We start from the raw sequence: 72,089 nt of genomic DNA on the forward strand, positions 1-72,089 counted from the left end.
TCACCACTCCTTCCATTTGCCAGAGTTCTCTGTAACACATCACTGATGACACTTTAGTTAAATTATCCTTTTCCTCATGCAACAATAATCCATTCAGTATTTGATCCAATCTTTACACCCTCATGATGAACAGTAGGACTGCTAGTTCTGTTATATCAATATTTATGGTTAAAGAAACAACAATCAAGAAAAACTAGCTAAAAACAGTTGATGTTCCAAATGGAAATAAACAAGTTGCAAAACTACAAGTTAACCTTGTACAAACATTTGGTTTGGTATTTGTGGGTAAACAGATGTTGCAACCAATCCACACTCTGTCTGGGTCTAACAGCCTATTGATTTACACTGGTACAGGAACCAATGAATCTTAAAAGGAAGAAGCTCTGAAGCAAGATGTATTTTGTGACATGATAACAATCAGTTACAAGATATTAGATATTATCATGAAGAAAATGAAGAGATCTGTGGACAGAGACCTTCACTTCACAAGATCTAAAGATGTTTTGCCTTATTTCTACCCAATCCGACATGATATCAGTAAATGTGGAGCTTAATACAGTTTGTACCATTAACCCTTTCAGTACCTGAACTTATTCTACATTAGGGCCTGTCTTAGGAATTCCTTTATCTAAAAATGTTTGTCCCATGAGATGGCTAAAATGGCTAAAAACTGGGAGTTAAAAGGCCACTAATTCTCCCCATGATGCTTGAGATGGACACATTTGGTAGTTGAGATGAGCTCTGATCCTCAGAGGATCTGTCTGAAGACTGTAACAGGTACCAGTTGCAGGGACAATCTGGTTTGTCGATCTTTTTGGCATCAGCATGGAAACTTGTTGAATAATAGACATGGGAAAACTGTGTGACAAGCCAAGACTTGCCCACTACATCCTCAAGGTAAAAACAATGATTGCAGATGCTGGAAACCAAATTCATTCTTCAGCACTTACCCTGCGCCCACTCATTTTTGTTAGGTCTGGCATATTTCAGACTCAGACTGCTACTCATTTATCCAAAAACTAATCCACTATTCAAAACTGTGTTATTGCATTAGCTCCAGACGTTGGACTGCAGTTGCTCCTACATTACTCCAATTTGGATCCTCATATTAAATGTATCTTAGCAAATAATGACAGTTAAAATCATACCAGATTCAACAGTTGTACTGGAATTCTTGTATTTATGCACTGCATACAAAAATACACCAAGACGATCTTACAACAGAAGCTCAAATAGGTACTAACTTATGTGTTGAGCCCAAGTACAATTACATGATGTTTCAGGACAAACAAGATTGACTGGTGCTTTAATCTCCTGCATTGACCACCTAAAAATGTTTTCTTTGATAGTGTCTTCCTTAATATCATGTAACAGGAAAGCTCTGGAAGAGAACCATATGCAATCCATAACAATTTGGTGAAATAATTTGTAGGAACAAACTAGATCGTAATGAACCAAGGCATGAACTTTACTGCAGTTCTATTGGAATGACAGTCCAAACAGGAAGTTGAAAAGTCCAACAGCATTCAGAGGTTTAAGGAGTTGGAAGTTATCCAGAATTTGTGGGGAATTAAACTTTATTAGTTGTGTGGCAAATGGGGAAATCTCAGACGAAACTAAAGTAAATAAAATGATGTGATATCAAATTTATTTATAATATTATTGAAATTATTAATTGGAGAATAACATTGTACAAATTTGGCTTGCTGTTTGGCCTACAGTCAAGGAATGCTCTCGTCAGCCTCTCAGATCTCTGCGAGGATTTTAGTGTTTCCTATGTTTCCCAGTTTGCTATCAAGAAGTTATCTGAAATGAAATTAAGCCAAAAAAAAAATCAAGGTAGTGTTATAAATAGTTGACTTGCAACTGTAGAGGTAGTAAAAACTTTAATGTAGTATTACAGAAGCATTATGGGTATGGAAGGCCATTCAGCCCATCATGTCTGCATCAACTCTCCAAATGAACATTATGACTTAAGTGCCATTCTCCTGCCTTTTTCCCATAGCCCTAATGTTACATTGCCTAAATGTAAATAATCATCCAATGCACACTTGAATGTCTAAATGAAACATGCTTCCACCACACTTCCAGGCAGTATATTGCAAAACTGGACTTTTCTCACTTGCATTCGACTCTTTCACAAACTACTTCTGTGACAGGAACTGTTTCTTCTTATCTGTTCTATTGGGACCCCTCATGATTCTTAAAGGTCCTATCAAATCTCCTCTTCGCCTTATCCTGTCTAAGGAAAATAGTTCAAAATTACACAATCTTTTCTCATAACTGAAGTGTCTCATCCCTGGAGCTATTCCCTTAAATAATTTCTACATTCTCCAAGGTATTCTCAACTTTTCTATAGTGTGAGGCCCAGAACGGTATACAATACTTTGACTGAGGTCTAACAAGTGACTTATACAAGTTTGGCATAAATGTCTAGCTCTTCTACTCCATGCTCCTACCATTAAAGGCAGGATACATTATGTTTTGTTAATAGCTTTCTCTAATTGTCCTCGTTCTCTAAGGGGTCAATGTTTACTTCAATTTCCTTTATATATATTTAAATGAGTTCTTACTGTCCTTCTTGATATTATTTGCAAGTTTTCCCTCTTCATGATTTTTTTGGTTGTCTTTTGTTGAATTTTAAAACTTTCCAAATCCTCTGGCTTACCACTAATCTTTGATACATTGTATGATTTTTCTTCCAGTCTGACGCTATCCTTAACTTTCTCATGATTGGCATATTTACTTCCAAGAAGCCTTCTTCCTCACTAGACTATGTCTTTGCTGTAAGTCATCAATTCTTTTCTTAAATGTCTGCCATTAATCCTCAACTGTTAAACTCCTTCCTCAGTCCACTCCAGGCCAGCTTTGGATTGGCTGTCTGGCAGAAGCCAGAGAGTGGGGATAAAAGGGTTCTTGTCAAGATGGAAGCCAGTAACAAGTGATATTCCACGAGGGTCAGTGTTGGGACGATCTGGATAAAGGAACTGAGGACATTCTAGCTACATTTGCAGATAATACAAAGACAGATGGAATGGCAGATTGTATTGAGAAGGCAGGGAGGCTGCAGAAAGATGAAAATAGAGTAGAAGTGTGTGCAAAGGAGTGGCAGATGAAATACAATGCAGGAAAGTGTGAAGTCATGCTCTTTGGTGGGAAGAATAGAGGCATGAACTATTTTCTAAATGGGAAATAAATTCAGAAACCTGAAGTGCAAAGGGACTTGGGAGTCTAGTTCAGGTTTCTCTTTAGTTAAACTTGTGGGTTAAGTTGGCAGTTAGGAAGGCAAATGCAATGTTGTCATTCATCTCAAGAGGACTAAAACATAAAAACAGGGATGTACTTCTGAGTCTTTACATGGCTCTGATCAGACTACCTTTAGAGAATTATGAGAAATTTTGGACTCCATACCTCAGGAAAGATGTATTGGCCCTGGAGCGGGTCCAGAGGACGCACATGAGAATGATCCCAGGAATGAAAGGCTTAACATATGAGGAATATTTGAGGACTTTGGGACTATGCTCAGTGGAGTTTAGAAGGATGGGGGTGGGGGTGGGGGGGGGGCGGAGCGAAATCTGATTGAAACTTTATGAATACTGAACTGCCTAGTCAGAGTGGACTTTGGGAAGATGTTTCCATTGGCAGGGGAGATGAGGAACTGAGGGCACAGCCTTAGAGCAAAGAGAAAACCTTTTAGGACAGAGATAAAGAGAAACATTTTTTAACCAGAGAAATGTGTATCTGTGGAATTCATTGCTACAGAAGGTTGTGGAGCTCACGCCATTGAGTATATTTAAAACAGAGATAGATAAGTTTTTGATTGCCAAAGGGATCAAAAGTTACGGGGAGAAAGTGGGAAAGAGGTGATTGAATGGCGGAGCAGACTCAATGGGCTGAAAGGTCTAATTTCTTTTCCTATGTCTTATGGTCTCGACCTTCAATCCTTTGTAATTACACTTATTTGAGCCTAGTGCAGTTGTTTCTAGACTAAACCCCTCCCTTTTACGTATAATGCTAAATTCTGCCATGCTTTGGTACAGCTTCCTTTGGAACCACTTCATCTTGACATCCTTTAATAAGCTTGCCTCATTACACATCACCAGATCTAAAATAGCCTGATACCTGATAGGATTCACAATAAATTGTTCTAGGAAACTTAGAGTCATAGAGATGTACAGCATGGAAACAGAGCCTTCGGTCCAACCTGTCCATGCCGACCAGATATCCCAACCCAATCTAGTCCCACCTGCCAGCACCCGGCCCATATCCCTCCAAACCCTTCCTATTCATATACCCATCCAAATGCCTCTTAAATGTTGCAATTGTACCAGCCTCCACCACATCCTCTGGCAGCTCATTCCATACACGTACCAGTCTCTGCATGAAAAAGTTGCCCCTTAGGTATCTTTTATATCTTTCCCCTCTCACCCTAAACCAATGCCCTCTAGTTCTGGACTCCCTGACCCCAGGGAAAAGACCTTGTCTATTTATCCTATCCATGCCCCTCATAATTTTGTAAATCTCTATAAGGTCACCCCTCAGGCTCCGACGCTCCAGGGAAAACAGCCCCAGCCTGTTCAGCCTCTCCTTGTAGCTCAGATCCTCCAACCAAGGCAACATCCTTGTAAGTCTTTTCTGAATCCTTTCAAGTTTCACAACATCTTTCCAATAGGAAGGAGACCAGAATTTCACACAATATTCCAACAGTGGCCTAACCAATGTCCTGTACAGCCACAACATGACCTCCCAACTCCTGTACTCAATACTCTGACCAATAAAGGAAACGCCTTCTTCACTATCCTATCTACCTGCGACTCCACTTTCAAGGAGCTATGAACCTGCACTCCAAGGTCTCTTTGTTCAGCAACACTTCCTAGGACCTTACCATTAAGTGTATAACTCCTGCTAAGATTTACTTTCTCAAAATGCAGCACCTCGCATTTATCTGAATTAAACTCCATCTGCCACTTCTCAGCCCATTGGCCCATCTGGTCCAGATCCTGTTGTAATCTGAGGTAACCTTCTCCGCTGTCCACTACATCTCCAATTTTGGTGTCATCTGCAAACTTACTAACTGTACCTCTTATGCTCGCATCCAAATCATTTATGTAAATGACAAAAAGTAGACTACCCAGCACCAATTCTTGTGACACTCCACTGGTCACAGGCCTCCAGTCTGAAAAACAACCCTCCACCATCACCCTCTGTCTTCTTACCTTTGAGCCAGTTCTGTATCCAAATGGCTAGTTCTCCCTGTATTCCATGAGATCTAATCTTGCTAATCAGTCTCCCATGTGGAACCTTGTTGAACGCCTGACTGAAGTCCATATAGATCACATCTACTGCTCTGCCCTCATCAATCTTCTTTGTTACTGCTTCAAAAAACTCAATCAAGTTTGTGAGACATGATTTCCCACGCACAAAGCCATGTTGACTATCCCGAATCAGTCCTTGCCTTTCCAAATATATGTACATCCTGTCCCTCAGGTTTCTCTCCAACAACTTGCCCACCACCGAGGTCAGGCTCACCGGTCTATAGTTCCCTGGCTTGTCTTTACTGCCCTTTTTAAACAGTGGCACCACGTTTGCCAACCTTCAGTCTTCCGGCACCTCACCTGTGACTATCAATGATACAAATATCGCAGCAAGAAGCCCAGCAATCACTTCTCTAGCTTCCCACAGAGTTCTTCAGTACACCTGTTCAGGTCCTGGGGATTTATCCACCTTTAACTGTTTCAAGACATCCAGCACATCCTCCTCTGTAATCTGGACATTTTGCAAGATGTCACCATCTATTTCCCTACAGTCTATATCTTCCATATCCTTTTCCACAGTAAATACTGATGCAAAACATTCATTTAGTATCTCCCCCATTTTCTGTGGCTCCACACAAAGGTCGCCTTGCTGATCTTTGAGAGGCCCAATTCTCTCCCTAGTTACCCTTTTGTCCTTAATATATTTGTAAAACCCCTTTGGATTCTCCTTAATTTTATTTTAAGTACCCTCTATGAATTCTTCCTCATGGTCTCCTCTGCCAAACTGACTACCCCAAACTACATGCAAATGAAAGTCACCCATAATTAATGTACAACGTTTGTTACATGACCTCAATATCTCTGGTTTTATTCTCTGTCCCACTGTATAGCTACTGATAGGAGCCCTAGAGACTACACCTACCAGTGCCTTCTTTCTTTTTCTATTTCTTACCTCTATCCATATAGACTTTATGCCATTTGATTCAAAATCATTTCTTATCGTATTTATTCCATCAATGATATCCCACCATTTTTTTCCTTCCTGCTTGAAAAATCACCACTGAATATTTAGTTTCCAACTTCTCTCCTCTTGTCGACAAAACTGTATTCTGCTGTATGATCTTAACTATAAACTGTAATTGTGAGGTTATTTCATTTATTTTGTTCTGAATACTATGCTCACTCAAGTAAAGAGTTGCTAAATACTGCTTTTTTACCATTATATACCCTTTGGAACTATTTACTACAGTTTTTTTAATGTTTATATCCTCAGTCCCCACTGTGTGTGTTGTTTTCGAATTAGCTGCCATATCCTTTTGCTTTGTAAGCCTTAGTTCATGTCTCCCAAACCGTGCACGCCCCACAATTGGTTTTAATCCCTCGCTAGAGGCCTAGTTATTCATTTCACTCGGACACTCGGACATAGTTCCCAACACATTTTAAGTGAAGCACCTAAACATCTTCCTTCTACCCTAATACACAGGAATTGAAAACCATTCCACCCACACTAATCTTTGAGTCACTCAAGTAATTCCTTGATTTTATTTATCCTATGTCATTTTGCCCCAGCTCAAGTCATAATCCAGAGATTACTACCCTGGAGATTCTGCTCTTTATAATTTAGCTACAAACTGTTCAACTAAACAACTTGCTATTTAACAGATATCGTAGAAATCACAGGCATTCTTTGCACCCACAGCACATTTAAAAGCCTAGACAAGAAACGTCATTCCACAGTCGCCCTGCATGCTTCCTGACATTGGTCTTGGAAACGGCAGAAGGAGGTAAATCAGTGCCCCACTTTGTGGGCAGGTACTGAGAAACATAGAGTCATAGAGATGTGTAGAATGGAAACGGACCTTTTAGTCCAACTTCTCCATGACAACCAGATATCCTAAATGAATTTAGTCCCATTTGCCAGCACTTGGCCCATATCCCTCTAAACCCTTCTTATTCATATATTCATCTAGATGCCTTATAACTGTTGTAATTGTACCAGCCTCCACTACTTTCACTGGTAGCTTATTCCATACACGCATTACCCTCTGCTTGAAAATGTTGCCCCTTAGGTCCCTTTTAAATCTTTCCCCTCTCACCTTAAACCTGTGGCCTCTAATACAGGACTCCCCTATCCCAGGGAAAAGACCTTGTCTATTTATCCAATCCTTGCTCCTCATGAGTTACTTGAAGGAATGCACAGCACTGCGGGACGAAGGTCAATGACTATCTCCAATTTCTCAGCATAAGTGTCACCATTTCCTGTCTGATACCTCACAGGCACTTTCCAACTATACCCATCTCCCATCAAAGCTTATACTGTACCACTCTCGCTATTGCCTACAATATATTTTCTTGATTGCTCTTACCCTCCTCAATCCCTGACTCCTCTACACTGGCGACTCAGTTCCTTGGGATACATTGCTCCACCTGCAGCAAAGTAACAGCCATGCCATCCACTTTCACTTCAACACCTGCCTCTCTCTCCGTCCAGGAGAAAACAAGCCCCCATCATAAAGAATCAAGATGGGTTGTAGGCTGCCAAAGATTCAGCTCCTCACCTACTGTAAGGAACACATCCTGACTCTGACTGTCCAGAGTAGCTGACTGATAGTTCAGGGTCTTGAAAACAGTCATCAGTGGCTGTCCTTGACCTACCGCGCTAGAAAACTCAAAAGTGAAGGCTGACCTCTTGACTTGAAAGAGGCCTGCTGACAACATTGGCAAGCTTCCTGACTTTATGCCTGTGCTAAATGGCAAGGCAAAACAGAAGTAATGTGAGCTTGGGTGTATCTGGCTGAAGGAGCACAATGCAAAAAGGCAATGTAATACAGAGAGAATCCAGATAGCCTCAAAGTGTATGTGGTGATATGGTTGGAAGCAAAGATGCAACCTCATTCTAGTTCATGAGCACAGGGTCCTTACTGCAAAATTACAATGCTAGGTGCCAGTGAAGCCTGAGATGCAGTAATGAAGAACAAAAGTGTTCTATAAGTGGATCAGAGATACACCATGAGGCTGGCATATATGGATGCTAATATCAGTGGATGTTGGGGTATGTAGACATGGAGTGTGCCTGTCATGTTGGTGCCTGGTGTCCAACATGAAGGTTCTATAAAGCGAGCAGGGAACTGAACTTACTAGGTGATTGTTCTGGTTTTCATGTCTTTTCTCAACATCTAGCTTGTTTGTTTTTCTTTCTTTATTCATTCACAGGATGAGGGTGTCACTGGCCAGGCAGCAATTATTGCCCATCCCTAACTGCCCAGAGGAGAGTTAAGAGTTAACCACATTGCTGCAGTCTGGAGTCACATGTAGGCCAGGCCAGGTAAGGAGGCAGTCTCCTTCCCTAAAGGACATTTGTGAACCAGATGGGTTTTTTTGACAATCAATTCATAGTCATCACTAGATTATTAATTCCAGATATTTATTGAATTCAAAGACTGCCATGGTGGGATTTGAACCAAGAACATTATCTGAATTTCTGATCTACGATAATGCCACTAGGCCATTGCCTCCTCTATTAGAGAGAATGCAGAATATTAATGACGTGTGTTGGGCCATTAATAAATTGCTTAACAAGTGCATATTCTCCTTTGTTGGCACCTGGCTATTTCCTAACAAGGACTTTGCTGCCCTGCTTGTGAAAAGTGTGCAAGAATGAGCAATATTCTCCCGACAGTGGGATCAGCCTTGCAGGCATCCTGTGTGATTCTGCCACAAAATCTTGCCATAGCCCACATCGCTTAAATGCTTATAAGATTCCACCCATGTAGGTTGAAGGTAGCATCAGTGAGAAGGCAAAGAGGTGACATAGTCAAAACCTTAATGGGACTTATTTCCAGAATCCTCTTTTCCTCATTACCAATTTTCATCATGACCTTTTTCCTAAGGCTACATCTTCTCTTGTGGCCGACTGCTCATTGCTATTGTGTGTCTGCTTATTCTGCAAGGAATGGAGTGTGTTCATTCTTGTTAGTCTGGTGAGATGTTTTGATCATGTGCATGTTATGGCTGAAAAGTGTTGCTGGTATGTGAGAGATGACATCGGTGTGAAGGATGAGCAAAGTGATAATGAAGAGAAAGCAGGTGCTACAGGTAATACATGGTATAACAGAAAGTAATGATTAATATGAGTCAAAATTCTTACCTTAAAAGGCCTTGAGCAGATATTGAACAGCACTGCATTGTAACCATTGGAGCAGTAATAAAAAAAAAACAATGCAAGAAACACTTAGCAGGTTAGGCAGCACCTACAGAGAGAAGCAAGAGTTATGAGGTTGCAATTTTCATCAGAATCCTGTTAAAGCATACAGCTCCCTGGAAATTCCAGACTCTCCACAACATCAATATGTATTTATATACATAATAAACATCTCAAGTTGTTTGAGAGAAATGATATATAAAGAAAATCCGAATATCAAAGCAGCTAATGAGATCTTCGGACATGCAATTAAAAGTCAAGGAGAACAGTTTTAACAAATACTTGAAAGGAGAGGCAGCAAGGTGCAAAGATTTAGTGAATTAGTTCTAGAATTTGGATGATGCAGATAAAGGCATTTCTCTCCACCTCATCCGTTCTTCTTAATTTTTTTCTCTTTTTACATTATATTACATTTGTTTCATTTTAATTAAATGTGGTCAAAGTTGAACGGCAGCCAGTTTGGTGTGAAGACTGCAATAGGCATCCATACTAGAATGCTAATGCTCAGCACAGAATTAGTGCTCCAGCCTTATCTAAGTAAGTCGAGCAAGCTGCTCTGGCTATTACCACTCGATAGCAACTTATTCAAAGCCTCCTGCCTCAGGAGTCAGGAAGGTATTGGAAAAATAATTTGTATACGAAAAGATTTTCAGACTTCTTCTGCTTGCCCATTACTCATCACCTCTGTGAGGACACCCAAAGTTGGCATTAGGTCCTTAATTTGCATATATAAGAGGCTTACTTTAAGTGATCTAGGTTTAAGTGTGGACTGCAGATGATGGAGATTAGAGTCGAGAGTGTGGTGCCGGAAAAGCACAGCAGGTTAGGCAGCATTTGCGGAGGAGGAGAGTCAATGTTTCAGGCAAAAGCCATTCATCAGGAATCATCAGGATTCCTGATGAAGGGCTTTTGCCTGAAACTTCGACTGTCCTTCTCCTTGGATGCTGCCTGACCTACTGTGCTTTTCCGGCACCACACTCCCTTACTTTAAGTGATCACCAGGCCTGCCTGATAAATGGCCTGGTCCAATTTCACATCGGATGTTCTCTAATTTTGGCCTAATTGTGCCAATTTAGGACAGTAAAAAGGGGACAATGAGTTGTGATTTCTCCTACAACATACAAATCCTATCAAGTTCACTCTTCGACTAACTTAACATAACCCAGGGGTAAAGAATTCTAAACGTTCAGTATTCTGTGTGAATAAATTCCTCCACTTCAGTCCTAAAGCCTCTTATTCTGAGATTGCATTTCCTGGTTCTAGATGCCACATTAGGGAAAACATCCTTTCTGTATCTACCCTGTCTATCCCTTTAAGAATTTTGTAAGTTTCTATGGGATCACCTCTTAATTGTAATAAATAGTAGAGCATAAACCGCAGCCTTCTCAATTTCTCCTTTCAGGACAGTCCTGCCATCAAATAATTAGTCGGGTGAATTTCTACTCCACATCCTTCCTTCTACGTAAATATATCTTCCCAAAGCAAGGGGACTAGAACTGTACCCAAAATCCCAGATGTAGTCTCACCAAGACAATAGAAATGAGATAAAATATCTCTGCTCCTGTACTTCACTCATCTTATGATAAAGACCCACCTACTGTTGCACTACTAATTGCATCGTGGCCATGCATGTTTACTTTCAGTATCTAATAAAGAAAGGCACAATGTCCCTTTGTATACCAACAAAGCTCATCACAGGGTGGTGAAGACAGCTTTCGGTATGCTTACTTTCATCAGTCAGAGCACTGAATACACGAGTTGGGGCGTCTTGTTGTAGCTGTCCAAGACATTGGCAAAGCCACATTTGTGTGCAGTCCTGGTCACCCTACTACAGAAAGGATAGAAATAAACTTGAAAAGAGTGCAGAAAAAAATTACTAGGTTGCTACCTGAACTGAAAGACTTGAGTTATAAGGAGATGTTGGATAGGCTGAAACTTTTTTCCATGGACCATAGGAGACTGAGGAGTGACCTTTACAGGTCTATAAAATTCACCAGAGGCATAGATCACGTAAACAGCCAATAGCTTTTCCCCATGGTAGAGGAGTCGAAAACTAGAGGGCATAGGTTTATGGTGAGAGGCGAGAGATATGAGAGGGTCCAGAGGGGCAATTATTTCACACCAAGGGTGGTGAGTGTCTGGAATGAGCTGCCAGAATTAGTGGTGGAGGTGAGTCTAATTTTGTCACTTAAGAAACATTTGGACAGGTACATGCATGGGACAGGTATGGAGAGATATGGGCCACATGCAGGCAAATGGGATTAGACTAATTGTGAAAACTGGGTGGCGTGGAAAAATTGGGCTGAAGATCCTGTTTCCATGTTGTAAACCTCTATAACTCTATGATTTGTAAACACTGTGCATCTCTATTCCTCCTACCTTTTCAAAGTAATTTAGTTTGCACATGCACAACATGTGCAAGACAAAAAGTTTCAACAAAGTGTGACTTCTTTCTACAATATTCCATTTGGTATGTTCTTGCTCACTCACTCAGCCTATCCAATTTAACTTTAAGCCTTTTTTCATCCTCTCCAAATCTCATATTTCCACCTGTTTGTGTGATCCACAAACTTGTAAATATTACATTTTATCTCCTCATCCAAATTATTGATATAGACTGTGAATAGCTAGAGCTTAAACATTAACCTTTCCATTATTACACTGGTCGCAGTCTTCCAACATGAGTATTATCCATTTATTCCTGTCCACTCTTCTTTCAATTAAGCAATACTTAATCCATACCATAGTACTATGCCCCATTTGATGAGCCCTCAGTTTGTTTACAGACACACTGAATGAGATCCAATTGAAGGCCTTCTGAAAATCTGCATACATTACATCCATTGGTTCCCTCTTATCCACACTGTTAGTCATGTCTTCAAAACAAGTTAACACATATAGAACATAGAACATAGAACAATACAGTGCAGAGCAGGCCCTTTGGCCCTCAATGTTGCGCTGACCTGTGAACTATTCTCAGCTCGCACCCCCTCCCGCCCCCCCCCACCCCACCCCCACACTATCCCATCATAATCCATGTGTTTATCCAAGGATTGTATACATGTCCCTAATGTGGCTGAGTTAACTTCATTGGCAGGTGGGGCATTCCACACCCTTACCCCTCTCTGAGTAAAGAACCTGCCTCTGACATCTGTCTTAAATCTATCACCCCTCAGTTTGCAGTTATGCCCCGTCATACAAGCTGATGTCATCATCCTAGGAAAAAGACTTTCACTGTCTACCCTATCTAATCCTCTGATCATCTTGCATGTCTCCATCAAATCCCCTCTTAGCCTTCTTCTTTCCAATGAGTACAGGCCCAAGTCTCTCAGCCTTTTCTCATAAGACCTTCCCTCCAGACCAGGCAACATCCTGGTAACTCACCTCTGCATCTTCTCCAATGCTTCCACATCCTTCCCGAAATATGGTGACTAGAACTGTATACAATATTTCAAGTGCGGCCACACTAGTGTTTTATATAGTTGCAGCACGATATTGCGCCTCTGGAACTCAATCCCTCTACCAATGACACCTAACACACCATATGTCTTCCTAACAGCACTATCAACCTAGACGGCAACTTTCAGGGACCTTTGTACATGGAGTCCAAGATTCCTCTGCACATCTACGCTACCAAGATTCTTTCCATTGACCCACTACTCTGCCTTCATGTTATTCTTCCCAAAGTGCATCACCTCACATTTAGCTGCATTGAACTCCATTTGCCACCCCTCAGCCCAATTCTGCAGTTTATCCAAATCCCCCTGCAACCTGTAACCTTCTGCCAAACTGTCCACTACTCTACTGGCTTTAGTGTCATCTGCAGTGTCATTAGTGTCATTTGTCAAACGTGATTTCATTTTCATAAAACTATAATGACTCTAACCACCAGATCATTGTTTTCTATGTTCAGGTGGTCCCCAATTTACAAATGTCAAACTTACAAACACTTATTCTTACAAGTGCGATCCCATAAATGGTTTTAAAGTTTAAAGACCCGACTTATGAGTATTTCCTATATTTATGAATGGCTGCTTCTCATTGTCCTGAATTGAGGTCTGACTTGAGAACAATTTGTTTTGAATGCAAATTCCAAAATAGAATCTGCTTGTAATGGGGGATGGCCGATACCCAGCTATTACACCATTTATAATAGATCCTAGTATTTTCCCTGCTCTTAATGACAGGTTAACAGGTCTTCCACGCTCTGTGCTCTCTTCTCCTCCTTTCTTGAACAGACTGGATATATTTGCAACATTCCCATCTGCGGGCACTGTTCCAGAATCAACAGAATTTTGAAAGATGTATGATCAGTAATCCTCTTTCCATATCCACAGGCTCAATTGCCACCTCGTTCAACATGTTGGGATTTAAATGATTGGGTCCTGGGGATTTGTAAATGTTTAGTCCCACTAATTTGTCAAAACTACATTTAAAGATAACCAATTTGTTTTAGTCCTCATTCTCATGAGTCCAATTGCTAAAACTCACCATTATTTCAGAACTTATTACTTAGTTTTGAGGATATCCATAGCTCCCAAGACCACTTTTGCTTTTACATTTGAATTCTGGGATGACAAAGATTGAAGCACTAATGTCATAGGGTTTTTTCCACATCCGCATCCACCATGACTTAGAATTTGAAGCTGAAATTGCCAGGATCATGTACGATGCACAAAACAATAGCTTTGATTAGAGCCCTCAGGGTTAAAGTAGCTGAGGATGACGGCTTTACATTTCCTATTATGTATTGCCGTTTATGAGCATCACCACATGATGTAATTATATCATCAAATAAAGATTACTCAAGAATGCAGAAGGGTAGAGCAAAAAAGATTTACAGTATTTTATTAGATTTTTCTCCCATTTGTTCATTTATAGGTGACTTATTTCCACAAAAAGATTGTGAAATTATTGTGAAAATGCCAGGGATCCATATGATTTCCCAATATACAGGAATTCAGCAAAACTTAATTTCAGAGAAACAAACTGCTCACAATAAATGTTCCTTAAAGGACCCTGATTAATTTTGTTCCTCTCTCATCCACCAGAAAAGAATATTATCTATTCTGCAATGAAATACTGTTCAAAGTACAACAAATAGCAACAATGACAGATTAATGCTCTGGACACACAAGTTCGAATCCCACCAAAGCAGGTAGTGAAATATAAATTCAATTAACAAAATCTGGAATTAAAGGCAAGCCATCACTAATGAGGATCATGAAACCATTGTCAAGAGTTGTTAAAACCAGTTTATTAATTAATATTCTTGAAAGAAGGAAATCTACCATCCTTACCTGATCTGGCCTACATGTGACTCCAGATCTACAGCAATGTGGTTGACAATTTATTGCCTTCAGAAATGGCCTGCCAAGCCATAGTGAGTTGCATCAAGACAACATCAAAGTTTAAAGCAAGGAATGAACTCTGATGGACAACCCAGTGTTGACTAGAAGCAACACTGGCAAATCCTTTCCAATTGACCTTTCAAAATTATCCTTTCTAACATCTGGGTGCCAATGCCAAAATTAGAAGACATGTCCTACTGATTATTGAAGCAACAGCCTGATATAGTCATACTCATGGAATCATAACTGGACATCATCATCATTATTTCGATATATGTCCTGTCCTGCTGGCAAGAAAGCCCATCCAGATGTAGTAGTGCAGCAGTGTACAGGTGGAAGAGAGTTTCCTTAGGAGTCCTCAACATTGAATCCAGACCCAATGAAAACGTATGGCTTAGGTTAAACATAAGCAAGGAAACTCCTTGCCGATTACCACAACCTGATTCACTTTAGCTATTGAACCAGAACTCCTTCAAAATGAACACGACTTGGAAGAAGCACTGAGGGGGACAAGGACACAGAATGTACTCTGTTTGGGGATTTCAATATTGATCACCAAGATTCAGTGACACCATTTCTAAACAAGCTAGTTGAGTTTTTTTTTAATTCATTCACGAGATGAGGGCTTGACTGGCTAGGCCAGCATTTATTGCTGATCTTGCCTAGTTAAGAGTTGACCACATTACTGTGGGTCAGGAGTCACAATGTAAGCCAGACCAGGAAAGGATGGCAGTCTCCTTTCCTAGAGAGCATTAGTGAACCAGGTCAGTTTTTCTGACTATTGACAATGGATTCATGGTCATCATTACATTCTCAATTCTAGATATTTAAAAAGTTGAATTCAAATTCCACCATCTGGTATGGTGGGATTCAAACCCAGGTCTCCAGAACATTATCGAGGTCTGTGGATTAACAGTCTAGCAATAATACCACTAGGCTATTGTATCCACAAGAGGACATTGTCTGGTCCTAAAGAGCATAGTCTGGACTGGGTCTGCGGTAGTTGGCAAAGGAACCAACAAGATGGAATAACTTACTTGACCTTGTCCTCAGAAGTATATCTGTAGGAATAATGTCGACAGAATGTTTGTGGAGACAAAGTCCTGCCTTCACATTGAGGTCACCATTCATCATGCTACATTACACTCCTGTGTTAAGTGGGTTGATTTTGTACAGATCTAGAATCTCAAAACTGGTTATCCATGTAGTGCTGTGATCAATCAGCAACAGCAGAATTATAGATAATCACAATCTGTAACTTGGTGGCCCAACATATCCCCACTCCCTCATCCAAGTCAGGAGAAATTTCAATGAAACTTGTGTCGATAATCAATAGTCATGTAACATTCAACCTTGATAATAAAATATTTCTCCCTTATCACATTTATTAATTATGATCATTTTGACTAGCTCAAGAAATAAACGTTAAATAGGTTTATTTTGTTAATTAATGTCCATTGAAACCAATGATATATTTGAATGAAATGAATTAATAATGTAGATAGTCTGAAATCAAACAGCTTTAGCTTGGGTTAATATGTTTTCAGTCATTGCCTATTACACAACCAAACTTCATGTAACATCAGCCCAAACAGACTCCGACTCAGAGTCACTTGCTGCTAAGTTAAAGGCCCACTTCAGAAATATCCTTCAGTGTGACACTCCATTACATTCGATCACATGGAGCAACATATAGAGGCCCTATCTGTTGTTTCCAATTAACATTAAGGATCCTATAGCATTAGCTCAAGAACAGGGAGTTATTTCAGTGACTAGACCAACAATCTATTCCAATGACCACCAATAATAGATCACTTAATGGTTTATCTGATGCAATAACAATACTTCAATTAATTTGTTGATTGTTAAGGCATTTCAAAACAAAAAGGTACCATGAAAATTAATTTCTAACAAATACATTACCAGGACAATCCAAGATCTTATCAAGAATAAAGCAAACAAGTGGAGCAATCACAATCTCAGGCTTAACACATGCTAAAAATCAAGAGCTGTTTCAATGAGGAGTTCAGGTGAATGTGACAGGAACAGAATCAGAAATGCCTAAAAAAATGAAATGCTGACCTGGTGAAGCTTCAATGCATGATTACTTTTATACTAAAATGGAAGCAGCAGGTGACAGACATGATCCCACAATCAATGGATCAGATCTAAGCCTCGCAGTCCTACTGGATCTGGACATAATGGTGTTGGGTAATCGGAAGTGAGCTGGAGGAGAAAAGATTTAAGGGCATTCCCAAACTGGTGGTGGAGCCCAGCACATACATGCAAAAGGCAAGACTGAAACATCTGCGAACATCTTCGGGCAGAAGTGTCAAGTGGATGATACATTTTGGTCTCCCGAGGTCCCCAGCATCAATAAAATCTGACCTCAAGCATTTTAATTCACTCCTTGATATTAAGGAATGCTGAATACACATGGCTTTGGGCCCTGAACACATCTCACTGATAGTACTGAGGTCTTCTGCTCCAAAACCAGACATACTCAATATGGCTATTACAGCATTAACTTGGCAATATGGAAAATTCCACCATTTCCTCTGGCAGCTCATTCCATACACACACCACCCTCTGTGTAAAAAAATTGCCCATTAGGTCTCTTTTAAATTTTTCACCTCTCAACCTAAACCTATGACCTCTAGTTCTGGATTCCCCCACTCCTGGGATGAGACCTTGTCTATTTACCGTATCCTTACCCTTCATGATATTATAAACCTTTATAAGGTCACATTATAGAACGTAAAACATAGAACATAGACTGTTACAGTGCAGTACAGGTCCTTTGGCCCTCAATGTTGCACCGACCTGCGAAAATAATCTGATGCCCATCTAACCTACACCATTCCATTATTATCCATATGTATGTCCAATGCCCACTTAATTGCCCTTAATGTCGGCGAATCTACTAGTGTTGCAGGCAGGCCTTTCCATGCCCCTACTACTCGCTGAGTGAAGAAACTACCACTGATATCTTTCCTCAATCTATCACCCCTCAATTTAAAGCCATGTCCCCTCACGTTAGCTTTCACTATCCAAGGAAAAAGGCTCTCATTGTCTACCCTATCTAACCCTCTGATGATCTTATATGTCTCGATTGAGTCACCTCTCATCCTTTTTCTCTTCAACAAAAACAGCCTCAGTTCCCTCAGCCTTTCCTCATAAGACCTTTCTTCCATAGCAGGCAACATCCTAATAAATATCCTCTGAACCCTTTCCAAAGCTTCCACATCCTTTCTATAATGCGGTGACCAGAACTCTAGGTGCAATACTCTAGGTGCGGCCTTACCAGTGTCTTGTACAGCTGAAGCATGACCTTGTGACTCCTAAACTCAATCCCCCTCCCAATACACGCTAACACAACATCTGCCTTCTTAACAACCCAATCAACATGGGTGGCAACTTTCAGGGATTTATGCACCAGGACACCAAGATCTCTGTGTTCCTCTACACTGCCAAGAATTTTACCATTAGCTCAGTACTCTTCATTTTTGTGATTTCTTCCGAAGAGAACCGCCTCACAGTTTTCCACATTAAACTCCATTTGCCACTTCTCAGCACAGCTCTGCAGCTTAGCTATGTCCCTCTGAAACCCGCAACATCCTTCAGCACTATCCACAACTCTGCCTATCTTAGTATCATCTGCAAATTTACTAACGCTTCTATGCCCACCTCCAGATCATTTATAAAAATGACAAACAGCAGTGGCCCAAAACAGATCCTTGCAGCACACCACTGGTAACTGAGCTCCAGGGTGAACATTTCCCATTAACCACCACGTTCTGTCTTCTTTCAGTTAGCCAATGTCTATTCCAAACCGTTAAATCACTTTCAATTCCGAAACTCCATATTTTGTGCAATAGTCTACCATGTGGAACCTTATCAAGTGCCTTATTGAAGTCCATATACACTATATAGGGGCGGCACAGTGGCTCAGTAGTTAGCACTGCTGCATCACAGCACCAGGGTCCCAAGTTCGATTCCAGCCTTGGGTCTGTGTGGAGTTTACACATTCTCCCTGTGTCTGCGTGGGTTTTCTCCAGGTGCTCTGGTTTCCTCCCACAGTCCAAAGATGTGCAGGTCAGGTGAATGGCCATGCTAAATTGCCCATAGTGTTAGGTGCATTAGTCAGAGGGAAATGGGTCTGGGTGGATTACTCTTCAGAGGATCAGTGTGGACTGGTTGGGCCAAAGGGCCTGTTTCCACACTGTAGGGAATCTAATCTAATCATATCAACCACTTTACCTTCATCCACCTGTTTTGTCACCTTCTCGAAGAACTCAATAAAGTTAGTGAGGCACGATCTACCCTTCACAAAACCGTATTGACTATCCCTAATCAAATTATTTCTTTCCAGATGATTATAAATCCTATCTTTTATAACCTTTTCCAACATCTTATCCACAACCGAAGTAAGGCTCACTGGCCTATAATTACCAGGGCTGTCCCGACTGCCCTTCTTAAACAAGAGAACAACATTTTCTATTCTCCAGTCCTCTGGCACTACACCTGTCAACAATGATGACATAAATATCGAAGCCAAAGACTCTGCAATCTCCTCCCTGGCTTCCCAGAGAATCCATGGATAAATCCCATCCGACCCAGAGGTCTTATCAATTTTCAGATCCTCTAAAACTGCTAAAACCTACTCTTTGTCAACCTCAATCCCATATAATCTTGTAGCCTGTAGCTCCATATTCTCACTAACATTGCCCTTTTCCAATGTGAATACTGATGAAAAGTATTCATTAAGAGCTTCCGCTATGTCTTCAGATTCCACACACAACTTTCTACTGCTATCTTGGATTAGACCTAATCTTACTCTAGTCATTCTTTTGTTCATGATATTCTTAGATAAGGCCTTAAGGTTTTCCTTGATCCTATCCTCCAACACTTCTCATGTCTCCTCCTAGCTCTTCTTAGCCCATTCTTTAGATCTTTTCTGGCTAACTTATAAACCTCCAGCCTCCTATTATGCCACATCCTCACATAAGCCTTCTTCCTCATGACATGAGCTTCAGCTTATTTAGTAATCCATGGCTCCCTCTCTTGACAACTACCTCCCTACCTGATAGGTATATACCTATCAAGGAGCTGCAGGAGCTGTTCCTTTAATGAGTTCCATATTTCAAGTGTGTCCATCCCGTGCAGTTTTCTTCCAAAAACATGTTCAACAGTTTGCCAAAACCCGTCCAAGAACAGTATTTTCCTAACATATATGAGCAAAATTAAACTCTAAAACTGCAAGTGAAATGGGCTCACTCTCAAAATAATGTTAGAGCAATGTGAAAGTGAGTGTGGAAATTGGTGATTGTGATAATTCATCTGCAAAAACAGCAGCAAGAAAGAGAGTGTCAACTGAACCAGAATATCACAACAAATCCACTCAGTTCCAACACACCAGGGCAAAATGTTGCACCCAGCACATCCAACAGTGTGGCACTGCCTCACTATTACACTGGAGTCACAGCTGAGATTTTTGTGTTCAAGTCTCTGGAATGCAGCTTGAACCCAAACCTTCTGACTCAGTGATGAGAATCACCGATTCACAGATGACTTGTAATTACTTGAATAGTTCCAGCTTTGTAACAATCCATCAAAAATGTGATTGAGACATTACATTAAGACCCTGTGTTAACTCACAGAAAGCTCTTTTCTATTAACATGTCTATTTCAGCAATGTGGCCAGCCAGCTGTTGGAAAAAGGGAAGGAAAATTATATATATAAGCCAAAACATGAATTTATTTTACATTACGAAGCGAAACCCATGAGATGTACTAATTATTTCCAAGGTGAAACTCAGTAAATTTTACTGTCAGCCTAAAAGCTGAGATCACAATTATGCAAAACCATGAATAGTTTAAAATGCATATCTCTTGAACCAATTGCATTTCATGAAATTAATCAGGCCAATAAAAATGTGGCAGAGTCTCTAGCATACTGTGACCAGATGAAGTTTTAAAAAAATAATGACAATGTTATTCAACTAAGTTAGGAAAGAGAGTACATAAACCAATTATTAGGGGCATATTTCTATTCTCATATTCAATTGAAAATATACCTGATCCTTTTCCTGTGTAAATAACCACAAATTGTGTTATTAGTATCCTCTGCAATGCTGTTTAATTAACTACAGCTGGATGAGAGCTCTGTTGACTCCCCTGGTAGCTTAGTGAATAGATGCACCTCCCAGTGACGCACTAAGTTACAGATATCAGAAACATCCAGGCCTTACTCTTAATTCTGTTCTAAGTTAGGAAATTGCGGCAGGATAAGAAGTTAAAAAGCTATACTCGCTTGAAATTACCTACCATTCCCAATTTGTTAGTTTCCATGTAATATTTGCTGAAAAATAACAGTATGAAGACACATTCAAACATGGCTTACATTCCATAGTGAAATGCCTTGTGTCAATTTATTGATATGTACTTAAAGGACAGCCATTTGGCTGATACACTGGAGAACTGTCAACCTTTTATCCCAAAAGTGTCAGATGTATTCCCAAGACTTGAATTTTGTAATATTAGCCATTCTTTGCCTGAGGTAAATTTGTTTACCTACATTTATTTTCAACTCAGAAAGTCAACAGTTATGAAATAGATAATGTGATTGCAAGGATGTAGACTTTGATATGAATCATTCACTACATGTACACTTACCAAATTAAAAGATAGGAAGAACATGTCAGAAATAGAGAGATATTGAATATTTACAGCACCGGAAGAGATCATCCACTCACAGTGCCTGTTTGGTAAAGAAATAATAAACTGGCTAACCCAACCTTTCAGGCCTTAATCCGTGGCTTTGTAAGTTACAGCATTTTAAGTCTACATCTGAGAACTTTTCAAAAGTTACAGTACCTGCATATACCATTGTTTCCAAAAGTGCATGCTGGATCCCTCAACTCTCTGTGCCCAATTGCACAAAATGCAGACTTCTATTAACCAATAAGTAGCTTGGAATAAATTGGATCACTTAAATAGTACCTCAATTTTTAACATACTTTTAGCTCAATGTAGGGAAAAGATCAGTAGAAGTACTTTATATAACATTAATATTGCTAATTCTTATTCATACCATTTGCATTCAACAACTCGAACAGACCAATGATAAAATAAAATAAAGCTTGTATCATTGTACCCAATCAAATCCACTAGGTTTCAGGTTTAATTTCTGGACTGTGAGATGTCTTAGTACTTCTATTCAATCACCTTGATTGGAGGCTTGGTGGGAAGGTTGCAACTAGATATACCTGTGCAACTGAGGTGTAATATCTGCACCTTCATAATGTCATGCAAGTTGTTATTTTCAGGAGAAGAAGGTAATGGGCAAAAATAGACGGTGAAAATGAAACAAAAAGTAATTTTATTCCATGCAAAAATACAAGCTTAGAAAACATATTAAGTATCATTGTAATGACTGAGATTAAAACTATGAAGAAATTTCCTATAAGATGCATTCTAGTAATGTTAGTCTGCAAAATTCCTTTATGTCAACATTAAAGTTAATCTTTAATCACTGATAAAGTAAAGCAAAAATATCTAAAAATTGGAGTCATAATAATATATTAGAATGCTATTCTACATCAAATTTTCAACAATGATTTTCTTTAGTCTTCTTGGAGACTAGTTGAACAAAACAAATCTTTCAATTTTCACAGCCTGCAACAAACAATTTAATAATTTCTACATCAATTTCACCCAATTGCTATTATGCAATTTTTAGCATTGATAGGGCTGTCATCTGCTCCACTTGAGGAACTAAAATATTAATCTTGGTGAGTCTGATGTGCAGGGATGTGAGTATTTGATTGTTGACAGTTTCAAAATCCTGTCTGTTTGATCAACAAAAGGAATACGGACTTCTAAATGACAAAATGGTTTCTCTTTTGTATGTATCTATCACCTTTAAGCTCCTTTAAGTCTGGTACAGGCGTATTTCCCCTGTGGCACTTTAGAGTTGTATTGCAATATTACTGAATCATTACCCTTGCCGTGTTTCAAATGAAGGATATTATTCAGTGTACACAGACCTTACCTGAGTCAACAATATTCACAGCTACAATATCATACATTCCAGTGGTTAGTCTTGCAAATTAAACCACCCCCCATATGCAGGGATTTAAACCAAGAATTACAGCATGCTTACAGAATTAAACAGCTGGTACAATGATTTCTGTTGAATTTTTAATCAGGTGAATAAACCATTTGCAAGAGATGTTTTTCAGACCTCCTGCAACCTTAATACAATACACAGAAAGTCAAATAACAGTCAAAAGGTGAAACAGCCTAATATTCAGGCATAATCCATCATTGTATGCGCTAATTAGAATCAGCCCCCTCCTGTCATTTAGTTTCAAACCAGGTTTAAAGGCTCAGTACATTCATTCAGCTGTTAGCTGACATGCTCCAGTGCATCCTTGTAGGATCCGCCTCATCTCCCTCTGGAGAAAATTTGTGCATGCATACAGTATGTGAACTTTAGATAAATAAATAAACAAGAGAACAGCTTCCAGATAATTGAAAGTGAGTGAAGGAGGGAGCAGAAAGAAAACAGCCTCTCAGAGGGGGGAAGCAGGAGAGTGTGACAGGTATGATTAAATTCCCAATGATTTATGACAGGTACATCACTAACAGGATGCTCAACCCCCTTTAATGTTTGTTTGTTTTAGTGCATTCTAGAATAAAGATGTGTATTTTGCTTCAGGTTGTGCTCAGGAGATAAGGGAAGGAGTTCAGTGCTTAGGAATTCCTTGTGGCTGGCTGAGCAGTAATTTAGCAACTACTCCCTGTCAGCATTAACATGTCAATTCATTTTAATAGTCTGGGCATGCTCAATGGGTGAGCTATTGCTTAGATGCAAAGCTGTGATTCTCCCATGAGCCCCTGTAGTGCAAGAGTATGTGTTATGGCCTGTCGTGGTTCAATAAGATTTGTGGGTTCTATACTCAAGGTGATAGAAGATCTTCTGAGACAATTAACATGAAGCATTGGAAATTTAGATATGCATTATTTTTGACATCAGGCTATGCTGGATACTGCACTGCAGTAATTATTCATGCACCCAGATTGACTTTGATTGTAGTCAATTTTGGAGCAGAGGTTGTTTAAACTACGCTTCTCCTTCAAAGCTTATCATATCCATGGCCACAAGCAAAAGGTACTGTCCCTCTTCTCTGAAAACCAGCTTTAAACATTACTGAAATGACAATGTCAGATTAGCATCATGTAGTACTGACACTGAGTTTGAATAAGGTGCATATATTGATTGACCTGTATAACTTGCAAAGTGATAAAGTCAAGAGTGGGTTATGTTAGGCAAGGCCATTTGTACCATGTGAATCACAGCCAGAAAATCACCATGTAAAAGGTGTGCTATTTTAACAAAGCATCAACCCATTTATATGAACATTAAAATAACAGAGGCGTTAGATAAGAATGCATTCATTATTCCCATGTTAATATTGAACAGTATTATTCCAAGATTTGTATTTTGCTGAGGATTGTTTATCTAAATATTTTAAACTCTATATTTCAATATTATATTTGCTACTGGAGATGATATACTGTAAATGCTATAACTAAAGAACATGTACAGAATGGTGTTTGACATGAAAGATACACAGCTTTTGTTTTTGCAGTATTCCACATCCAAGGAAAAAGCACAGGTGATTTCTTTTTGTTTTGTTTAGTCATTTGTTCACTTGATATTGTAGGCTGAAGGAAAATAAAGTTTTATTACAGTATTTGAGCATAATTATGAAGACCTACATATGCCTTTTCCTTACTGAATACAAGATCTTGCTTCTTAATCACCATTTTTTTCTGCTACACTTCTCACCATTTGGGGAAAAAGTATTTCAAAATTAAGACATTATTGGAGAGTGCATTGTACATAGAATTCATCCTTATCCACAGGAACACTTAAATTTAAACCAATTACCTAAGACTCAGAGCAATTTTCATCCATCGGCGCATCTTTTTTTTAAAGGCTATGTGTTGAAAATAATAAAGTTTACTTACAAATGAAAATAGTACTTTTAAAAAAATCATTATTACAGAGCTAGGAGACATTTTCTTCTGCATTAATGGTATGAACCTTGGCTGTACCCTGCATGAGAGCATTGATTGACATAGGCCTTGAAACTACACTGTATCATAGAGTCATACAGAATGGAAACAGAATCTTCAATTCAACTAGTCCACGCCAACCATGTTCCCAAACCAAACTAGTCCCATGTACCTACATTTGGTCCATATCCCTCCAAACTTTTCTTAATCATGTACCTATCCAAATGTTTTCTAAATGCTGTAAGTGTACCTGCATCAAACTGTATGAGTGCTTGATGTTCTGCTTTCCAATATTTTAACAGAGCCGTTAACCATTCCAAATAAGTGGGTTACTAACTCAAGGTGTTTGGCGAGCTCAGTTGGCAAGTTGCCCAGAGTGTGAGTCAGAGTGAAGACACTAGTGTGCATTTAATTCCTACATTGAGTGTGGCAGTTCATGAAGGTATGGCTTCCTCTCTGGCCCAATACATTTGGAATGGTGCCCCTGAAGTTATGTGTGACCAACTGTGTCTCTAATGGACAGAGATGCCTATGATCCTTTGTGGACTATGGCTAATATTTAATATTGCCTAATATATCCAAATATCGAAAGCATTGACCTTAAACCAGTAAGTAATGCAATGCCAGGATTATGATAACAGGATGGCACCAGCATAATATAGGTAAAGTCTCTGTTGTCCTTATAACACCATATCATGCATATCATCTTTCAACCTTAACCTCAATTGATGTAGTCATTCTAAACCTGCTGCAGCTTTTTTTTGTCCATTGATGGACAACTCAGATTACAGGACCCGACATCAAACTACGAGGTCTTTAAAAAAGTGCAAGAAAGAGAAACAACAGAAGCAATCATGATTAGCTTCCCTTATCACTCTGAATTACAGGATGAATATAATCACACTAAATTAGAGAGTGAGCATACAGATGCCTTATTATAAAGACCTTTATTTTATCTAATAGTTACTTACAATAAAAGCAAACTAAACAATTAGTGAAGGCCTATTATGGTTAAGGTGAACATAGCAAGAGAATGCTTGAAAATGCAAGGTTATCCAGGAATTCCAAATAGTCACGTTGCTCAAGATGAGGTAAGGTCAGAGAATTGCTGTAAAATTGTTGCCCATTTCCAAAAGTGTTCTTTCCAATTCTTTACAGGCAGAGATTGATTAATTGACCCTGAAGTATAAACTTGGAGAATCATTAGAAAATTTGAATTTGCACTTCCAAGAAAGCATATAATAGTATAACACCCATGCACTAAATAATGAACTTGACTTTTATCGAGGTTGTATTATATATGAAGATTCCTTAATGAGCAGCTGCATGAATGGTACATTGTGAAAATCTAGATAATGTTTTCTGATGAAGGGTGATCCCTGAACAATTACTTTGTTGCTTCTGTTCAGTAACACTATGCCTGGATTACTGAGTGTTTGCAGTATGTTCTGTTTCCGTAGTTAAAGGGACAGAGATATCAGTATATTGAGAAATCAAAATAAATAAGGGTCAATATTCCAAAAGAGCTGGAAGGAAGTATCAGCGTGAATTGAAAAACTGAAAGAGGGTCAATTTTCCAAATCAAGTCTTCCATTGTTTTAATACATTATGAACTCGTGATAAATCAACTTGAATATTCAAGTAAAAATCATGATTAAATATTCTGCTGTAAATAATTTTACAAAGAGGAAAATGAGGTTTAAATCCAATTTCAAGGAGTGGGAAATAATGTATTGGAAGAGTTTGCATTTAGAAAAACTCTTGAATGTCTTAAAAGATGTTTTAATTTATCAACAAATTGTCAATGGTAATGATACAATGGTTTGAGAAGTGACAAGCAAAAGTTAAGAGAAAAGGAACTTTAGGTCCAAGCATGAGTCTACAGACATGAAAACAGCAAACCTTGTTTAACTTGAAGTATGAGTATTTTTAACTCTTTCCTAAAGTGTGGAGATTGCTGACTAGGTCTGCATTTGTTGCCCATTTCTGATTGCTCTTGACAAGATCCTGGTGAGACACCTTTTGAGTCACTAGAGTTTATTTTGTGCAGGTACATCCAAATTTCTGCAAGAAAATACATTCCTGGACTTTAACCCAGCAACAGTGAAGCAATTGGTGATATTGTCCCAAATCAGGTTGGCGTGATTCTCGGAGGAAAATTACAGGTGGTTATGTTTACAAGCATCTATGTTCTTCGATGTGATAAAGATCATGGATTTAGAACGTGCTGTACAAAGAAGTTTCACAAGTGATTGCTTTGTGCCTTATAGCTGATACCCACTGCTGTCACTGTGAATTAGTGATGGAAGGAGTAGTTGTTTCAGTTACTGGATTAGATGCCAATCAAATGGGCTTTTTGTCCTTAATTTCAAGCTTCTTGAGTGTTGTTGGAACTGCACACGTATTCCATCACACTCCTGACTTATGTCTTGGAGACTGTGAGCTGACTTTGGGAAGTTGGGAGGTGAAATATAGCAAAATTCTCAGTCTCTGACCTAGTCGTGTAACAGCAGTATTTACAAATCTGATCCAATTCCTGTGTTGTATGGTTGCTATGGATATTTAGCTCTCTGTTGATCCAGATCATGTTCATCATCTGGCTGAAATGATTGGTGGCATTTGGTTGGTGATGAATCAATGAGATATGCATTCATTGGGATAGTTCTAAAGAACTAGGCAGCAAAGTAGTAAGTCAGATAAAAAATGGCAGATTGAGTGTTGGCAGTGCACCTTCCTTTGGATAAAGTTGGCTCCAATTTGTTGTGGCAACAGCCCGACATTGCTATAATTTTATCCGTTGGTTCTCTCAAGCCTCAAGTGGTTTGTTGTGGCTTACGATATCCACTCCTCATCTAAGGGATGATGATCACCTTATTGGGATTGTATTATAAACCCCTGAATAATCAGCAGGAAATTGAGAAACACATTTGTAAGGGGATTTCAGTTATCTGTAAGAATAATAGGGTGGTTAGAATCCCTGCAGTGTGGAAACAGGCCCATCAACCCAACAGGTCCACATTGACCCTTTGAAGAGTATTCCACCAAGACCCATTTCCCTACCCTATTACTTTACATTTACCCCTGACTAATGCACCTAACCTACACATTCCTGGACACTATGGGCAATTTAGCTTGGCCAATTCACCTAACCAGCACATTAGATTAGATTAGATTACAGTGTGGAAACAGGCCCTTCGGCCCAACAAGTCCACACCGCACCCGCCGAAGCGCAACCCACCCATACCCCTACATCTACCCCTTACCTAACACTACGGGCAATTTAGCATGGCCAATTCACCTAACCTACACATCTTTGGAGTGTGGGAGGAAACCGGAGCACCCGGAGGAAACCCACGCAGACACGGGGAGAATGTGCAAACTCCACACAGAGAGTCGCCTGAGGCGGGAATTGAACCCGGATCTCTGGCGCTGTGAAGCAGCAGTGCTAACCACTGTGCCACCGTGCCGCCCCTGGCAGGGGATTTTAACTTTCCAAACGTTGACTGGGACTGCCATAGTGTTAAGGGTTAAGTCGCCTGAGGGTGGAATTGAAGCCACTTTCCTGGCACTGTGGGGCAGCAGTGCTAACCACTGAGCCGCCATGACACCCCTGGCAGGGGATTTTAACTTTCCAAACGTTGACTGGGACTGCCATAGTGTTAAGGGTTTAGATGGAGAGGAATTTGTTAAGCGTGTTCTGATTCAGTATCTGGATGTAGCTACTACTGAAAGTGCAAAACTTGACCTACTGTTGGGAAATTGGGCACAGCAGGTGATTGAGGTGTCAATGGGAGCACTTTGGGGCCAGCAACCATAATTCTATTCATTTTAAAATAGTCATGGAAAAGGATAGACGAGATCTAAAAGTTGAAGTTCTAAATTGGAGAAAGGCTAATTTTGACATTTTTAGGCAATAACTTTTAAAAGCTGATTGGGGGCAGATGTTCACAGGTAAAGGGATGTCTGGAAAATGGGAAGCCTTCAGAGGTGACGAGTGTCCAGAGAAAGTATATTCCTGTTAGGGTGAAAGGAAAGGCTGGTGGATGTAGGGAAAGCTGAGTGACTAGAGAAGTTGAGGTTTTGATTAAGATAAAGAAGGAAGCATATGTCAAGTATAGACAGGAGCGATCAAGTGAATCCTGAGAAGACTATAAAGCAGAAGGAGTACACTTAAGAGGGAAATCAGAAGGGCAAAAAGGGGACATGAGATAGCTTTGACAAATAGGGTTCAGGAGAATCCAAAGGAATTTTATAAATACATTAAGGACAAAAGGGTAACTAGGGAGAGAATAGGACCCCTCAAAGATCAGCAAGGCGACCTTTGTGTGGAGCTGTAGGAGATGGGGGAGATACGAAAGAGTATTTTGCATCAGTGTTTACTATGGAGAAGGACATGGACAATATAGAATGTAGGGAAATAGATGGTGACATCTTGTAAAGTGTCCATATTACAGAGGAGGAGGTGCTGGATGTCTTGAAACTCATAAAAGTGGATAGATTCCCAGGACCTGATCAGGTTAGATTAGATTAGATTAGATTAGATTAATTACAGTGTGGAAACAGGCCCTTTGGCCCAACAAGTCCACACCGACCTGCCGAAACGCACCCACCCACACCCATTCCCCTACATTTACCCTGCACCTAACACTATGGGCAATTTAGCATAGCCAATTCACCTAACCTGCACATTTTTGGACTGTGGGAGGAAACCGGAGCACCCGGAGGAAACCCACACAGACACAGGGAGAATGTACAAACTCCACACAGTCAGTCGCCTGAGGTGGGAATTGAACCCGGGTCTCTGGCGGTGTGAGGCAGCAGTGCTAACCACTGTGCTACCGTGCCGCCCAAAACTCTAGGTGTACCCTAGAACTCTTTGGGACACTCGGGAAGTGATTGCTGGGCCTGTTGCTGAGATATTTATATCATCGATAGCCATAGTTAAGGTGCCAGAATACAGGAGGTTATCTAATGTGGTGCCACTACTTAGGAAAGGTGGTAATGAGAAACTAGGGAACTACAGAGTGGTGAGCCTGACCTCAGTGGTGGGCAAGTTGTTGGAGAGAACCCTGAGGGACAGGATTTACATGTATTTGGAAAGGCAAGGACTGATAGGGATAGACTGTGTGTGTGGGAAAGCATGTTTCACAGACTTGATTGTGTTTTTTGAAGAAGCAACAAAGAGGATTGATAAGAGCAGAGTGGTGGATGTGATTTATGTGGACTTCAGTAAGGCATTCGACAAGGTTTCCCATGGGAAACTAGTTAGCAAGGTTAGATCTCATGGATATAATGGAGAACTAGCCATTTGGAAACAGAACTGACCCAAAGGTAGAAGACAGAGAGTAAGGTGGAGGGTTGCTTTTCAGGATTGGAAGCCTATGACCAGTGGAGTGCCACAAGAATCGGTGCTGGCTCCACTGCTTTTCGCCATTTACGTAAATGATTTGGATGTGAATATAGGAGGCATAGTTAGTAAGTTTGCAGAAGACATCAAAATTGGAGGTGCAGTGGACAGTGAGGAAGGTTACCTTTGAGAGTACAATGGGATCTTGATCAGCCAATGGGCTGAGGACTGGCAGATGGAGTTTAATTTAGATAAATGCAAGGTGCTGCATTTTGGAAAAGCAAATCAGAGCAGGACTATACAATAAATGATAGGGTCCTGGGCAGCCCTGTGGCCGAACACTTTAACTTCCCCTCCCACTCCACTCAGGACATGCAGGTGCTGGGCCTCCTACATAGCCAAACCCTAACCACCCGCGTCTGGAGGAAGAACGCCTCATCTTCTGCCTTGGCGGCCTCCAACCACATGGGATCAATGCGGATTTCACCAGTTTCCTCACTTCTCTTCCCCCCACCTTAGCCCAGTTCCAACCTTCCAATTCGGACCAACCTCGTGACATGTCCCATCTATCCATCTTCCTTCCCACCTATCCACTCCACTCTCCTCTCTGACATATCACCATTACCCCCACCTTCATCTACCTATTTCATTCTCAGCCAAATTCACCTCCAGCCCCACACCCTTCTCATTTATCTCTCGACCCCCTTGGCTGACAAACCTCATTCCTGATGAAGAGCTTATGCCCGAAATGTCGACTCTCCTGCTCATCGGATTCTGCCTGACCTGCTGTGTTTTTCCAGCACCACACTCTCGACTCTGATACTGCAGCCTCTACAGTCCTCATTTTCTCCAGGGAAGTGTTGCTGAACAAAGAGACCTTGGAGTGCAGCTTCATTATTTCTTGAAAGTAGAATCACAGGTAGATAGGATAGTAAAGAAGGCAGGTCAGGCAGCATCCAAGGAGAAGGAAAATCAATGTTTCGGGCATAAGCCGAGATCAGGAAATATCCAAAATGTCGATTCTCCTGCTCCTTGGATGCTGCCTGATCTGCTGTGTTTTTCCAGCGCCACACTCTGATCTCCAGCCTCTGCAGTCCTCACTTTCTCCTAGTGAAGAAGGTGTTTGTTATGCTTTCCTTTATTGGTCAGAGTATTGAGTATTCAGGGGTTGGGAGGTCATGTTGCAGCTGTACAGGACATTGGTTCGGTCACTTTTGGAATATTGCTTGCAATTCTGGCCTCCTTCCTATTGGAAGGATGTTGTGAAACTTGAAAGGGTTCAGAAAAGATTTACAAGGATGTTGCCAGGGTTGGAGGGTTTGAGCTCTAGGGAGAGGCTGTTTTCCCTGGAGTATTGGAGGCTGAGAGGTGACCTTATTGAGGTTTATAAAATCATGAGGGGCATGAATAGGATAAATATACAAGGTCTTTTCCCTTGGCTGGGGGAGTCCAGAATGAGAGGGTTAGGATGACAGGAGAAACATATAAAAGGGACCTAAGGGACAACATTTTGACACAGAGGGTAGTGCGTGTATGGAATAAGCTGCCAAAGGAAGTAGAAGAGGCTGGTACAAATTACAGCATTTAAAAGGCATCTGGATATGTATATGAATAGGAAGGGTTTAGAGGGATATGGGCCGGGTACTGGCAAATGAGATGAGATTAGAGTAACTGGTCGATGTGGACAAGTTGGACCAAAGGATCTGTTTCCGTGCTGTACATCTCTATGATTCTATGACTCCAAGTAGAAGAGTTTTGTTGAGTCAATAACATGAAGCTTATTACATTACTGCAAAATGTATAGGTAACGTGAGTATGACCTATAGTATTACAGAGATTGTAACAAGGCAATTCAAAACTTAAATTTCCAAAAATTTATGTAAAAAGAGCCAAGAATTAAATTGGTTTTAAGAGAGTATAGTTACAGTGTATAAGATAATAAAAGTTCTAAACAATAGGACAAATGCTGTAATTTCATCACCTGGAGTGAAATTGAATAATTGAATTCCCAGGTCATTGCATTGTGCTGAATTCTGCATGTTAGATTTGTAAAATGTACCCTAATATTTATGTAAACAAATTTGTAAATTGAACTTGTGATAACAAATTAAAGAATTTACAAGTAGCCCCCACTATCTGAAAGTAGAGCATTCCCAGGAAACCTTTCGTAAGCCAAAAATGGCGTAAAGTGAAGTGCATGATTTATCTGGGAGAAAGTCTTACTGTTTTGTAAAAGCAGAAATCCTCTTCAAATTCACAAAAACAGGTGCTAATGTAAGTCTTTTGTAAAAGCAAAATTGCGTAAGACGCAAGTTCAAAAAGCGAGAGATAGCTGTAGTACAAAATGAGACTGAAAAAACTGAAGATTTGCTTTTATATAGTCTAACTTTAATAGCAATAAAAAGCGAAGAAAGGTAAGATGCCTTACTAACGAAAATGAATTTCTATTATGGCAAAGAGGGAAAAGATGTTTTATCGAGACATTTATACTAACAGAGATTGTGGTAACTGGATTCTAATGTAATATTCAATTTTTCATTTTCTATCAAGAAGTTTTAAATCTCTCAATAACTTTAAGTTTTAATGAAACTTAACTTTTCATTAAGTTTTAATAAAATAATTAAGTTTTAATAAAAATATTTTAATTTTTTTAAAGCTTATGTTTCATTGCAGCCTCTTCCAAGTTCAATTTCTTCACTAGCCTCAACTGCAAATACTAGCAGTATCTTCACACTCAATGTAGGTGTTTTTCACACCTATTTTCAGTAAATGAATAGACACCTAATTACATTATCATAGCAACAGGAATTGGCTATATTCTCCTCCAATTACATCAATTAAGCTAATGAATAATGCCCATTAGTGTAATTGCCCGCATGCATACATTACTTGTAACATTTCAGTTGATCATCTTCATCCCTTTTGTGGTCTGTGCATCTCATTGTCGCATCTACCTTCAAAACCCTCCTTAAATCTTTTCTATATCTTTGACCAACCCATCTAACTCACTTGCTTCTGCTTGGATTTACTTTCCAAATGGATGTTCAATGAGATGCTACATTATAGGCTGTATATAAATATAAGTTATGTTTTTCAGCTGGTGTTCAGCTTCATCTTTCTGACAGTAAATTTAACTTTATGATTTTATTTATGCAACCATCTGTATTCTTGAACCTATGAATTTGTATGTATGTTTTTATCTGCACCATCACTTATCTGATTATGTAATCTTTATAAATAACAATCAGCTTTTTAGTTAAAAAAACATTCTGTATATTAAATCAAGAATCAATCAGATTGATACCACAATCACTATTCCAATTTTCCATACTTGATATATTTACTAAAAAGAAAACAAAATATTTCTTAATGTCAATCTTTCCTTTGCTGCTTTTCCTGGAACCTATTGCATAAATCAACCTCAAGATGCATTCACAAGTAATTAATGTTCATGAAAAATCCTATGTATATATCATACAACAAGAAAGCTAATTAGTGAGAGAAGGTTGTTATCCTACTACAGACACTGGAATCTGACACGTATTTGTAATATGGCTCGGCTGCAGGTTTAAACTACAATACTTGCTCCATCTCAAAATCTGTTGCAGCACTAATATTCAAAAAGCTGACAAAGTATCATATTTTGTGAACATCAAAAACGTAAGAAAATAAATTCCTGAACTGATGAACAGCACTTTATAACCTTACCTTGCTATCAGACAAGATCACACCATTCCAAATTATATGAACCTGCCTATTAGATTTGGTGTCTTTTCTTCAGTGCATTTGAGAATAGATTGGTGATCCAAAGCTTGAGGATCTACTGATTCTTGTGGATTACCATTTAATCAAAACAGTTTTATATCTATGTGAACACAGAAATGCACTGTTACCAAAGATGAAGGGTGAATAGCATTGACGTTTGTGGAAGAAACCAATTAATTTTGCTCTTTTTTGTCAGTGGCTCAGTTGAACAATAGCTGTCATGCAAGAAATAAAATACTTTGACTGATTAAGATGTAGTTTTCATGGAAAACTTAAAGAATAAATAGTTAACATACAGGTAGTTCTTCTATAACGTGATGGTTGTGTTCTTGCGCAACCCCGTGTTATAGAAAAATCACACTTTTGAAACAGCTAAAAGTGTTGGTGATGTACTTACATTACAGCCAACACATGTTTTAAAAGTTTGCACTTTAGAGACAGTGTCCCCTATTTGTTAATCGCATTACAGCAAATTTGTGTTAATGAAACGTGCGTTATAGCAGAATGACTTGTATTCACAATATATTCCTACTATCATGATCCCAGTTGACATTATTACTGGACATTAGATCTCAGATTGAAATCTGGCCTGATAGATCTTTGTTTTTGGATAGATGGACTTTCCTTGAAATTAAAACATACAATGTTGCAGAGTCCAGTTTAATTATAAAATGCAAGTGTATTACACAAAAGAAATGGAGTTAAAACAGGATAAACCAACCACTTGCATATGTAAAGGTTTTGAAGCATGTGGTAAAATGCAATCCTAGTAACAGTACTCACACCGGAGAGAGTTTCCTTCTCTTCCACATCGACAGAACTTAATTTAATGCTGGTTTCACCTCCATGATTTGAAAATCTATTCGCCTCTTTCTGGAGTTTTCATACAATTGAGCTTCAACTTTCTCAGCTTCAAATAGCATCTTCAAAGTTTTAATCAAACACTTATGGCCGAAACATTTAAACTAACTTCCTTATGCTGAGATAACCCTTTTCTTAACAGTTCAAAACTCCCTCCTTTCCTTTGGAGCAAATGTTTTACACATCTAGAATAAAGAACAAAGAAAATAATAGCGCAGCCCTTCAGCCCTCCAAGCCTGCAATGATCCAGGTCGTCTATGTAAACCTCTCACCTATTTCTAACGCCTAGCATCAGCAAGACTTTTGCAAACTCCCCCAAATTGAAACTCGACAGTTTTTATTTTTTTTAAAAGGTTTGAGTGTTTCCCCTTAGCACCCTCTACAAAAGAAAACAATTCCAGAATCTTCTGTCTGACAGTCAAAAGCATTTACTTTGCTTGCTTGTAAACTCTTCCAATACAAATAAACTCCCAAATACTCTCTAGAAATCACCAGGAATACAGAAATACTAACAAGTTAATTGCTAAACTCCTTCAAACATACAGAAATCCATACACACTAATGTAAAATTTGTAAGTCTGAAAATAACGTGTATATATAAATCATAGACCTTACATCACAATACATAGAGTACACCATTTAATTTGAATGCATTATATTTTATTTGGAAAACTGCATGTAAAATGAAAATATTCTTGTTCTAATATGGGCTTTTTGAAGTTTCTAGCCTATATTTCAACTTCTACTTAGTCTTGTATTCTGGTTTTATTTAAGTTTCTTGCATTATAATTTCCTACTGAGTACTATCTTTTCGTCTGTAAAGAAAATTGATAATAGATGTTATCCTACATGTCTCTATTACTTGTCTATTTATAACAGCAACTTGAATTTATTTAATATGCAATCCTAGCTTGCAATACTGAATGATATGATTTTCACAGAACTGGCATTTTAGAAGCAGGATATTTTGGTTTCAGGCATTAATTTAGAATTAACTTCCCACCAGCAGAATCAAAATTTTACTGAAGGATAGTTTCCTGCTTATTTGAAGCAAGCCAGTTCTTCAAAAAAGGGTAACTTTGTTTAATTCTCTTCTCTTTTCCAATAACCTTTTAAATAGTCAACTATTTATTCAATTTCTTTTGTAAAGCTGTAATAGATTCTGACTTCAATATTGTTTCTGTTAAGTTTTTCATATTCAAGTAACCTGTACATATTAAGAAGTTCTCTATACCTCTTCACTCAATATTTGGCTGATGATCTCAAATGTATTGTAGCTCAGTGTACTAACTCGAAAAAATAATTTGTTGTGATCTTGATGCACTATACCATAAATTTTGAATAGTTTTATCATATCCCTTCTTGTGAAAATAGGAGATTATGCTCTTTGGCAGGAAAAATAGAAAGGTGAATACTATTTAAATGGAGAAAGACTGTAGAAAGCTGCAGAACAGAGAGTTTTCAGCGTCCAAATGACGAATTATAAAAAGCTAGCATTCAAGTTCAGTATGCAATAAGGTAGGTAATTGAATATAAGCATTTATCTCAATGACAATAGAGTATAGAAATAGGCAAGTCTTGATAAAACTACACAAGGCACTAGTCAGACAACAACTGGAATATTGTGCACAGTGTTTGTCTTTTATGTAAATAAATGATTTGGAGGTGCTGGTGTTGGACTAGGGTGGACAAGTTAAAAATTCCTCCATATCTACAATCAGCTGAGTTAACATTTTTTCAACTGTCTTTCTTTATATAGTTAAAAATTACACAACACAGTTTATAGTTCAACAGGTTTATTTGGAACCACTAGCTTTTGAGGCGCTGCCTCTTCAGCAGGTTGTTGTCGAACAGGACCATAAGGCACCTTTTGCAATAAATTCTGTGTCTTATATTCCTGTTCCACAACCACCTAAAGAAGAGGCAGCACCTTGAAAACTAATGCTTCCAAATAAACCTGTTGGACTACAACCTGGTGCTGTGTGATTTTTAGCTATGTAAAGAAGATATACTAGCATTGGGGACAGTTGAAAAAATGTTATGTCAGCTGACTCTAGATTTGGAAGAATTTTCTTCTGGGAAGCAGTTGACTCAGTTGGTTTGGACTCATTGGGCAAAGAAGAATGAGAGAGGATTCTATTGAGTTATTGAAAATTCTTAGGGGAACTGGCAGGGTAGATGTGGAGAGGTCATTTCCTTATTGTGGGACCAGAGGGCATAACCTCAGAGTGAAGGATCATCTGTTTAAAGCAGAAATGAGGAAGAATTTCTTTTCTCAGTAGACAGTGAATCTATGGAATGCTTTGTCACAGAGGTGGGTTGATGTTTGGCCTTTAGGAATGTTCAAGGCTGAGCTAGACTGAACTTAAATAGCAAGTGAATCAAAGGAAAAACACAGGGAAGTTCAGTTGAAGGTTATCTAGTCAACCATTATCTTACTGAATTGCAGAACAGATTTGATGGCAGGAGTAGCCTACGTTTAGATTCATTGTTCTATGAAAAAAAATTCCATTTCTTCAGTCTCTCCTTGAAAACAAACTATCGAATTCCAGTCATCATTTTATCAAGCCTCCTCCTAATTCACTTCATGGCTTTGATTTCCTTTCTGCTGACAGTAATGATGAGAAACAATATAATTGGCAACTGGCAAATGCACTAACCTCTCTACACTCTGATGGTTCAGTTCTTTGATCAGCACTTATTTGGATTCATGTGTTATTCTATAACTGTGCAAACTATGGAAAGAGCATACCATTATGTACACAGAAAAACAGTACTTTGCTCACCACAGAGTCATAGAGATATACAGCATGGAAACAGACCCTCCAGTTCAACCCGTCCATACCGACCAGATAACCCAACCCAATCTAGTCCCACCTGCCAGCACTTGGCCCATATCCCTCCAAACCCTTCCTATTCATATACCCATCCAAATGCCTCTTAAATGTTGCAATTGTACCAGCCAACACCACTTCCTCTGGCAGCTCACTCCATATACGTACCACCCTCTGTGTGAAAAGGTTGCCCCTTAGGTCTCTTTTATATCTTTCCCCTCTCACCCTAAACCTATGCCCTCTAGTTCTGGACTCCCCGACCCCAGGGAAAAGACTGTGCCTATTTATCCTATCCATGCCCTTCATAATTTTGTAAACCTCTATAAGGTCACCCCTCTTCCTCCGACGCTTCAGGGAAAACAGCCCTGGCCCGTTCAGCCTCTCCCTATAGCTCAAACCCTCCAACCCTGGCAACATCCTTGTAAATCTTTTCTGAACCCTTTCAAGTTTCACAACATCTTTCCAATAGGAAGGACACTAGAATTGCATGCAATATTCCAACAGTGGCCTAACCAATGTCCTGTACAGCCACAACATGACCTCCTGACTCCTGTACTCAATACTCTGACCAATAAACAAAAGCATACAAACTTTATTTATTCTTTCATGTGATGTGGGAATGATTGGCATTTATTGTCTATCCTTAATTGCTTTGAGCCAATTGGCCTGCTGAGGCTATTTCTGGGGGCAGTTAAATGCCAAGCACAATTTTGTGGGCCTGAAGTTACATGAAGATCAGAAGGAGTAAGGAGACAAGATTTCCATTCCTAAAGGATATCAGTGAACCCGGTTGGCTTTTAATAGCAATTAATGATAGTTTCATGAGATGGGATAAATCCTGAACAATGTGGGTATGGAAGAAATCTGGACGAATCATGCCTCGATTTTGAGAGAATCTAGCTGCATCTTCCTACATACTTCTGTGCAACAAGACAACTATCGTACTACACAGCAGTGAGTTGTCTATTAATGAGAATCATTGCTTGTTTTCACCCTCACTAAATGCAAATCTTGCCTCATTAATATGAAGATTTCTGTTGTACCACCTATCATAAACAAACCAAATGCAGAAAGTTCATCCAGTTCACTGATTGCTCCTCCAGACTGCCGTCTTGGACACCAGGCATCAATCTCTCAGGGCACGCTTCAGGGCAGTGGCCACACACACCACAAGTCCATAGACAGTGGCATCCAACACATTCTAACCTCCTGGCTCCATCTCCAACCCATTAAACTATACCTCTGCACTGGAATGCTGTACTTTGGAGAATACTAACAATTCTCATTGGAATGCTCTTACTGGCCACTTCACACACATGGACCCAGCTCACAGATTCAACCACACTGCAACTCAGGGCATCTCGCTGGCTTGCTCAGGGCTGACTCACTACTTTGATGCTCACAGCCTTGCTTTGCTGTTCCATTTTGTACTTTAGTACCACAAATAGAGTTTAAGGGCTCACGTATGTGCTATATTGCTTTGCTGGTTAATGCCTTTGTAAAGCCAGGATACTTCTGTTCTGAAGTTCTGAAGAAGGGGCACTTGGCCAGAAATGTTAACTCAGTTTTCTTTCCACAGATGCTGCCAGACCTGCTGAGTTTTCTCAGCACTATTGTTTTTGTTTCTGATTTCCAGCACTTGCAGTTCTTTGGGCTTCCTTTTTGATACTTGTCATGATTTTAGCAGTCAGCAGTCAATGGAGTAGACATGTTGTTTTATGGCACGATGCTTCATCAATCTCACAGCTGAAACCTGGGCCAGCAGGATATGCAGCAAACACAGTGAATGTGCTGTCAGCAAATGGCCAAGTCTCAGTGTTTTCGGGGCCACAGTAATGTCTGAAGACATCAGTCCTGGGGCTGGAAATGGTTAGATGTTCGATTTGGGAGCCAGTGGTCAGGAGATCATATTTGTTCAGTCCAGGAAAAGGATCATGGTCTGCCACTTGGGTCCAGTGCAGCCAATCAAGGGACCATCCTCGAACACAGTCAGGGAGCTGTACACATATCAATCAAGAGTCTGGTCAGCCATTGCTTGGGGCTGCCTGGCTAAGTTGCTCAAGGTGATTTCCTTTTTACATGATTGGGAGTTCCTCAAACTTTAGAGACCACCCCTGCCCAGGATGATGGCCTCAGACCAGGTAGGCAGGGTCAGATGGCGTGGTTTCCTCTGGCAGTCCTGTGCAAAGAGGAAGTCTCTCCTCTGCACCACCCCATTCACCAGGATGTCAAAGTTCCTGTCTACAAATCTGGTACGAAATCCTCCTTGTCTGTCATCCCATTGCCAAACTGGGTGCTGTCATGCAGGGCAGCTCTGCAATGCCACATTTGTCTGGATGCACAAAGCTTTTTGAATACGTCGTTGGCACCAGGAATGCCAATCTATTCCATGATGTCTGGTAGTGGTGAGTTCCTTTAGCTGCAGACAGTGGGAAATTCCAATGAAAAGCATGCCATAAGATTGTGGTAGGTAGTTAAACAGATGTGGTTGAGATGATAGTGTGAAAAAACTTGCTTGGTGTTATGGAGATAAACCCTCCATGAAACTCAATGAAATTGACACTGCTAAAATAAGTTTCAGCACATAGTCATCATTTACTGGGACTAGTTTATATTTCACATTTATTCATTGAAATTGAATTTCACGAGCCTCTACCTTTGGAGTGAGCCCATACCCCTTGAGCATTAGCCTGGACCTCTGCAGGAGTAAGCGAGGACTGCAGATGCTGGAGATCAGAGTCATGAGTGTGGTGCTGGAAAAGCACAGCAGGTCAGGCAGCATCTGAGGAGCATGAGAATCGACATTTTGGGCAAAAGCCCTTCATCAGGAATAACCAGTTCAGCAATATTAACACATTGCAATCAATTCTCCTATGCTGTGGGGACCACTTCATATTGTAAATAGAGCAGTTTAAAGATGGTGAAACTGTACATTCTGCTCTACATTTCAGTTGTCTGATTATATTTATTAAATAATAATCATGAAAAATAATATTTTCAATTTTTTGATAAATAATGATGTTAGTGAAATGGTCCAGTGAAATCGTCTTATACTTTTAGTAGTAGTTTCAATGTAGATATTTTTCTTGGGAGTTGTCATGTGTAATTCTGCCTATGTATATCTAATGCAATGTTTGTTAAAATAATTTCTGTAACATTTTTAATCAGTTAGTAATATCAAGCTGTTCAAATCACCAATTGTCTTGAAAAGTGAAAAGGGTTTATTTTGGATAACATTTACTGAAAAACCAACAGATGGAATTTTGTCTTGTTTTTTGTTAAGTTGTGGGAGTGTGTGTGTCTGGTGGCAACTTATTGCCCCACTACTGTAGCTGTGGAAACCTGTCCAACTGTCTGCAAAACCTGTAGACATCACTCCCCTTACCTCCGTCCAAGGCCCCAAGGGATCTTTCCACATCCATCAGAAATTTCCCTGTACATCTACCAATGTCATCTACTACATCCGTTGCACCCAGTGTGGTCTCCTCTGTATCAGGGAGACAGGATGCCTTCTTGTGGATCATTTCAGAGAACATCTCGGGGACACCCGCACCCACCAACCCCATCGCCCCATGGCTGAACACTTCAATTCCCCCTCCCACTCTGTCAAGGACATGCAGGTCCTGGGCCTCCTCCACCATGAAACCGTTATCACCCAATGCCTAGAGGAAGAACATCTCATATTTTGCCTTGGTACCCTGCAACCAGACAGGATAGATGTGGATTTCAACAGATTCCTCATTTCCCCTCCTCCCTCATTATCCCAGTCCCAAGCTTCCAACTTGGCACCTTCCTCCGGACCCGTCCATCACTGCCCCCTCTGACCTATCACCTTCTCTGTCACCTTCATCCACCTACCGCTTTCCCAGCTATCTCCCCCCAACCACACCTCCCTCCCATTTGTCTCTCAGCCCCGACCCACAAGCCTCATTCCTGATGAAGGGCTTATGCCCGAAACGTCGATTCTCCTGCTCCTCAGATACTGCCTGAACTGCTGTGCTTTTCCAGCAGCACACTCTCAACTGATCTCCAGCATCTATAGTCCTCACTTTCTCCTTTCCAAATGTCTGCCAATCAGTTCATTAAGAGTTAACAGGCAAGCAGGGGTGAGTTTCCCACCTAATCACAGGCCTCATATTGTTATCCTGGGTGACCAGAAGCTGGGCCAATCAGAGGCAAGCACCTTCTGGGTGCAAAGGTATGCTGGTTGAGGCCTAATTCTTGAAGAATCCAGCAATGAAAAGGCAAGTATTAATTATACTCCTCTCGCAAGGTGAGGGTTGACGTGGAGGGGTCAGAGCAAGGGCAGGTGTGGCACGGTGGCTCAATTGTTAGCATTGCTGCCTCACAGTGCCAGGGACCTGGGCTCAATTTCACCCTTGGACAACTACCCTTGTGGAGTTTGCACCTTTTTCCCATGTTTGTATGGGCTTCTGTCAGGTGCTCCAGTTTCTTCCCACAATCCAAAGATGTGCAAGTTAGGTAAATTGACCATGCTAAATTATCCAAAATAAAAGCAAATTACTGAGGATGCTGGAATCTGAAACCAAAAGAGAAAATGCTGGAAAATCTCAGCACATCTGGCAACATCTGTAGGGAGAAAAGAGCTGACGTTTCGAGTCTAACTGACAAAGGGTCAGTTAGACTCAAAATGTCAGCTCTTTTCTCTCCTTGCAGATGCTGCCAGACCTGCTGAGATTTTCCAGCATTTTCTCTTTTGGGATGCTAAATTGTCCATGGTGTTCAGGAGTATGTAGGTTAGGTCTGTTAGCCATGGGAAATGTAGGGTTATAGAGAAAGGGTAGGGGGATGCATCTGGGTGGAACCTTCTTCGGAGGGTCGGTGTGGACTTGTTGGGCTGAATGGCCTATTTCCACACTGTAGGAATTTTACATGGCTTTCTGAGCCTATTGTGTCAAGAGTGTGATGCTGGAAAAGCACAGCAGGTAAGGCGGCATCTGAGGAGCAGGAGAATTGATGTTTTGGGCAAAACCCTTCATCAGGATATAGGACCCTTTTCCTTTATCCTCATCAGATTAAGGTATTGGAGGTTTCTTTCCTCAAACCAGCCAGTGGATCACTGTGGTTTCCCAGTTGGCAAACCAGTCTCATTTCTCATCCACTTGGTAAGCTTATGGTTGGGAAAGGGGAAGTTGAAGCTTTTAATTTGACCACTTAAGGGGCTTAATTGGTTGTAAGTTGAGATATTTGCCCATGTACCTTCTCGTGCAGAATTTAGTTTGCAAGTTGGTGAATTTCTCACAAACGCCAACTCACGCAATGTTTAATTCATCCTAACACCTCCTTCAACATCTCCAGAGAGGTGAAAATTGTGTCCTTTATGTCTTGTTTTTAATACTTGCTGGCCATATATATAATTGTCATGTTGGGTTAGATTGACAGAAACATTTAGAAATGAATGATGTACATTTCTAGCACCACACTAGGCATTAAATCAAATTGTAAGACACCTTAGCTTCCCAAGCTATACTTTTGTAATGATTAACTAACAGTTTTAAGTCACATGTTCTGGTGCTTTTGAGATGTCTGTCATTGAACTAAGTTTGCAACTTGACCTAAGTTTGCTCTTAGTTGTTTTGTAGCCCTAAAGATCACCTGTCGCATCAGACCTTGCTTCACCATTTTGATCAAATACACAGAACTGTACTGAATAAAGAATTACAGTTATTGAACTAGCTTTATATCCTTTACAAACACTCTGCAGTTTCAAAGTGATTCAACAGAAGGCACTTACTGGTTGCTTTAAATGCAGAAGTCCTGTTTTCCTCCTTTGGCTTTTCATTACCTCCTACATTTTTTGGTCATGCCTGCCATTTGCAGTTAAGGATATTTTCAAGCATGTAGAATTTCATTCACACAACTCTGTTTTTCTGGTGAGCCTGAGATGACCAAATGACTTTAGCAACAGGTATTGAATTAACGTAATTTTAGGCCTACATTTGTATCAGCAGTCTACACGTGCAACACTACCCACACAGGCCAAGCCAATTCTCATTTTTCATCGGTTCAGATGTAGCACACAACATGGTTTAGTAGGAAAACAAAAGTTCATTCAGAATTACAACATTTAAAAGACATTTGGACAGGTATATGGATGCAAAAGGTTCAGAGGATATGGCCTAAATGCAGTTAAATGGGACTAGTTCAGTTTCAGAAACCTGGTCAACATGGGTGAGTTGGGCCAAAGGGCCAGTATGACTCTATGACTTGACATAAAGCAACTGATAAGCAAAGTAATACTTTGGTCATCTCTACATGCAACAGAAGGACAGGCTTAAATGAAATGAAGACTAGAGTGGTGCTGGAAAAGCACAACAGGTCAGGCAGCATTCGAGGAGCAGGAAAATTGACATTTCGGGCAAAAGGGCTCTGATTTCCAGCATCTGCAGTCCTCACTTTCTCCAGCTTAAATGAAATGAAGTAAATTGGCATGAAGGTACATGAAATTACAGTAACATTGCCAACTATTTATGCTTTCAATGTGCATTATTTTCTGATTTATATTGTTGCAAAGAAAGAATGAAAAATAAAACAACATCAGCCCACAAAAGAGTTGGACTTCAGAGAGGTGTGAAGTGAAACTAGAAGTGAATGTATTCATATGTATTATATCTTGCCCATATCTCACTGGCCAAAGATTGATTAAAGATCATCAATCTGGAACATTTATTCTGTTTCTGTCTCCACAGATGTTGCCCAACTTGCTAGGCATTTCGATCAATTTATTTTTCATTTTGATTTCTTGTATATACATCTTTCTGAATGTCCATGAGCCTCTGCCCTCAACAGACATGATTGGAAATTGGAAGACAATGGATATATTACGTTCCAATGCACATGTATTTCTAAAATGGGGCAATTATAATTCAGTAAATGCAATATGTTTTTGACTGAAATGTGTAAAAGGAAGGTTTTGTATTGGAGTGCACAATTGTAATAAAAGCACTTGAAGCAAGTAAAATGGTATGTGCAGTTAATGCTCAGAGAGGAAGCAAGTGACTAAGGATTGTGACTTCTGTCTTTGTAGAATTTATTTTACTCAAGTCGTGTTCAGTAATAGCATTTTTATCTTTCTGTCAGAAAATTTGGGGTCAACCCCCATTCCAGGGACTTGAGCCCAGTATTAATTTGAAGCTTCAGGAAACAGTGAGCAAGTGGTACATTATTGAAGATGCTGTCTTTTGGAAGAGACCTTAAAGCAAACCCTGTCTCACTTCTGAGTGGATGTAAAAGATCGTAGTGTACAAATTGAAGTATAATCAAGGTGTTTTCCTGATGTACTGGCCAAAGTACCTCTCATTGATTTCATTACTCTTTGTAAGATCAAATTGACTCCTGCATTAATCTGGAGTACTGTAATAAATACAGTTTCATTAAGTATTTTGTGGACAGTGGAACACTTGGAGATATCCAGAAGACAAAGAAAGTGTCACATATTCAAGTTCTTCCATCATTTTTCAAGAAAGTTATCCATCTGGTTAATAGAGAGACACTTTTTATTTAAGACTGCCTTGTTGAGAACTATGAACATCCTGCCTATGTATTTAATTTTTTGTTAAATGATATAATTTTATTTGTAAATTTTTCAATATTGCTTCCAAACTAGTCGTAATAGCAAATAAATGTTTTTTTCCCCTAACGTTAATTTATTTCAGTAAGGAAATCAGTACGGATAGCTTTTTAGTATAAATTACCACAACTTGCTTGCCAAAATTATAAAATATATGTTAATATATTAATATAATAACTCAAGCTCTGCATACCATAATCATTGTACAATGCAGATCCCCTCCACCTTCTTTGCTCCCCGTCATGTATTGGCTCTTAGTGATTGCTGAAACTCAGCTTGCTTCCGGCAACAAACAGTTAAAGGGAACAGGTTTTGTAAGGTTATCAGAGAAGCATTAATGATATGATGTATGCTGTTACAGATTTAAGCAGCAAGGTACCACAGAATTTTTCACACGAGATGTCACAGCTTGTATGTGCTAAAATAACACACACCTTCAGCTTCATTACCATCGTGAAGAGATTACACCTACATCGGTGCTGCACCTCAGCCAATTTGCTACAACAAGAGTTGAATTGAAAAATAAGAGTTTAAATTACCAAGCTGGGGTGCTGAGAACTACATAGAAAACACTCTCATAACAAGTATCATTCTACCTGCATCAGATATTTGGAACAAAACACAGGAAGATGAATGTAATTGTTGGTGGCAAGCTGTAGGATAGGGAAATAGCTTGCAATTAGCTGGTTATTTTACTTCCCAAAGTCAGGTGCTGAATTATTTTTGTGTACAATAAGCTCTGTACTTTATGTACGCCACAATATTTTGCTGTACAATATAGATACAGGTACAGAACTCTGCTTTCAGTTGGGATCTAAGTTCACATAATACCATTGCTACTATAATAAACACTTCAAATAAGTTTAGATTAGATGACTGCATATAAATTACACATTCATATCAAATAACCTTTGGTTCTGAACGTAACATGGAAAATTCCCTTAATGCTTATAACTACAGGCAGAATTTAGCTAACATAATTTTTCACTACATTGAGAATATGTTGTAATTACAATGCACTTACTCTGACTCATTGTTTATTGTAGTGAGACAATAGCACAGTTGATATGCTTCTGGATGAATATTAATTTTCAAGGATTCTGCAATGGTAATTACATCATAACCATTTTCTTCTTTTTGTGTCTTTAGATTATGTTGTTGCAAATGCTGCAGCATTTAGGTAGTGTGCCCTTAACTTTGTCCTTTTGAAATAATTCCACATTCAAGACATTCTCAATGATCAGCTTTGTTTCCTCTATGTTCAAGTCTCCCTCACAGTTTTTCTACTTCCCGTTACCAGTTTAATTCCTGTCCAATTTGGCTTACCCACTCAAGATCTCACCCTGCTGACATGCTAGCCAGCCCCAACACACCAGCAAACCTGTCTTTGAGGATATCTGTCTCAATACTGTTAAGATGTGATCTGTTCAGCTTGCACAGGTCCAACTTTCCCCAAACTGGTTCCAATGATTTGGAGAGTGAAGGCATTGCTGTTTCTGATGAACATCCTAATTTTCCTGCTCAGTGCAATGCCACAGCTATCAAGGATTCTCATTTTTGGGAACGTAGCTATGATGCTTTCTCCAGTTATTCAGAGTAAAACACCATATGATTAAAGGGTGGTTCTCAGAGTGTATTGTACTGCAATGAACCTCCAGCCTTGACAAGCATGGAAAACTCATGTTGAGGAGGTACCTTATGGCCCTCATTGACTCCAGTAGAAGAAGTTGTGGCATTCCATATATGCTTGGGCATCATGATGTGGCATTTTGACTCCTACCTCTGCATAATGCCACTACCCCTTCAAATCTGACAATCTTCCATGGAAGACAAATGACTGTGGGTGTCCTGTACATTTTTTGTATCATGGGTGTGCCTTTGGCTGGAAACCTTTCCCATAGTAAATGACTCCACATATGCTGGTGCTTGTCCTGGTTCTAGGTTTCCAGATCCTCGTGCTCCTCATCACTCTCTGTGAATATTCCTGGTACACCAGCCACAGGGAGAACAATTTCTGTGCTTGGATCAATTGAAGATAGTTCCAAGGAACCATTGTGATCAATATCAGAAACACAGAATCTCCTTTGCAATGTGATCATTCTGCATATCACAGTACACACAAATGACATTTAAACATCACTCTTGAAATTTTGGGAAATGGAGGTCTCCAACAAGAAAGACAATGGGATCCCACTGCATGGACCATTCACATTGTAGTTGTAATTCAGATATTTGCTTCCTGGGCCATTTGCGACCAATATGATAGAAGATTTTAAGGGTGGTAAGAAGAATGAGAATCTTTCCCTTCCCATCCCCACCCCAAGATTACCCCAAAAAGACAATATTGCATTTAGATATTATGGTGTGCTTATTTTATGGTCCAAGGTGTGAGGTAAACAGTTTCTGGAGCTTGTGCACACTGTAAGACCTTGGAAAGTGTTTGCAGATGGAAGAATGTATATGAAACTTTACAGCTTGTTTGAAATTACTTCTTCTTTACAGACATTACTAGAATTAACTTGTAACATTCAACTACATGGTCAAGATTGCTTGTGGCCAGAATTGTCAGTTGAACTAGTTAGTCAATGTATAATGTTCACATCCAGAATTCTGGGATAACAGATGTCTTTAAGTTGCACTGTGGATCTCATTAATGCAATTGCCCATTGAAGACACTGAACTCTCAGAGATATTTAAACAAAACCTACTCCACCCACTCCAAATATGATGGCAACCATTTTTCATTTTTGAAATTCATTTACGGGAATGGGTATGTCGTTGGCTAGACCAGCATTTATTACCTATTCCTCACTGCCCTAGAGAAGTTGGTGCTGCTTTCTGCAGTCCATTTCATGTCGATGTCCCATAGTTCTCATAGAGAACAAATTCTAGGATTTTGACCCAATGACACCATGGTGTGGTGCTATATTTAAAAGTCAGGATGGTGAGTATCTTAGAAAGAATTTTACAGGTGTTTGTATTCTCCTGCTGCCCTTATCCTTCTAGATATCAGTGGTTACGAGTTTGAAAGGTGCTGCCTAAGGAGCCTTGGTGAATTTCTGCAGTACATCTTGTGGATGCTACAGACAATTGATTCTGGAATGTCACTGGGGGAGGGAATTATGCTTGTGGATAGGATCCCAGTTGAGAAGACCGCTTCTTGAGTGTTGCTGGAGTGGAATATTCTATCACAATACTGACCTGTGTATTGTAAATGATAGACAGGCTTTGGAAAGTCAAGAGTTCTCCCACTGCAAGATTCCTAGTCTCTGAATGTTTTTAACCACTACACCATTTATGTTGATAGTCAACTTCAGTTTCTGATCAATGATACCACATACTTGGGATAGGTTGATAGTGGGGGAATTCAGTCATGATAATGCTCATGAATATCAAGAAGTGATGCTCATTATCTCATTTTGGAGATGGTCATTGTCTGACACTACTGTAGGGCACTGTTACATGTAACTTGTAAACCCAAGCCTGGATATTGAACATAATATTTGAGTGGGAGCAGCGGCCGAGGAAAAACGAACCCGGGAGACTACAGCTAAGGTAAGACAGTTTGTTTCAAAATTACTTACCTGTAGCGGGCAGCGGAAGTGAGGTTGGAGCGCATAGCTGGGCGGGAAGGTAAGTGATTAGTATTTGAGTGGGTGTGTTCTAGACCCCAGGTCCTACTTCCGTAGGGCCTCCCTCCCACCCTCCTCCTCTAACCTAACTTTAAAGTCCACAGGTTATTGACTCAGTGTTCTTGTTTTTGGAGACAGTGTACAGTCATGGCAGCGCAGGCGGTGGAATGTTCCTCCTGCAGGATGTTTGAGGTAGGGGTGACCACCGATACTCCTGCCGACTTTGTGTGCAGGAAATGCAGTCAGATCCTGATCCTCACCGAACGAGTTAGGGAACTGGAACTGGAGCTGGATGAGCTGAGGATTATTCAAGAGGCTGAGAGGGTGATCGATAGAAGCTACAGGGACATAGTTACGCCAGAGAACAGAGGTAGCTGGGTAACAGTTAGAGGTGGGAAGGGGAAGAAACAGGCAGTGCAGGGTTCCCCTGTGGTCGTTCCCCTAAAAAATAAGTATGCAGCTTTGGAAACTGTTGGGGGGGACAGCCTTGCAGGTGTAAGCTGCAGTGAAGGGGTCTGTGGCTCTGAGATTCAGAAGGGAAAGGGGGAGAAGAGGAGAGCGCTAGTTATAGGGGACTCTCTAGTTAGAGGGACGGACAGGCGGTTCTGTGGACATGAGCGAGACTCTCGGCTGGTTTGTTGCTTCCCGGGTGCTAGGGTCCGAGACGTCTCGGACCGTGTCTTCAGAATCCTTAAGGGGGAGGGTGTGCAGCCAGAAGTCGTGGTACACATTGGCACCAACGACATAGGTAGGAAGAGGGGTGGGGAGGTCATTCAAGAGCTCAAGGAGTTAGGCTGGAAGCTAAAAGCTAGGACAGACAGAGTCGTCATCTCTGGGTTGTTGCCGGTGCCACGTGACAGAGAGGCAAAGAATAGGGAGAGAGTGCAGTTGAACACGTGGCTGCAAGGATGGTGTAGGAGGGAGGGCTTCAGATATTTGGACAATTGGACTGCATTCTGGGGAAGGTGGGACCTGTATAAACAGGACGGGTTGCACCTGAACCAGAAGGGCACCAATATCCTGGGGGGTAGGTTTGCTAGCACTCTTCGGGGGGGTTTAAACTAATTTGGCAGGGGGATGGGATCCGGACTTGTAGTCCAGCAAGTAAGCTAGCTGTGTGTCAGGATGTCCAAGACTGTAGGGAGGCTGTGGAGAAGGTAGCACTGACAGGGACTACTTGCGGACACAGAGATGGGCTCAAGTGCGTATACTTCAATGCAAGGAGTATCAGAAATAAGGTGGGTGAACTTAAGGCGTGGATCGGTACCTGGGACTACGATGTTGTGGCCATCACGGAAACATGGATAGATGAGGGACAGGAATGGCTGTTGGAGGTTCCTGGTTACAGATGTTTCAGTAAGATTAGGGAGGGTGGTAAAAAAGGAGGGGGGGTGGCATTGCTAATTAGAAATGGTATAACGGCTGCAGAAAGGAAGTTTGAGGGGGATCTGCCTCTGGAGGTAGTATGGGCTGAAGTCAGAAATAGGAAAGGTGCAGTCACCTTGTTGGGTGTTTATTATAGGCCCCCCAATAGCAGCAGAGATGTGGAGAAACAGATTGGGAAACAGATTTTGGAAAGGTGCAGAAGCCACAGGGTCGTAGTCATGGGCGACTTCAACTTCCCAAATATTGATTGGAAGCTCTTTCGATCAAGTAGATTGGATGGGGCGGTGTTTGTGCAGTGTGTCCAGGAAGCTTTTCTAACGCAGTATGTAGATTGTCCAACCAGAGGGGAGGCCATATTGGATTTGGTACTCGGTAACGAACCGGGACAAGTGGTGGGCTTGTTGGTGGGTGAACATTTTGGTGATGGCGACCACAATTCTGTGACTTTCACCTTGGTTATGGAGAGAGATAGGTGCGCACAACAAGGTAGATTTTACAATTGGGGGAAGGGAAATTACGATGCTGTAAGACAGGATTTGAGGAGCATACGTTGGGAGCATAGGCTGTTAGGGAAGGATGTGGTGGAAATGTGGGACTTTTTCAAGGAGCAGATACGACGTGTCCTTGATATGTATGTACCGATCAGGCAGGAAAGAAATGGTCGTGTGAGGGAGCCTTGGTTGACGAGGGAGGTTGAATGTCTAGTAAAGAGGAAGAAGGAGGCTTACATAAGGTTGAGGAAACAAGGTTCAGACAGAGCAGTGGAGGGATACAGGATAGCCAGAAGGGACCTGAAGAAAGGGATTAGGAGAGCTAAGAGAGGGCATGAAAAATCCCTGGCGGATAGGATCAAGGATAACCCCAAGGCATTCTATGCATATGTGAGAAACCTGAGAATGACGAGAACGAGGGTAGGTCCGATCAAGGACAGTGGTGGGAGACTGTGTATTGAGTCGGAAGAGATAGGAGAGGTCTTGAACAAGTACTTCTCTTCAGTATTTACGAACGAGAGGGACCGTATTGTTGAAGAGGAGAGTGTGAAACGGACTGATAAGCTAGAAGAGATACCTGTTAGGAAGGAAGATGTGTTGGACATTTTGAACAACTTGAGGATAGACAAGTCCCCCGGGCCTGACGGGATATATCCTAGGATTATGTGGGAAGCAAGAGAGGAAATTGCAGTACCGTTGGCAATGATCTTCTCGTCTTCACTGGCAACTGGGGTGGTACCAGGGGACTGGAGAGTAGCGAATGTTGTGCCCCTGTTCAAAAAAGGGAATAGGGATAACCCCGGGAATTACAGGCCAGTTAGTCTTACTTCTGTGGCAGGCAAAGTAATGGAAAGGGTACTGAGGGATAGGATTTACGAGTATCTGGAAAGACACTGCTTGATTAGGGACAGCCAGCACGGATTTGTGAAGGGTAGGTCTTGCCTTACAAGTCTTATTGAATTCTTCGAGGAGGTGACCAAGCATGTGGATGAGGGTAGAGCAGTGGATGTAGTGTACATGGATTTTAGTAAGGCATTTGATAAGGTTCCCCATGGTAGGCTTATGCGGAAAGTCAGGAGGCATGGGATAGAGGGAAATTTGGCCAATTGGATAGAAAACTGGCTAACCGGTAGAAGTCAGAGAGTGGTGGTAGATGGTAAATATTCAGCATGGAGTCCAGTTACAAGTGGAGTTCTGCAGGGATCAGTTCTGGGTCCTCTGCTGTTTGTAATTTTTATTAATGACTTAGAGGAGGGAGTCGAAGGGTGGGTCAGTAAATTTGCAGATGATACAAAGATAGGTGGAGTTGTGGACAGTGAGGAGGGCTGTTGTCGGCTGCAGAGGGACTTAGATAGGATGCAGAGCTGGGCTGAGGAGTGGCAGATGGAGTTCAACCCTGCCAAGTGTGAGGTTGTCCATTTTGGAAGAACAAATAAGAATGCGGAATACACGGTTAATGGTAGGGTTCTTGGTGAGGTGGAGGAACAGAGGGATCTTGGGGTCTATGTACATAGATCTTTGAAGGTTGCCACTCAGGTGGATAGAGTTTGTAAGAAGGCCTATGGAGTATTATCGTTCATTAGCAGAGGGATTGAATTCAAGAGTCGTGAGGTGATGTTGCAGCTGTACAGGACTTTGGTTAGGCCACATTTGGAGTACTGTGTGCAGTTCTGGTCGCCTCACTTTAGGAAAGATGTGGAAGCTTTGGAGAGGGTGCAGAGAAGATTTACCAGGATGTTGCCTGGAATGGAGAGTAGGTCGTACGAGGATAGGTTGAGAGTTCTCGGCCTTTTCTCGTTGGAACGGCGAAGGATGAGGGGTGACTTGATAGAGGTTTATAAGATGATCAGAGGAATAGATAGAGTAGACAGTCAGAAACTTTTTCCCCGGGTACAACAGAGTGTTACAAGGGGACATAAATTTAAGGTGAAGGGTGGAAGGTATAGGGGAGATGTCAGGGGTGGGTTCTTTACCCAGAGAGTGGTGGGGGCATGGAATGCGCTGCCCGAGGGAGTGGTAGAGTCAGATTCATTGGCGACCTTTAAGCGGCATTTGGATAGGTACATGGATGGGTGCTTAATCTAGGATAGAAGTTCGGCACAACATCGTGGGCCGAAGGGCCTGTTCTGTGCTGTATTGTTCTATGTTCTATGTTCTATGTTCTATAAGTGACTCCAGTATTTGAGGAATCATCACAGACTGTCCCCAGTTATCACCACATGATGAAGACAAGGTCATTGATGAAACAGGTGAAGATAATTCTACCTAGGTCACCCCTCCGAGAAGTTCCAGTAGAGATGTCCTGGAGCCAAGATGACTAACCTCCTCCTCTAGAGAGTTATTTAATCATCATTTAATCATCCATCTGGATATGGAGGGACTTCAAAGCTTAGGTCTGATACATTAATTGTAGAACCACTTAGCTTTGACTATCTCTTGCTGCTTAGCCTGTTTGGCATGGAAATAGTCCTGTATTGTAGCCTCACTATTTATCACATCATCTTCAATGGTGCCTGTAGGTGTTCCTATTATCTCTCCTGAACTCTTCATTGAAGTAGTGCTGATCCACTGGCTCGATGGTAAGGGGGTAGAGTGGGTGTATGCCTGGTATGAGGTTTCAAATTATATTTGAGTAGAATTCTGCTGCTGCCACTAATGGCCAAGTGCCTAATAGAATGTCTGGCCCTGAGTTTCTGTACCTGTTCAAAATCCATCCCATTTTGTTTGCATGCTGTGATTTGGATGAGTTTGGAAGATGACACCATTTGTACTCCAAGGAGTGAATTGCAGCCTCAGCATGTCAATATAGGTGAATGCCCAAACCTTGAGTTCCTTTATATCTTCCCCTCCCTGTCAACCCCATCAGATTTAATTTTCACTGCTTTCCCATCCAATCATTTGGTTAACTCTCCATCTTCCTAGTTTGTCCTCTGACCCCTAGGAATAGAGCTTAGTTCTGCCAAACATTGTAATTCAGTGCCCACCCAGTGAAGTTAGAATGGTGGTTACTGTCAATGATTTCTATCTCATGCTCTCCCATGTTCACTTCCTATCCTAATACAATGATTGCGTCCTTCACAATTGCCACCTCCTGTGTTTCCCAACATGTTGTATCTAATTCCATAATCGATTTCCTCAACTTCCCCACCACAACAAATGCTTCAATAATCCTCTTTTGATTTTCAGTGAACAGAATCCTAGGAGTGACTGTGGCCCACCTTCCAGATGACTTGCACAGATAGATTAGATTTCCTACAGTGTGGAAACAGGCCCTTCGGGCCGACAAGTCCACACCAACCCTCCGAAGAATAACCCACCCCCCTCTGACTAATGTACCTAACAACAAAGGCCAATTTAGCATGGTCAATTCATTTACATTACATTACATTACAGTGTGGAAACAGGCCCTTCGGCCCAACAAGTCCACACCGCCCCGCCGAAGCGCAACCCACCCATACCCCTACATCTACCCCTTACCTAACACTATGGGCAATTTTAGCATGGCCAATTCACCTGACCTACACATCTTTGGAATGTGGGAGGAAACCGGAGTGCCCAGCGGAAACCCACGCAGACACAGGGAGAATGTGCAAACTCTACACAGACAGTCACCCAAGGCTGAAATCGAACCTGGGACCCTGGTGCTATGAGGCAGCAGTGCTAACCACTGAGCCACCATGCCACCCAGGATAGTTGTGACGATGATTAAACAGACCCCTGACTGATATCTTTCCAAGTCCTCAACTGACTTACCATGACTTCCCTGACAGGTTGCTATGGACCAGCAGGACTGACAGTAGCCTGGGCTGGAATGGAACAGAACCTCTGAAACTTACTGTTCCAAGCAGCTAACTGACCATTTTAAAGTTCCTGGACTGATATCACACAATGCCCTTGATTGACAGTGCTGGTATCCATTGATTGACTACAGTCCCCTTCACTTCATAAAGGCCTACTCCCCTTTGGCTTTGAGATATGTCCATTTGGTTGAAGCACATTCAGTGTGTTGGCTGCATTCACTGCTGGCACATGGTGCAGATGTGACATTGGCATAGCTTGGTTTCATACAGCAATATGTTCTCCACTTTGAGTAATCACTGCTGGCAAACGTGACAAGCTGCCTGGGATTTATGTCTGGACTAAAAGGCAAAGCAAAACACAACTACTGTGAGCCTGCAAGTTCTGAATATTACTACAATATGCAAAGAAGCAAGGTGAGGATGATGTGAGCATCCAAGTAGCCATAAAGTGAATGAATGGGTGTTAAGAAGGACAACGAAGAGTCCTGAGTGGCAACATGCTCTGATTCGTGAAATGGGTACCTGTCCATGTCCGTAACCTTTGAGTTGCATTGCAATGTAATGTGTTAGTGAACTCCAAGGTGCAATATTGAAGTGTTGAATTGCATGTGAGTTGGAGGTGGGCCATGATGAAGTGGTGAGACTGGTACTTGTCTGATGCTAACCTGCTTGGATGAAGGATGGAGATGGTCACTGCCCATGGAATGTGAAATGAGATACTTAAGAATTCTAGACAAGACCATGACCCAGTGAAGGTGCCGGAGAGCTGCAGCCAGTAGATGTCCACTTAGGATTTCATGTTCGGATTTGTCATCATGTAGACTCTGTCCACTGCCTGGGAAAATAGCAGTGCACATATAAATGAGACTGGATTAGATAATAATGTGATGTCAACACATGCAAATAGGCTCCTTACTGCTCAGTAGTGAGATTCTCATTTCACAAAATCAGGTTTCTTTTCCCCTTAACTCAAAACTCTTGTTCTTCTGTTCTTGCCATATTTTTGCAGGTGACTTGGTATTGTCCCCATCTTTCAGAACCTGGTAAAATTCTGCTTGATTTTTCCTACCACACAAACTATGTAATAGGATGCAAAAGTAGAACCAAAGTACAACTCAGCACCTTATATTTCCTGGGTCAAAGGATATTGAGAACTCAGACCACTTTCAAATACTTCCATTGTGTTATGCAAAATATCCTAAAGTGACATTTAGTCAGTACATTGTGTACAGGAGTTGGGAGGTCACGATGTAGCTGTACAGGACATTAGTTAGCCCGCTTTTGGAATATTGCAATAAATTCTACTGTGGAAGGATGTTATGAAACTTGAAAGGGTCCAGAAAAAATTTATAAGGAGGTGGCTAGGATTGGAACATTTGAGGTATTTGGAGAGGCTGAATGGGTTGGGTCATTTGTCCTGCAGACTGAGGGGTGACATTATAGAAGTTTATAAAATCATGAGAGGAAATATAAGGTGTATAGCTAAAGGTCTTTTTCACAGGGTACGGGACAAGGGGGCTAGGGTTTAAGGTGAGGGGGGAAAACATCAAAGGAACCTAAGGGAAAACGTATTCATGCAGAGGGTGGTACATGTATGGAATGAGCTGCCCAATCAAATGGTGGAGGCTGGTACAATCACAACATTTAAAAGGCATCTGGATGGGTATATGAGTAGGATAGGTTTGGAGGGATAAGGGCAAAATGCTGGCAAATAGCACTAGATTCATTTAGAATATCTGGTCAGTATGGACAAGTTGGACCAGAGGGTCTGTTTCCATGTTGTACAACTCTATGATTCTATGACTTATGACATATGAGAAAAAAACTGCTACTGATAACCCTTGTATGTTATGTGCACATTGTACTGAATTGCTGATCCATAAGCAGGGTACATTGGGGTGATAAGCAAATCAGAGGCCATTTTACCACATAATATAGAGTCATAGAGTCATAGAGATGTAGTGCTCGGAAATAGACCCTTCGCTCCAACTCATCCATGCCAACGAGACATCCCAAACTAATCTAGTCCCATTTGCCAGCACTTGGCTCATATCCCTGTCAACCCTTCCTGTTCAAATACCCATCCAGATGCCTTTTAAATGCTGTAATTGTACTAGCCTCCACAATTTCCTTTGGCAGCTCATTCCATACTTGCCCTACCCTCTGCGTGAAAATGTTGCCCTTTAGTTCCCTTTTATTTCTTTCCCCTCTCAACCTAAACCTATGTCCTCTAGTTCTGGTCTCCCCCAACCCAGGGAAAATACTTTGTCTATTTACCCTATCCTTGCCCCTCATGATTTTATAAACCTCTATAAGGTCACCCCTCAGCCTCCGACACTTCAGGGAAAACAGCTGCAGTCTATTCAGCCTCTCCCTATAGCTCAAATCCTCCAACCCTGGAAACATCCTTGTAAATCTTTTCTGAACATTTCAAGTTTCACAACGTCTTTCCGATAGGAAGGAGACCAGAATTGCATGCAATATTCCAAAAGTGGCATAACTGATGCTCTATACAGGTGCAATATGACCTCCCAACTCCTATACTCAATGCTCTGACCAATAAAGGCAAGCATACTAAACACCTTCTTCAGTATTCTATCTACCTACAACTTTACTTTCAAGGAACTATGATCCTGCACTGCAAGGTCTCTTTGTTCAGCAACACTTCCCACGATCTTACCATTAAGTGTAGAAGTCCTGCTCTGATTTGCTTTTCCAAAATGTAGGACCTCGCATTTATCTAAATTAAACTTTATCTGCCACTCCTCAGCCCATTGGCCCGTTTGATCAAGATCCCATTGTACTCTGAGGTAGCCTTCTTCACAGTCCACTACACTTCCAATTTTGATGTCATCTACAAACTTACTATGTTCACATCCAAAACATTAATATCAATGACAAAAAGCAGTGGACCCAGCACCGATCCTTGTGGTACACCATTGGTCACAGGCCTCCAGTCTGAAAAGCAACCCTCCATCACCCTCTATCTTCTTCCTTTGAGCCAGTTCTGCATTCAAAAGGCTGGCTCTCACTGTATTCCAGGAGATCTAACCTTGCTAACTAGTATCAATTTAGAATTTTACTCTATTATAAGCCACCATTCTATCCCCTGGGATATGCTATTTCCAGCAGCCACTCACATTGCCACTGAACTGGATTTTCAAATATACTGTGCTGTAACATATAACACCCCCTGAAATGAGGTAAATTCAGGACCATTCACTTTATAGTAAAATGAATGATAACGTTTCAACTTTATTTTCGGATTAAACTCAAAATTTAATATGGAGCAATTTTTTTTCATCGAATGCTGTACATCTCTATGATTCTATGACAATGAATAACTGCTACCTAAAAAGATGTAGAAAATACAATTTTATTGACTTAATCTATTTGTCATTTCTTCCCAAGCCACCTTAAATTTACATTTCAACAAGGTCGAAGGTTAAAGTTTTATCTGACTGAGGTCTCCAAAAACAAAGAGGTTTGCTGATTGCTGTGTAGTTAATTGAAGGTAGATTGGCCTTTTGGGATTGGTCATCATAGGAGGACATCTGGACAACAACAAAATAGCCTTTGAAATATTTCTAGTAATTCCTGCAGCTCCATCTGTATTAAGACACAGTTCTTAACACAGACTCCTTGTCCCTTCAAAACACCTTCCATATAATATTTGGTCTCCCTCTCAAATGTCACACCACCTGGGCTTTACATCTGTCAAACTGCAATGGGAGCTGGCTGGGACAGGCCCCAGCTTGCCAGTCAGGAGATACTGTCACTAAAAATCAAGCAAATGAAGTTGCAAACATGACAAGAAGAGCAGGGTTATAGAAGGCTGCATGACGTGGGGTCACACAACAATGGAGCATAAAAAAGGATTTAATTTCTCCAAATTACAATGCAAAGTAAATACAATGTTCTTATCTTTTTTAGATGTGAGTTAAGCAAGATTTGAGAATGTATAATTTCAAACATACATTCTTGAAAACTTGCTTGATTTAGGAATTTACCAATATTCTCAGTCTGGGAAAACTGCTGTCAGTTAGGTCCTAAAGAACGCATGGTGAATATTTTTAGCTACATTTGTGGCATCAGTGAAGCATTAACAAACGCCATCAAAATTGCATGGAAACAATATCAGCATTCAAGTGATGAGCATTCTATTGTACTCCAATAAGACAAATTAGAATTTGCTCTGATATTTAAGCTATTTTTTGCAATATAACAAACACGATGGAAGATTGGTTCCAGTTGATAGGCTAAACACAGTTTTTTTAAGTTAGAACCCATGGTCACCTTTAACAACCCACATTTGTTGTCAGTGAATTTTTATTCTATTGGCCGTTTTCCGCTCTTGAACAATTCACAGAATAATAATAACAACCTATTGAATAGATATTTGGTACATTAACTTTTATTCTTAACATCTTTAGTAAACCAAAAGGTTTCTTCTCATAGCAACAGAGCACATAAATAAGATGTAACTGCATCAATAATAACTGAAGCATGGAATCAGTGCATTATTCCATAATTGGATATGTAGAGCAAGGATGACTTTTTTTTTCTGAGGGTTTCACAAGGCAAACACAGCCCATTCTAATTCATTTAATTCAGCAAGGCCATTAAAGATTCATATCAAGCAGCCCTTCTTCATATGAAAGTTGGACAGAATCAGGAACTCTCTCCCTGAAATTGAGGTGAGTCAGTTTGAACATTTTAAGCCTAAAATTGCGAGTTTTTTGCAAGACATTCAAAGGATATTCAAAGTTATATAAACAAGGTTAATATTGGAGTAAAGATACAATCGGCCAAGATCCAATTGAATGGTGGGACAGACTTGTAAAACTGCCACTTGTTCCATGTATCAAACTACGTACAAAGCATTTCCTGTATGCAGGTCGTTCTGTTATAATGCGTGTTTCATCAATGCAAATTCGCTGTAACATGATTGACAAATTGGAAACGCTGTTTCTACAGTGCAAATGTTTTAAAAGTGTATTGGCTGTAGCATGATTACAGCGCCAACACTTTAAGCACTATTTCTAAAGTGCTTTTTTCTGTAAATGTTTTTCTATAACAACTTTGCTGTAACTCAGTTTTGCACAAGAACACAACCATTGCATTATAGAAGAACTCACTGTACTTCACCATTCCAAGTGTTAAGCGCACTCGGATCAATTTTCATTTGTCTGGTGGAAATTGGGATTGTAGAAATCAAAATGGGTGGCAATCCTTCCAGGTTCAAATAGGATAGGCCAGGAAGATTTTGACACTTTGAATGGGCCAAGCCATATCTGATGCTAATTCCAATTATGCCAGTATTGGTGGGGGACAAAAAATGGAAAGTTACAAGCATTCAGGTTATTGCTTTGAATGTTTGGAAGTTGACACTCAGAAAGATAGAGGAGAAAAGAGGGGATTGGAAATGATCACATATTTTAGGTAGGTGTGTGTCGAGTGAGAGTAGAAGCTCATGGCAAGGATAATCCATGTAGGACCTTGAAATACTTCCTCTCCCACAAACAATCCTAGTAAAAGTTAATTCCTTCTAACTTACCTTGATGTCTTCGGGTCACTTAATGGAAATTTTCCATGATTACAATACTGTGGCTGCCCCATGCTAGTCTTTCAAGTATGGGAGTAATTATATTGTCATGGCACTGGAGGCATCATTGGACACTAATGTTAGGTTTTAAATTAGTCCTTTGTCTGCCAAAGTGAAGTTGGTGAAAAGTAAGTGTTGCACTTCAGAATCAAAGTTTATTCAGGGTAGTAAGGAAACTTAGTCTATTATGGCCTCTCCTATATATCTAAATGGAAATCAACAGGGATGTATCGGAGATTTAAGCAGGGCTGAAGATGATCCTGGGTGTTTTGAGGATTATAGAGGTGGTACATTGGCAGGCTGGTACAGTTACAACATCTGGATGGGTATATGAATAGGAAGGGTTGAGAGGGATATGGGCCAAATGCTGGCAAATGGGACTAGATTAGTTTAGGATATCTAGTTGGCAAGTTTGAGTTGGACCGAGGGGTCTATGCAACTGTATAACACTATCTAAGAGTGAATGTTGTACAAAATATATCTTGAAAGTTTGTACTGAATTTACCTTAATGATATCTTTGATTTGGGTAGAGCTGTGGAATATGAAATTTCCAATTACATTGCTTGGTGCAATATATTGCACCTCATTCCTGATGAAGGGCTTTTGCTGCTCCTTGGATGCTTCCTGACCAGCTGTTCTTTTCCAGCAGAACACTGCCGACTCTAATCTCCAGCATCTGCAGTCCTCACTTTCTCCTGGTGCAATACATTGACTACCAGTTAGTAAGAAAGCTATGGAGGAAGAATTCTGCAGGGATACTCCAGAGAAATGTAAACACCATGGACTAGTTATAAAGGGAGTTTTAATTATCCCTTTATCGGCTAGAAAAGTGCAAGTGTAAAGGGTAACAAGGAACAAGTACACAGAGATTTTGTTCAGGATAATTTCCTGCAGCATTTTGTATCCTATTCAATAAGAAAAGAGAAACTGCTAAACTTGATTCTTGGGCATGAGGTGGACCAAAAAGTTCAGGTGACAGCAGGAGAATATTTAGGGGACAATAATTGCTGCAACATAAGCTTTAGCATGATAGTAGAGATGATATTGGTCAATGCAATCAACTAGCAGAAAGTTAAAAATCACACAACACCAGGTTATAGTCCAACAGGTTTAATTGGAAGCACACTAGCTTTCGAAGCGACGGTCCTTCATAAGGTGATTGTGGAGGGCTCGATCGAAGGAGCGTCACTCCGAAAGCTAGCGTGCTTCCAATTAAACCTGTTGGACTATAACCTGGTGTTGTGTGATTTTTAACTTTGTACACCCCAGTCCAACACCGGCATCTCCAAATCATAACGAGCAGAAAGTGGACTTCAATGGGTCAAGAATAGAATTGGCCCAGATAGACAGGACCAAAGGTTGCTAGGAAAAATAGTGGCTGAACAATGTTCTATCTTCAAAGGGGAGATGGTATTTTGGTGATGTATCAGAACCAATATTCCCTGTCAGTTGTGAGATTGTGTGTGCGTGTGCAGCCACTCCAACATTCCAGGCACAATAATCAATGTTGACTCGTTGATCATAAAATTGACTATTATTCTGGAAGACTCTGCAGTGGACAGATCTCAGAGGTCCACATATCCATAAAGAAAATGCTGATCAGATCCCCTAAGTATGTATAGATATTTTTAACTTACATTTCCAAAATGTAAGTTAAGGAGCTTTTATAAGGAGCACTAACACAGGAAAACAATGGAATTAGATTGAATGACTGAAGAAGTCCTGTGTGAAGCTAGTAGACTGTCAGACATGTAAATTGATGTGGAAACTTCAAGCAGGGAGAGGTTTAACAAGAAGAGATAGAGAGGAGGCAGAATATCTCAGCAGAAAGCCACCCCGATTGCAGACAGGTCTATTTTATAATATAGAATGAAAGAGTGAAAAAAACCTGTTTCATTTCTGGACTGGAATGGTCAGATTGAACGCTTTTGTTTGTACCAGCCTCTGTCAGAACATTAGTTCGCTGTGATGATAACAGTTAAACAATTATTCCCTAGTTTCCCTGTATTGACTCCAAGTGATACAATCCATTTACAAACAAAATAGTACAACAAAGGACTCCCTCTCACGCTGTGTGCTGGAATTCAATCAAGATCAAAAGACATCAGAATTATAAAATCTGAACCAATCTGCAAAACTAACAAGGCAACTGTTCACCTGCCAAGCTCAATGCTACCAATAACCTCCACTGTAATAGACAGAACATTTAACTACCCATGTTTTGAGACAATTCAAAGACTGATCCTTACATCTGTGGTTTTTATTTGACATTTATCTTTTAGAACCTAACTCTCATTTCTAGTTTATGTGTGTATGTTGTGTTTGTTTTGTTGCATGTAGTAATTAATTAATTCACTTATTTTTGTTAATTCAAGAAAGCCTAGTTAAATTAGTTCCTTATTAAACAAAACTTCATTCAGGTCTTGGAGAAAGGTACATACAAGTGACCTCGTTGCAACCAGCTGAGGAGTGGGTGAATAAAGAAGGGAAGCCAATTCCTCCTTCCTTCCCCAGAGTTGAACAGTTCGGGGTATGTAGTCTGGAACAGTGATGAAATGGGCAATCCTCTCAATGGTCTGCTCATAACAATACAAAGGTAGGAATAAGCTTTTGGATGAGAAAGAAAACAGAAATTAAGTTAAAGAAGGAAATATAGACCGATGACAGGCATCAGGTAGCAAATACAATTGAGAAACACGCTGAATCCAACAGGCTCAGAAGAGAGGTGAAAATACAAATCTGACAAAGAGGGATTATGAGAAAACATTGCCAACTAATACTAAAGGAAATTCAAGATTCTTCTATCTGCACATCAATAGTAATGGGGTGGTAAAAAGAAGAGAAGTGACTATTAGAAACCAAAATGGTGATTTATTGGGGCATGGCTGGGGTGTTACATGAATACTCTGTATCTGTTTTTATCTACAAGGTAGATGCTAACCAAACTGTTAGGACAGAGGAGTAAATATAGTCACTATAATTGTTCAAAACTGATAAGAAGCAGTTATCACATATCTGTCAGTATTTAGATTTTAAAGGCATCCAGACTGAGTGAGGGGTACCCAAAGAAATTGAAGGAAATGAGAATGAAAATTGTAGCTTCACTGGCAATTACCTTTTAATCTTCCCTGGATTGGGGATGGGTGCTGAAGGATTGAAGGGATTACCAGCATTATACCCTTGTTTAACCTTGTTTAAAAAGGTTGTAAAGATCAATTCAGCAAGCAAAGATCAGTCAGTTTATCTTCAGTATCGTAGAAACATCTAGAAGCAATAATTTGGATTTGAATTAGTAATCATATGGAAAACTATGGATTAATTTGAAAGAATCAGCATGACTTTGTTAAGGAAAAATTGGGCTTGTGGACAAGCGGAGCAGTTGAAGAGGGTGGTGCTGAGTTGGAGGGTTGGATTTAGGATGAGGTGGGGGAAGGGGAGATGAGGAAACCAGTGAAATTGATGTTGATGCCATGTGGTTGGAGAGTCCCAAGGCAGAAGATGAGGTGGCAAGGAATTGGTGGTGGAGGAGGCCTGGGACTTGCATGTCCATGGCAGAGGGGGAGAGGAAGTTGAAGTAGTCAACCACAGGGCGGTGGGGTTGTTTGATGCGTGTGTCCCAGAGGTGTTCTCCGAAACATTCCACGAGTCAACGTCCTGTCTCCCAATGAGGAGGAGACCACATTGAGAGCAATGGACACAGTAGTTGCAGTGTTTGGATGTGCAGGAAAATCTCTGCCGGATGTGGAAGGATCCTTTGGGGGCTTGGATTAAGGTGAGAGGGGAGGTGTGGGCGCAGACTTTAAACCTCTTGTTGTGGCAAGGGAAGGTGCCAGGAGTGAAGGGTGGGTTGGTGTGAGGCTTGGACCTAACGAGATAGTCACAGAGGGAATGGTCTCTGCGTAACGTTAAAAGGGGTGGGGAGGAAAGGGGCACAGTTTCACCTCCATCCATGGCTCTAAAGGATCCTTCTACATCTGGCAGAAATTTTCCTGCACATCCAAACACCTCATCTACTTTGTCCGTTGCTCTTGATGTGGTCTCCTCTACATTGGGGAGACAGGACATAAACTCGCGAAATGTTTTAGAGAACATCTCTGGGACACAAGCACCAAACAACTCCACCTCCCTGTGGTCGACCACTTCAACTCCCCCTCCCCCTCCAGGACATGCAAGTCCGGGGTCTCCACCACCACCAGATTCTAGCCACCAGACACCTGGAGGAAGAATGCCTCATCTCTCTCCTTGGGCCCCCCCAACCACACAGCATCAACATCGATTTCATCAGTTTTCTAATCTCCCCTCCCCCCACCCCAGATCCAACCCTCCAACTTGGCACCACCCTCTTGAATTGTCCTCCTGTCCGTTTTCTTTCCCATCTATTCACTCCACTTTCCGCTCCAACCTATTACCATCACCCCCACACCTGCATCTACCTATCACCTTTCCAGATACATTCCCCCCAGCCCCACCCCTCCCTTCTATTTATCTGTCAGCATCCCCACCACCCCTTTCCTGATGAAGGGCTTATGCCTGAAACATCGATTCTCCAGCTCCTCGGATGCTGCCTGACCTGCTGTGGTTTCCCAGCACCACACTTTTCCACTCTGATCTCCAACATCTGCAGTCCTCACTTTCTCCTAGTGCTTACATAATACACTGGTTAGATCTCAGCTAAAGTATAGTGTACAAATTTGGGGACACTGAGAAAGGATGTGAATGCACTTGAATACAGTCCAGAGAGGTTTAAAACAATATTTATAGCATTGGAATATTTCAGTTATGAGGAAAGAGAAATTGTGACAAAATCCTTGGAGACCCAAAGGCTAAATTGCACAATATTCAGCATGATTTGTAATTCCTTAGATTTGATAGAAGATTTTAAAATTAAGAAGGGTCTGGATAGGGTAGATAGAGAGAAACTGTTCAGACTCATAAATGGATTGAGAATCAAAGGGAAATGAGAGGTGACAAAAAATCATTTTCACACAGTGTGTAGTTACGATGTAGAATGTACTGCTTGGAAGGCATTTGAAAGGGATCATTATTTAATTAGAAACAATATGCAGGGTCTCGGCAAAGGAAGGAGATTCTTATTAAGTCAAAATGCCCAGGCAGCCAGTTCAAATATGATTGACAGAGTCTTCCCAGACTTTAAACAATATGAGCATTGGTGAGAAAGTTGGAAAAATTGTGTGTGATGGCCAGCCAGGACTTTCTTAATGCCGAGAGTGAAATGTCCTATTTTGCAACCATGTTTTGAAAAGTCAGACAAGCATCTCACCAGAGAGTAGTGAGAGACCAATTTATATGTATTAACATGCACAATCATCTGAGTTCTGAGGAAGGGTCACTCAACCCAAATTGCTAACTCTGATTTCTCTGCACATTTGCTGCCAGAACTGCTCAGCTCTTCCAGCAATTTCTATTTCTGCACTACTATCTCATTGTTTTATAATTTAGCCTAGTTCTATGGGCAGTTTCCCATTCTCCCACCCACTGGATAGAAACAAGTCAGTGAAAATTCCTGACATGAAAGTCAAAGCATGGAAACTTGAACTCCAGCTGAACGTTTGCTCTTCCAGACTTCCATCTTGGACACCAGTCAGACAAATCTTGGAATATGCTTCATGCAAGCGATGGTATGACCATATGATCTTGGCAATTGGCACGGACTAGTTTCACTGCACCCTCCTGACAGATTTCTAATCCACATACAATACAGTACTGCAATTCAATGCCAGACTTTGGGGTGCACCAGCATCTTTCATCATACTGTCGCTGCAAGTATGCTTTGCTTACAGTAGAGGCACTCATTTCATAGATTTCACGAGCGTGCATCTCAGGACTGCACACTTGATTTTATTATCATTCATTCACTTTGCACCCACTTCGTGCTCACAACGTCATGGCTTTGTCTTGCCTACTTTGCTTTTTCATCTCTTCAACCATAACTTCAAGACTCTCAGTATTTCAGTTATCTTTTGATTGTCATCTTTGTCAGCAGTTGTCAGTCAAGGGAACCTATCCACTCCACCCTTCTCTGACCTATCACCTTCATCCCCACCCCCATTCACCCATTGTACTCTTTGCTACCTTCCCCCACCCTCCTCTCTGACCTATCACTTTCAACCCCACCCCTATTCACCTCTTGTACTCTATGCTACTTACTCCCCACCCCCACTCCTCCTCTCATTTATCTCTCCACTCTGCAGGTACCCGGCCTCTATTCCTGATGAAGGGCATTTGCCTGAAACATCGATTTTCCTACCCCTCGGATGCTGGCTGACCTGCTGTGCTTTTCCAACACCATTCTAATCTAGACTCTGTTTCCAGCATCTGCAGTCCTTGTTTTTACCATGTTTCTGTATATCAGCAATCTCTGTTGATTTCATAACTACATCAAGTGCCAGCATTGAGTGCAGCAAAACATACTGCATGTGCTTCAACCAAATGGCCATGTCCCAAAGTCTAAGAGGTCCTCAGTCAGACCAAGGGAGACAGCCTTCAATCAGAATTCCTGGAAATCTAAGTCAAGGGCATCATCTGATATCAATCCAGGAACTTGGACATGGTTGGCAGGTCTGTGAGTTCAGCTCAACTAATCTGGGGAGCTGTAAATCAGTTGAAGAGTTGCACACAGATCAGGATCCTGGTCAGTCATCAGTCAAAGTTTGCAAGGCATTGGGGAGAATTAGCCATGGATGTTAACTGAAAGTCAAAAGGCTACCACTGTAGCAAGGAAATGGGGATGTCCGTTCCGGGATTGGAGGGTGCATGTTGGGTTGAAGAGAGGGCAATAATTATGAAAGTGGAAGATTTAACATATAAGGTTGGGGGAGAGAAATGACGGTGCATTTGTGGGGATTGGATACAGAAGGAAAGGTAGTGCTTATTGACAGTCACGCCGTTGCAGCTTTGATGCTGAGTTGGGTGGGATGGTGGTGGTAATTCTCAGAGGGGTACTGTTGGGTGCTGAATTTGTAAGTCAAATTGGCATGTGAGAATGTGTAGAGGCTCAAAACTGATGGGCTGCCCTGGCAGGGATGGTATTCCTTGATTATAGGCCGAGCCTGAGACTTATAGTGCTAAGTGTGACCTCTGTTGCTTTCTATACTCGCTTGACACTAAATGAACACTGTAAATGGAAAATAGCCTTGACCACACCTGGAGTGGATGGATTCACTGTTTGTTTTCTGTCTGAGCACCCAGATTCTCCAAGGAGCAACAGCATTAATCAGGTGTTTCCACAGTACAGTTTGAAGTCATCTGTAATGCCTGCAGTGTGCAACAGTGTGCAACAATCAATCCTAACCGTGTCATTGGTCACCGAAAATTGAAAATAATCACTTCTGTGAAACACAAGTAATCACAAGGAAACTTAAATGTGATACCTGCAGTCCATAAAGCACAAAGGTAATGTAAGATCTTACAGTCTCACCTTGAACTGTAAGTGTTCGGCAACATGTAAAGATGCCTTTCTCTGCTGATATGGAGGTGGGCAGACACATTCTGAGTATGCAACAGTACTTCCAATCTCCTACTATCTTGTTACATCATGATTTGTGTAGCATTCATCAGTATAAGATTCCTATGTCAAAATTCCTTGTAGAGATATTGCCTGGCCCTCCTTGTATGAGTCCTCCATGCCCCACTTTATGGGGAAGTGTGTTAAACCATCATTTGTAAGTGATATTAATGCTGGGTACTAACATTATAGAGGAACTATTCTGTTTCTTCCATTCTCCACACACTCATTGGAAGCATGACCAAAGGATCCAGTCACAGCAGGAGTTATTGTCACTCTTGCTGTGATGCAAGAAAACTGCAGAGAAATTGAGGAGAAACAGATGCACCAGCAATGTTATGACTAGCCGCAATCTGCAGTGGCTAATGAACAGCCTTCACATGAAGAAGTCACAGAATACAAGATGTCCAAAGTTTATCACCTTCCATGCCATTTCCTCCAGAAGTGCAAGATGTAATATCTCTGCAGACTGTAGATGTCTTGAAACACAATTAAAGAATGGTTCTAACTCCTCGAGTGGGATCTGAGACATGACAGAATGGTCATCATCCTATTCTGCTGAACATCTATCTGGAAGTTGCACCATACTTTTATGCAACTGGCTGCATCCAAGGAATCACGGGTGACCTGTTTAACAGGACTCAATTCTATAGGTTGGGCATCCTTGAATGTGTTGCTGGAAAAGCGCAGCAGGTCAGGTAGCATCCAAGGAGCAGGAGAATCGACGTTTCAGGCATGAGCCCTTCTTCAGGAATGAGGAAAGTGTGTCCAGCAGGCTAAGATAAAAGGTAGGGAGAAGGGACTTGGGGGAGGGGCATTGAAAATACTATAGGTGGAAGCAGGTTAATGTGAGGGCGATAGGCCGGAGTGAGTGTGGGGGCAGAGAGCTCAGGAAGAAGATTGCAGGTTAGGAAGGTGGTGCTGAGTTTGAGGGTTGGGACTGAGACAAGGTGGGGGGAGGGGAAATGAGGAAACTGGAGAAATCTGAGTTCATCCCTTGTGGTTGGAGGGTTCCTAGGCGGAAGATGAGGTGCTCTTCCTCTAGCCATCATGTTGCTATGGTCTGGCAATGGAGGAGTCCAAGGACCTCCATGTCCTTGGTGGAATGGGAGGTGGAGTTGAAGTGTTGAGCCATGGAGTGGTTGGGTTGGTTGGTCCAGGTGTCCCAGAGGTGTTCTCTGAAACGTTCCGCAAGTAGGCGGCCTGTCTCCCCAATATAGAGGAGGCCACATAGGGTGCAGCGAATGCAGTAAATGATGTGTGTGGAGGTGCAGGTGAATTTGTGGCAGATATGGAAGGATCCCTTGGGGCCTTGGAGGGAGGTAAGGGGGGAGGTGTGGGCGCAAGTTTTGCATTTCTTGTGGTTGCAGGAGAAGGTGCCGGGTGTGGAGGTTGGGTTGGTGGGGGGTGTGGACCTGACGAGGGAGTCACAGAGGGAGTGGTCTTTTGGGAACGCTGATAGGGGAGGGGAGGGAAATATATCCCTGGTGGTGGGGTCAGTTTGGAGGTGCTTGCGCCCACACCTCCCCCCTTACTTCCCGCCAAGGCCCCAAGGGATCCTTCCACATCCGCCACAAATTCACCTGCGCCTCCACACACATCATTTACTGCATCCGCTGCACCCGATGCAGCCTCCTCTATATTGGGGAGACAGGCCGCCTACTTGTGGTGTCCTAGAGAGCACCTCTAGGACACCCGGACCAACCAACCCAACCACTCCGTGGCTCAACACTTCAACTCCCCCTCCCACTCCACCAACGACATGAAGGTCCTTGGACTCCTCCATCACCAGACCATAGCAACACGAGGTTGGAGGTAGAGCACCTCATCTTCAGCCTAGGAACCCTCCAACCACAAGGATGAACTCAGATTTCTCCAGTTTCCTCATTTCCCCTCCCCCTACCTTGTCTCAGTCCCAACCCTCGAACTCAGCACCACCTTCCTAACCTGCAATCTTCTTCCTGACCTCTCTGCCCCCACCCCCACTCCGGCCTATCACCCTCACCTTAACCTCCTTCCACCTATCGCATTTCCAACGCCCCTCCCCCAAGCCCCTCCTTCCTACCTTTTATCTTAGCCTGCTTGGCACACTTTCCTCATTCCTGAAGAAGGGCTCATGCCCGAAACGTCGATTCTCCTGCTCCTTGGATGCTGCCTGATCTGCTGCACTTTTCCAGCAACACATTTTCAGCTCTGATCTCCAGCATCTGCAGTCCTCACTTTCTCCAGGGCATCCTTTAATCACAAGTCCGAAAGCTGCAAAGACTGAAAAAAACTGAAGGACTTTTGAAAGCATATATGAACAGACACTAATGGACCTATAGACACAATGTCCTTCAGAAAAACCTTCACCTTTGGTCTGTTCAGCCTCGAACAAACCTAAGAGCAAAGTTTTTCCAAAGAACACAAATGGACCTGAACAGACCTATAAATGTAAGCATATCTAAAAACCAAAACAATTCCTTCATCCAAAAGCCAGTGATTCTGAGGTTTTCAGATAAAGGATTCCCAACATGCATCAATGCAATTTGTGCCAGATCTTACTAGTTTATTATGTTTCACCCTGACTTGGTCAGTGCTATCACCAACATTTCAGGCAAAAGCCCTTCGATTTTACTGCTCCTCGGATGCTGCCTGAACTGCTGTGCTCTTCCAGTACCACTAATCCAAAATCTGGTTTCCAGCAGTCATTGTTTTTACCCAGTGCTATCACCAGCCAGTGTGGGTTGACCACATAGCTGGCCTCCCCAGATGTAAGGCACAATCAACTGTTTGAACATTGTATCAAGAGAGTCATACCACAATGCAGCTGTTTTTATCAATAGAACACTCATAGAGCACTGCAACATCAAGTGCTTCTAGCCAGATTGGACTGAGTAGATACCCAGCTCTGGTAGATGTCAGCTGGGTAGAGTGATCATTTATTGACTGTACATTTGTTTGTGCTTGAAAGGTAAGCAGTTCCTGTCTATTCCAAGAGAAAAATGAAGTTTGTCTGCTTTTTCTGTTCAATTTTACTTTTACTGAATAAAAATCAAAGTTTTGAAGCCTTTCCTGTCTGTGATGGTCCCATATTTTGGGAAGATTTTGGGCTATAATGGGCATTGGGGAAAGAGCAACCTAGGTTTGTCAGATGTAATGAGACTAAAAAATGGTAAGCTATAGTTCGGTTCTTAGATAGCAATGGATGTAAGAAAGTGCACTTACATGTGTAATGAACTCTCAACCATGCCATCTATGTGTTCTGTACAGAATTGATTTGTAGTTGCACTCCCACTATGTACACAATGAAGGGTCACTCCAGACTGTAGGTGCCTGTCTACACTGTAAAAATGATGCCACGACCCTGGGATATCCTTGCAGTAATGAACATATTTGCCTACAACCAGTATGAAAATGCAATAAGTGGGCTAGAATGAAAGGTCCTGTGAAGAGAATCCCTCAATGAAATTCATCCAAATTTTAGCCTGATTGAGCCCAATAGTTTCCTTCTGCATGGTAATAATTCTGAAATTTTATGTTAATATCTTAAAAGCCATGAAGGATTCCTCTCAAAGTTTCCTTTTCAATTTCTTGACCTTTCATAACTCAATTTTTTGATTTTAGAGATGACTCTTGTTATTTTGCATTATCTTTATATATATCTGTTTCCATTCAGTTCCATTTTAGATTTAAGTGAATAATTTTCTTCTACACGAGGAGATCAAGTGGGTAACTGTCTAATTATGATTACTCATTCAGAAGCCAAACTCAGCTTTTGAGTTCATGTGAAAGATTTATGGAGAATTTCAGCCAGTGAAGGTTTCTCTCATGCTGTAGACTTTAAATGGTTGCAATGGTTTTGTAAGGTCATGCTTGCATTCAGACAGCATACAGTAATCCATCAGAATGTCTTTTCTTAAGGTTAAAATAGCATTCATGTTTGACACTGCTAATCAGAGTAAGATGTATTGTGTAAATGGTAAGTAGGCTTACTGTTCTTTGTGAAGAATAGTCAACTAAATTTATTCTGATTGGGATGCCCATGAAATCAATTAGGGCACAAATTAGTGCACTTAATTTCTGTGACACTCCTGAATTCTTCCAATGTAAATATTTGAGACCATCAGGAGATGATTCATCTCACAGTCCATGGGAAACCAATATTCTATCTTAGCACATGGTTTTGAATGACAAACAGCCTTAAAATGAGAACTCATGACTGAGATGTTTCAAAGGGAGGTGTCAGATAGCCATACGCAATGAATCATGCAGAAGCTATTTAATTATTTTTATTTGTCATGGTGAGATATAGAGTGGTATTAGAATAGAAACATATTTGCTTTTTGGAATCCAAAAAAGTTTGCAGGACGTAGATT

This window comes from Chiloscyllium punctatum, chromosome 10 (assembly GCF_047496795.1).
Source record: "Chiloscyllium punctatum isolate Juve2018m chromosome 10, sChiPun1.3, whole genome shotgun sequence".
NCBI lineage: Eukaryota > Metazoa > Chordata > Chondrichthyes > Orectolobiformes > Hemiscylliidae > Chiloscyllium > Chiloscyllium punctatum.